At 44.3% G+C, this 72089-nt stretch overlaps 1 protein-coding gene across 4 annotated transcripts; it reads right to left on the reverse strand.

The window, feature by feature from the left end:
• Positions 1–6585: 6585 nt before the first annotated feature.
• Positions 6586–51065, reverse strand: RIPOR1 (RHO family interacting cell polarization regulator 1). 4 transcript variants are annotated; one of them, XR_010068629.1, is made up of 23 exons: positions 47378–47471; positions 30060–30186; positions 28933–29085; positions 27167–27245; positions 26641–26664; positions 25408–25461; positions 24783–24935; positions 24607–24670; positions 23986–24029; positions 23535–23660; positions 23289–23437; positions 22940–23069; positions 21566–21709; positions 18600–19298; positions 17459–17580; positions 16221–16410; positions 15335–15470; positions 14274–14435; positions 12467–12625; positions 11308–11970; positions 10617–10707; positions 10143–10205; positions 6586–7556 (listed from the first exon to the last, which is right to left on the reverse strand). XR_010068629.1 is itself a non-coding variant. In XM_063313209.1 (22 exons), the coding sequence occupies exons 1-22, from the start codon at positions 47394–47396 to the stop codon at positions 7459–7461; spliced, it is 3060 nt and encodes a 1019-aa protein (XP_063169279.1). In that variant the 5' UTR covers positions 47397–47467; the 3' UTR covers positions 6586–7458. The 4 variants fall into 4 exon arrangements, 1 of the variants encoding a protein (XP_063169279.1); XR_010068630.1 differs by lacking the exons at positions 10143–10205; positions 47378–47471 and adding an exon at positions 51045–51065; XR_010068628.1 differs by lacking the exon at positions 10143–10205.
• Between the last annotated feature and the right edge of the window lie 21024 nt (positions 51066–72089).

A 72089-nucleotide genomic window follows, 5' to 3' on the forward strand; every position in this document is an offset into this window, starting at 1 on the left:
GAAGCCCTCTGACGGGCTCCCCGGCTGCCTGCCCTTTCCTGCTCCTGCCTCTTCCCCCGTGGGTCGGGGCCCGAGGACAAGAAGGGCGCGGGATCCCTCGACCGCGCTGCCAGGGGGGCGCGTGGCGTTGAGGCGGAACGGTTTGGGCGGGAAGCAAGAGGGCGAGGCAAAACAAACGGTAGCGCGCGGAGGCCTCGAGGGCGGGGACCTTTTGCTCTCGACGGAATGGGCGACGTCGCCCTCTGGCGCGCCCTGCAGGCGACCCTGCTGCAGGGGCAGGGCCCTTCAGGCCCGTCGTATTCGTGGTAGTATAAAGAAGCCTATAGACAAACACGTGTATATACGTTTGTGTGTCTGTCTATGTGTGTGTGTATATATATATATGTATGTATATGTGAATGGGTCTTTGTGTATATATATCCACGGGTCTATCTATATGTATATAGGTAAAGGTAAAGGTTTCCCTTGACATTAAGTCCAGTCGTGTCCGACTCTAGCGGGCGGTGCTCATCTCCATTTCAAAGCCGAAGAGCCGGCGTTGTCCGAAGACACTTCCGTGGTCATGTGGCCGGCATGACTAAACGGAATGCCGTTACCTGCCCGCCGAAGCGGTACCTATTAATCTACTCACATTGGCATGTTTTTGAACTGCTAGGTTGGCAGGAGCTGGGACTAGCAACGGGAGCTCACCCCGTCACGCATCTATATGTATATACACACAGACAATATATGTACCATTGCAAACTTCAGAAAAACATAGCAGATCACCCACAGCTGGGTCAGTGGAGAGGAATGACCTTCATTTTTCAAGGAGTAGAACCTATTCAGTTCAAAGATAAATCCAAATGCTGCAAAGCAGCATGAATGCAAAATCTGAGAAGAGCCTTTGTTGTTCAGAGGTGCTAGAATGGGTCTTACCTGCAGGACCCCATGATGTGATGTAGATGGGTAGTAGGACATAATGGTTAAAAGCTGTGAGACTGTCCTTTCCAGGCATGTGCATATTTTGCGGAAGGCGTAGTGTGGAAAATAAGATCAACTGACTGCAGGCCTTCAAAGAGAGTTATTACTTTCCTTGAAATTTCTGAGGACAGTATGTCTTTAACGGCAGATTTCACATATTCTGGTAATCCATATATGAGTTAACATACAGCTTTCAAAACAGGAAGTGTTGGTTGGAAGAGAATAAGATACATGTCTTATCTGCACCAGTAAAAATCCATACTTCAATTTTAAAAAGAGCCCTATATTCCAATGAGGTAGGAAGTACACAGCCACCACATGCACCCACTGCTGTATTTCTTAACCACTAATCTCCATGAAAAGGTAAAAACAAGTCCAAATCAGATCTTGGGGAGATCAGATACATCCATGTGGATTTCTTGGCAATGCTACAGAAGTGGTTTGCCATTATTTTTTTGTGTTGTTCAATTTCTCAGTTGAGTATAAAAGTCAGGAATCTGGTAGTGCCCTTTCGGACTAACACATTTTATTAAAAGGCATAAGCTTTCCAAAATGTACACCTTTTTTAAAAAGGGTTAGTCGGAAAATGCCAGACTTCTGATTTTTTTTGTCACCATAGACTAACTTGGCTCTCCTACAATTTGTTCTCCAGGCCCAGTCTACAGTTCCTCTAGTTTTCTTTAATTAGTCATGGATTGACTCTGTGGGTTTCATTTCTTTCAACAGAACGTGCTCGTTCACAGAGAGTTCTAAGCAGGGTTCTAGAAAAAGAAATCCACTACACTGTAAAATTGTGACCTGCCCCATCTTGCAACAAAGAAAAGGGGGTGATCAGGTTCATTACTTGTGTGATTTGCCATCACAAATTGCAGCAGCCAGTAGTTTAGGTGAAATTAAGGTAAAGCCATCAGTGTTCATTAACTGGAATTGTATTGAAACCCAAGTAACAGAATGTAAGTTACTGAGCTAAGAGCAATGAGAAGGTGTTTTGACTCAATTGTGCTGGTGGGTTTTCTCCAAACGTATGATTGGACACTGTAGCTGATGTTTGCATGTGGTTAATTTAACCATGGTTTACTTAATTGGCCCATTAATTGGGTTTGCTCAACATGCTAAGCTAGAATGGTTCACGGTGTCACAAGAACACAAGGAAATAAAATGCTGGATTAAATAGATTTTGAACTGATCCAGGGTAAGTTCTGTTATGTCCATTTTACTTTTAAAATGTGGTCACTTTAGGGAAGATGTCAGATGACCTGTAGCACAATATTTTATTCTTTTTTGAGCATTTTGTCAGAATCTGTTGAACATGTGGATCATTTTCTTAAACATGCTATTTTTTGGAAAGCATGTTTTTGATGTTTATTTGTGCATTGTTTTTAGGGCAAAGGTTGGCTATAGCTCCATGTTTTGCAGAAAGATATATTTCAGTTCAGCTTTCTCAAATGTCCATGACTCTTTTTCTGTTCTTATTTTTATTCCTCCTTTCTGCCCTTAGGTATATGTACAAATATACGTATATACTGATGAACAGAAACAGCAAATGTAAGAAAAATATTGCATCGCTTTTTAGAAGCACACCTGTATCTTGACAGTTTTATGGCCCCTTTGCTTTATGTTTTCCACTTCTGTTACACATTTTATTAAAAAGTTGAGATGATGGACCTTATCTGACCCCCACCTCATATTTTTCTAGAAACAATAGCAAGAAATATTCTCCACTCCATTTGGATACATGCATTAGGAGACAATCTCAGATTTTCCCACAAGGAACTATTATAGGCTGTTCCTCCACTGCCACGGAAATCATCTGGGGAGCATAGGTCAAGACTTACACTGCTCTGGGTCTCCCTTTATTTATTCCCCTGACCCAGCCCAGAGCTCTAAGATTGGGAGGTAAGATCCAATTGCCATTTCCACATTGTTCCTGATTTAATACAGCTGCAGGGATCATGGAAATTTCGGTGGTAGTTAGATCATTTGTTTCTTGTTTAGAGTATTGTCCTTTACAGTTACAGTGATGTAAGCCTAGCAAGGCTGTTTGACCAAAGGAATTGACAATAAAAGGGTAAAAACACCCACAACATTCTCAGCAACAGTACAGAGGTGGTTTGCCTTCCATGATTTGTTCCAATTTCCCAGTCTAATTTACAACCCTGGTAGTTCCTTGTTTCCCATCCAAGAACTAGCTAGGTCTGATCCTACTTAGCTCCCCTCCCCCAAACTGAGTGCTGACATCATATGATTTTTAGAGGACTTTCTCTGAAAGCTCTTTCTATCCAGCTTCTGCCTAAAATACGTACTTGGAGAGTAATCTCACTTTAGTGCAGAACAGAGTGTAGGGAGCATTACCTGTTTTCCTCCCAACATGTATTTTTGTATTTGCTAGATTACAGTAGGATTATTTACTATTATTTATTAAATTTATATGGCGCCCAAGTCCCAGTGACTCTGGGCAGTTTACAAATGATTTAAAACATTTGAATTTTAATGTCATGAAAACATGACAATAAAAACAAGAAGAAACAAAAAAGGATTCAGATGACAGAATAACAAACTGGGTGGAACAAAAGAAAACAAGCTAAGCTAAAAGGAAGCTTCAGTCATCCCCACCAAAGGCCTGGGTAATGAGCCAGGTCTTCGGGCCCCTTTGAAACACCAGCAGAGCGGGAGCTGTTTGGATCTTGGGTTGGGGGTGGGGCTTTGCTCCAGAGGACGAGCGCTGCGACAGAGAAGGCATGCTTCCGGGGTCCTAATGGATGTCATTGCTTAATTGAAGAAACCCGGATTGTGCCCTCCCTGCCAGATTGAATTGGCCAGGCAGATACTGTAGGAGATAGGCAGTCCCTCAAGTAACCAGGCCTTATACCATGTAGGGCTCAATAGGTGACCATCAGCACCTTGAATCATATCAGAAAGCAAATGGGTGACCAATGCAGCTCACAAAGCAGAAGTGTTATGTGGGCATACCAAGGGACGCCCATCACTGCTTGCACTGCTTTGTTCTGGATCAGTTGAAGATTCCAGGTGGTCTTCAAGGGCACCCATGTAGAGTGCATTGCAGTAGTCAAATCCTGAGGTGATGAGGTCATGAGTGACTGTCTGATAGGCCCCTCTGATCTCCAAAAGGGCACAACTGGCACACCAGATGGATCTCTGCGAAGGCCTTCTTGTCCACAGCTGCCACATGCCCATTGAGCAGGAGCTTTGAGTCCAGAAAAAACCCCAAGTTGCACACCAACCTTTAATGGGGAAGTGCAACCCCATCCAAGGTCACAGATGAAATATTGCCAGATCCAGGTGGCCCAAACACCCACAGCCACTTGGTCTTGGTAGGATTGAGTTGGGAGTCAGAGATCCATCCATCCAAACCTGCACAGCCTCCAGGCACTGGAACAGAACCTCAACAGCCTCACTTGACCAGGGTTGAAAGATATAATTGGGTATATCAGTGTACAGGTAGTCCTCAGTCAACGACCACTTGTTCAGCTACTGTTCTAAGTTATGACAGTGCTGAAAAAGGGGTACTTACAACTGGTCTTCAAAGTTCCAGCCATCCCAGCACTCCTGCGGTCACGTGATTGCAATCTATGTGCTTGGCAACCAGCTTTTGCTTATGACAGCGCAGCGTCCAATGTCATGTGATCACCACTGGCAACCAAAGTCAGTGGGGAACCCAGCAGGGAAGATCACAAGTTGCTCTGGTAAGTCATTCACTCTAGTGGCTTTTTCCCTGAGGAGCCTGGCTATGGCACCAGCAACCCCCTGCCCATGGTGGCCCCCTGCACACCTTCCCCTACCTGGTAGCAGCCACCCCCGTTGCACTGGTGCCATGCTGGCCACCCTAGCACATTTGGCAGCAGCTACCCCCAGCCCTGTTGTCCTCATGCCATGCCAGCCACTTGTGCACCCAGCAGCAGCCACCCCTGGTCCTGTCGCACTTGGACAGCCACCTGCACATCCTTGCACACACTCCCCCACTGCACTCACACTGCCCCTGCATAGTCCTGGCCATCTGCGCACCCTCCGACACCTGGCACAGCTGGCTCCACTGTGCTCATGCCCTGCCACACCAGCCGCTCACCTGCCGGCCTGCTTGCAAGCCTGGGACTTGCAACTTCCTGCCAGCTTACCCATTGACTTTGCTTGTCGGAAGCTGGCAGGAAGCTGCAAGGACATCCTCATTTAATGACCCACAACTTAATGACAACAACAGGGAGTGCTGAGATTGCTGTTACTGTGATGCAATCACGTGACATCGTACTTTACGGCCGCATCACTTAGGAACGGAAATTCCAGTCCCAATTGGTGTCGTAACCAGAGGACTACCTGTACTGATGATACCAAACCCCAGTCTGTACGATGACCTTACCCAGTGGCTTCATATAGAAGTTGGAAAGGAGAAAGAGAACAGAACTGTGGGGCGCCCTACACAGGAAGGGCCTAGAGTGTGCTCTGCCCCAATACTGACTGCAACTGGCCCCCGAGAAAGGAAGAGAACCACTGCAAAATGGTGCCCCCAGTCCCTAACCCACAGAGCCAGCTCGGAAGGATACTGAGCCCGAAGGTATTGAAAGCTGCCGAGAGATCAAGGAGCACAAGGATGGGTTACTACTGTTGACCCTTTTAAAGAACACTGTATATTAGTCTCTTGATCTTTTCAGAGCAATGTAATCCCTTATTTTCCTTGATAAAGTTTGCTGTCTGTCAAGGTACAGGCAATAAGATTTAAGTGGGATTGGTAACAGTATTGCTGAAGAACCTTGCTAGTTCTAGATGAGTGAAGGTCAGGAGCTCAGGTCTTTTGCGGTTTGAAACTGCAAAAGACTTGTAGATCAAAAGAATTCTGCTTGCACCTTGGTCAGAATACAATCGAGGCTTGTCCTTGCTCATTTTAGGGAATAAAAGACAGTCATGGGCATGTATTTTTATAATATTTCACCTATTTCCTGTATCATTTATAGCCTTTTGAAATGTACTGTTTAGTTCCTTCTTAACACTTCGTTCCCTATGTTTTCCATTCAGGCATTGTTTATTTGAATTTATTAGCCGTCCAACTCCAATGGACTTCTGTTGGCTAAACAGCAGAACAGGATCAGGTGTTCTTAGGCAATTTGAGACGATGTTAATTTTTCTTAGTCACTTTGACAGTGGCAAAGATTGGAGTTAATGTTTTTAGGAGACAATGACCAAGAATTCTCAACCTGCGGAACCATTTTCCTTTGTTTTTTAAGTTTTTTTCAGATCTAGAAAAGTATCCCACAAGTAGTCTTCTTTTAGGTAATCATTTCTACAAGCCTGACTTATTTTTCCATGTTGTTTTAGTCTTTTTAAAGCTACTTTGACTACTTTAAAGGAAGACTAGAAATGAATATTGTAAATAAATAGCTTTCCAGTCCTGCAAAACAGACAGGCTGACATGTTACATGCGTTCGATCCTCAAAGTTGCCCTCTGCCTTCAGGGGGTGAAAAAAAAAAAAGCTTAAGTCTGGCTTGTTTTACAGATGATAAAATAAAGCTGTTATATTTTGTTGACCCAATTCATCTGCAGTACATCACTTCCCACAGCTGCTGAGAGACGCTGCCAAAAAGAATCCACAAAATTACACACTTTCAACTTACTTGTTCAAACTTCAGTTAATTTCAGGCTTAAAGTCAAAATTAGCCAAACCTCTTGATAATTACATTATATATATTTATATAGTTATGTAGATGTACAGATAAATTTATAGATACTTTGTAGAAAAGGACTTTTGCTTCCATTTGGCTGCAGCCTCCCCTCCCCCCAGCACACACACGCGCACACATTTACATAAAAAATATTAAAATAGCAGAAGAAGAGGCAGCTTCTGCCTGTTTTGTTTCCATCTTCCATAGCATTGTCATTAAAAAGACATTTCTTTCCCTTCCCTCACTGGGAATGAAGAACTCCTTCCTATCATCTTTTGGCGCGCTCTTCCCCCCCCTGCAATCAAGAGGAGGAATTTGCAGTTTGTCCAAAGCACTCGCAGAGTATAGCTGGCCCCAATTTCCTGCAGAATTCACAGTCCCAGAGGATGGAGGAAACAGTTGAGAAGAGAACAGGCTAAATATTAAGCAGGACTTTAAACACAAATTTTCCCAAGTTTATCTCAAATCGATGGCCTTTGCAACCGTGGCTGGTTTTCTCCAGAGAGGGATCTATTTTGGTCCTGGCTAATGATAAGATGCCCAGTTCAACATCCCCCTCCAGTAGGCTTCTGTAGAAGGAGAAACAGCAGATGCCCCACACTCTTATTGGCTGCTAGAGCTGAAGAGCTAGGACCAGGCATTCTCCACATAAGGCAGCAGGCCAGCGGTACAAATACTGCCGTATGGACATGCACCCAAAGTGAAAAGAGCTGCTGCCTGTTTGCGATATGCCAATCTGACTTCGGTCTGAGTGACTCCACTGAAGTTCTGTGGCATGCAAGGTCTGTGCCCACAAAGGATCAGCAGGTGAACTGAGGCGGCATCTCAGAATGCAGTACTGGCCATGCTCCCCGGGGCAAAGATCCGTGGCAGACTGTCAAGGGACTCTTCTAGCCTTCGGTGAGCTGACTTGCCGTCTTCCCCTGAAAACATATACAGAAATCAGCTGCCCATCAGGATAATTTCTGTCCCAACTTTGGACACAGGTCTATAAATGCTAGACTATAGGCTTTGACAGAGGCTGCCTTTCTTGGCCATGAACAAAAATCTGACGGGGGTAAAAAATGTCCTTGCTTCCTTGAAGTTTAATTACCTGGTTGCTGACTTGTAGGCAGAATGGTGGCAGCTTTTCAGGAACAGGGTTTATACAGTATAGTGGTCTAATCACATCTTGAATTTCAACCCTGGGCCATGATCCAACAACTGTAAGAATTGTTCAGAATGGATAGTTGAACTGCCAGAATTCTTCCTTTGGGGAAGAGTCAGCTTAAGAATAAGCATGCACTCAGTTCTTAAATATTTTGGATTGGTTACCTACTGTCTATTCTCTGTATAAGTCTCTAATATGGCTCTTACATCTCACTAAGTCACCACAAAATTTGGTTTGAGGGGCCAGCCACACATGGTATAATGTGATATGTGAAGCCCTTCAACTGAGCTATATATTTCACTATTTCTGCCCCGTCTCTTACGTTCAAGCCAGGGCGCGATACAATGTTTATCATTTGTTCCATGCTGATAGTTGTTGTTTGGAACACATGCATGTAAGCATGGGAAGAATGGTTGGGAGACATACATTATTGGGTTGACAAGCTGTAGAACTGTGTGTGTGAAATTCACAGTAAGAGGCATTTTGGCATGCTAAGCAGGTAACCTAAAGGTGGTGACACAGAATGGCTGGGTAGACAATGCAACAGATGATCACGTATAGCATGTGGGTTCCAATTTAGAAACTGCATTACTCATTTAAGGGCCTTTGTCAAGCATTTCATTCATTCTACAAATATATCCTTGTTTGACCTATTCACTCTCCCTTAAGCCCTAGATCCATCTTTGCTCTTCAGAGATAAGGAATGTTTAACACAATCACCAAGAATCTGGTGTCTCCTGAGACGCTAGGGCAGCAACTCTCAGAATTCTGAGGAACTTTGATGATTTGGGGATTTGCACTAGATTGGGGAAGGCTAATATAGCACATGGGCAATTAAATCATCTTGCTGCTTCTCAGAATTCTGTAGAATCTGGGTAGCTACTTTCCATATTTAGACAGAAATCAGTTTCATGGGCCGCTTCTGGCTGCCCTGTGGGCAACTTTGGAGAGTTTGCAGATTACCAAAACTATGTTTTTAAGCCTAGTAGCTGCGAAATGTAAAATTCAACCAGAAGTTTAGGATTATTTTTATAGGATACGAGTGTCCTGCACTTCTCTAGCCAAGGGCCAGATTTGGCTTTTGAGTGGCTACACACTAAAAAGCAGGCAAAGTAAGGAAAAAATCCAGCATTTACTCTCCTTAACTACAGTCTCTTTGATAAATATTCCTAGCATATGACAAGCATGGGGAACTTCCAGCCCGCTGTTTCTGAGCTGCTTCTTGGCAAGGGTTTAAACTAGCTTCTCTGGGTATCAATGGTGAGACTACGATCTCATGGGGGGAATGCATTTTGAAGGTTGAAGGGTTAGCCCTCCCCAATCTGAGACTATCTTCCTCTTGTTCTCCCACACTACAATAAATAAAGCACCCGTGAAGAATCTTTCCTCTGCCAAACTTTTCAAGCTTCTTAATGCAAAAGACCCTGAGCTGAAAGGTGTCATTCAGAGCTACAATGAAATGTGCTTTCCTTAAAGTCAAGAAGTAGGAAAATACATGGAGGTCAATGACAAATCCAAAAGGTGGATGTGATTTGCTTGCAAAAGAACTGAGTTCAATACCTGCTGCTCTGATTAAAAGACCAGGTATCCGGTGAAGGGAAAGACCTAAGCAGGGTTAAGACTAGGACCCTTTTAAGAGTTCTAGACATCTGAGCTCTCAAGCACCATTTATTTATTTAAGGCTCCTGAAATCAATAGCTCTGAGATAGTCCTGGAATTATATTGTAACCTTATTTATTATCTCCTCAGATTCATGCAATATTTGGTTAGTTTTACTGGGCTGAATGAAAAATACCATTTGAAAGTCTGAACCATGCTTTAGATGAGCCGCCTCTGCGCGTGGGGCCCTATCAAAAGCCATGGCACGCTAAGGCCACACAGCATGGGCAGCGCTGTGCTAGATGGACAAATATTTACTAGGTTCACACCACATGCTAAATCTTAAGCCTGAGTTAACAAAATACAATTACTGGGTTCATACTGCATGCAACATCTGAACAAATAAAACATATTTAGGGTTAACAGGATAGCGTGCTTCACTTGTACCAAGACTGTTACTAGGTTCACACAACACACAAGGTTATCCAATCCTATTTTAGTCTGTCGTAGCATGTTGTGCGAACCTGGCAGAGGTAGACCTAGGGCAGAGTCACTCAACCAATGTGCCGTTCCATATGCAACAAAGACGTAGACACGCACAGCCAGAAGACAAGTACAGCCGGAGGATGCCTACAACTCGGGGCCACAGTGGAGACGTAAGCCCAACAAGACCAGGGCTGATGGGACCCAGGACAAAAGACACTGGTTAGACATGCAGCAGGGGTGGGGGTGCCTAACAGGCTGGCTATGAGCTCCCGACCTGTGCAGCCGCTGTCCTGACCCAGAAGTCTATGAGCCCATCACAGGGTTCTTTCAGTGCCATCTAGCAAAGGATAACAAACAGCAAGGACTACGTAAGTGCCTTCGTTCTGTCCCCAGGATGCTGCATCAGTTATTGCTAAGTGAGGGGCAGCGCTGATAAAGCAGGTGGCAACCCTCAGCTGTGGTGCCAGCAGAGACCAAGAGAAGGACTGTAGATTCAGGAGGATCACAGCTTTTATACACCATGACCTGACAGGCTAGCACCAGTGCTGCAAAGCCATCTAGTACAGAGTAAACCAAGCTAGTTCCTTGTGTATGGAGAAGCTTGCCCCACCACCAGCAGCAAGCCCTATCTTGCCCCACCACCAGCAGCAAGCCCTATCTTGCCCCACCACCAGCAGCGAGCCCTATGGAAAGCCCCCTAAGGTGGGGAGTAGGCTGTCTGGGAAGAGAGCAAGGGAGGCGCGCTTACCACAGAGGAGGAGGCTCTGTTTGGCTGCTTCCCGCACAGCCTCTTTGTCAGTTTGGCACAGGTACACCAGCTGTTCAATGCTCTCCTTGGCCTGTTGAAGGGGGTGTGTGAAAAGACAGAGGAAATGACAGCATTCTTCGAGGACTTGGAGGAAGGTTGCACAGACAAAGGCCATGACCTGCCTTCCACCTTCCCAATTACATCACTTGGAATAACTGTCTTTGGTTATGGGAAGGCAGACCTGGTGGAGGGGGGGCGGAATCCTGACAGGGAGAGCAGTTTGACAGTGGAACCAGTGATTTAGGTTAGCAGTGGATCTCCCATGCCTGGGTGTATTCAGAGAGACTTCTGGGGGATGCTTTAATGTGGATTCTGCCCATTAAAGCAGGGGGTTGCACTCAAGAAGGCAAAACAGATCTCTTTCAAGGGTGCTAAGTTGGTTTTTCTGTTCAGGCTACTCCCACAGGCATGTTGTGAAATTGGCTGAGGACTCAAATAGAAACTCCAGCCCCTAAAAGCTCTTGCAGAGAGAAGAGGGTGGCCGAGGAAGGCATCTCCCCTAAGAGGCACCTCCTCCCAAGCACTGCCTCCACCCGACAGATTTCTTCTGAGAAGCCTCTCAACCCCAGTCAGTGCATTCAGGGAAAGACAAAGAGTTCCAGCTGATTATACCCAAAGGATCAGCCCTCACCTTAAGGCAGCCCAGAGCTGCACAGGCAGCGACTCGTGTCTGTGTCTCATCATCTTCCAACTGCTCCAAGAAGCAGATCAGGGCCTGAGGAAAACATGCCAATCAGTCTGCTTGGGCTCAACCAAAAGCAAGCCCTTCTTCTAGGGTGACATGTGTCATTGTATCTGTTCTAAGCCCACTGCCTTTGAATGTTTATGCAAATAAAGAACAGTGAGTAACTGATTTTGCAAATTCCTTCCTTCCTTCATCACACAACCTATGCCATAAAATCTGCCAACCCACAATACTGTTCCCTGCAGTTAGTGAGCAAGTCTCCCCATCTCCAGCAATCAGATTTCATTGCAAAAAGCCCAAGAAATGAAAATGATTCCTTTAAGAATGTGTAATGTGGCTGCATGCAAGGACCAGGTATCTTTTAATCTATCCATTCCCATGCATAGGGAAGAAATAGGAAATAGATACTTGCCCGCTCCCGAAAACTGGGGTTCTCTGACAGGTTGCGCAACTGTGCCGTTACAGCCCCAATAACTTTGGTGTTTCCTTCAACAAGAAGCAGACTCAGCGCTTTCAGTCCATCCTTGCGTAGCCGACTCTCTGGAACTCGCTTCAGTGCCTTCAAGACCACATCTTGGTCATCAGAATTCAGGTTCTGTGCTAGCAGGACTGCAGGCAAATTAGAAAACAAGCATTGTCGTCAACATCATGATTCAAGTCTGGTCCTGCCCAAAGCAACTGGTAATATTCCAACTGGGGAAATCACAAACCCAGTCATAGCTTTCCCTCTGGATGGCTTTTAAGAGGGTCCTCTCTTTCAAACGGTAAGATGGCTTACCCTAAAAATTCTTACTTTTGAGATCACACAGAGACCATTTTATGGCATTTGATTCATGGCAGCTATTCACACAGGCAAGTCATTTTGCCATCACATACCATCAATGGTATAAAGCATACTTGGGAACTCTCCTGGTATCCAAGGAGAGTTGGGTTGCTTGTGGTAGCCCCAACATACCTTTAGATTGAGTCACTGAAATACAGGACCAAACACACTGATCTTCAGCAATACATTTTTTTTCTCTTTTGGACCATGAGACCCTTCCCTGGCACCCCCTGCTGCAAAATGGCTGCCCACCCCGCTACAGGGTTGCTAAGCACTTGATACCTTCTTCAGCCAGCTCCATGATGTAGGAGTCCAGTGTAACAATAGGCAGGACCTCAAAGTGGCTCCAATATTGGAAGAGGGTGACCTGCTCAGCCTGACAACTTCCCTGACGCCTGGGCAGTCTGTGTTGCAGAAGTTCTTCCACCAGCTTTACACACACTGCAACAGGAAGAAGCGCACACACAGAGATACTCCATGCATTAGTGTGGTTTCTATGTATCTGGGGCATGCTAACAATAGAACATCCAGCTTCTTGAAGCCACACCCAAGTAGCATGTAAGTCACCATCTGCTATTTGAGGGACTAGTACAATGGATATAAATCTTAGGAACTAGCACTAGATGGAATAACTGCTGCCAGAATAGGATTGAAAATATATAAATGATGTGAATCTTTCTGCTTATCCCTCAAAACTGAATCCTAGCCCAAGAGCAACAGCATCCAACAAGTACAGGTAGTCCGTGCTTAGCAACCAGTTAGCAACTGTTGGAAGTTATAGTAAAGGTAAAGGTTTCCCTTGATGTAAAGTCCAGTCGTGTCCGACTCTAGGGGGCGGTGCTCATCTCCGTTTCAAAGCCTTGGAGCCGGCGTTGTCCATAGGACACTTCCGGGTCATGTGGCCAGCATGACTCACGGAACGCCGTTACCTTCCCGCCGAAGCGGTACCAATTAATCTACTCACATTTGCATGTTTTCGAACTGCTTGGTGTGCAGGAGCTGGGACGAGCAACGGGAGCTCACCCCGCCGCGCGGTTTCGAACCGCCGACCTTCCGATCGACAGCTCAGCGGTTTAACCCGCAGCGCCACCGCGTCCCTGTTGGAAGTTATGACGGCACTAAAAAAGGAGACTTACAACTATTCTCTGAAGTTGTGGCCGTCACAGTGTCCTTGCAGTCACATGACTGTGATTTGGGCACTCAGCAACCAGCTTGCAATTACAACATTGCAGGGTCCTGTGGTCAGGTGATCACCATTTGTGACCTTCCCTGCCAGCTTCTGACAAGCAAAATCAATGGGGAAGCTGGCAGGAAGTTGCAAGTCATGGTCATGTGACATAGCGCTTAACAACCCATGGTGATTTGCTTAACATCCACAGCCAGAACAAACTGACGTCATAAGTCGGATGTGGTCATGTGACTTTCCACTTTATGATCATATCAATTAGCGACGGAGTTGCCGGTCCCAAGTGCGGTAAGGACTACTTGTATGGTTCAACTGTACCCATCAAGAGGAGAAAAAGGCTCAGATGACTGCTATGGGTAGTAAAACGCTATTCTTGGAAGTAGCAAGGTTTGGATTTATTGCTGAGATAGTCCATGTCAAAGAGAAACCTAAAAGTACCCTCAAGGTAATTCCTCTATAAAAGCCCAGCTGGCTACTTCTATGGCTGTACCTATCTTGCTCATTAAAAAAAAAAATTCATTATGAAAGTGTAAAATGTTGTCTCTGGCTCATAATTCAGCTCTCTGGTAGTGCTGGCTTAAAAAGGATTCCCAAACACGCGACCCCGTGGGGCAAAAAATACAAGCAGTTTCCTGTGAGCTCCCCAAAACAGAGGGGTACAGGGTAGGGGAGACTCAGAAGGCTGCCAAGCAGATCAGATTAGCAATTTGCCCTTCCCATGTGACTCTGTCAATCATACATGATGTGCCTGCCCCGTCCCCCAAAGGCGATCTAGGCTTCCACGGCAGACTTTTTTCAGATCACAGAGCACAATACCATCTGAAAATCTAGAACCTGGGGATGGGGAAGAGAGAGAAATAAGCACATAAAACAGGAATTGCTCCGAATGTAAGATACACTCACCTGAATCTGCCAAGCCTTGCTGGCGGTCATTGATGCGTGCTGCATACTCAGCCTTGAATGTCTGCATGAACTTTTCTACGGGGCAGGTATACACATTAGGGATGGCCACACAACCATCCCAGAAAGGGAAAACTCCTTCTTTCCACTTTGAGAATTGGACCACTGAGAACAGAGAAAGGTACCCGGCCTCAACTAACGCTTCTGGTTATCCCATCACCACCCCAAGGAAGGTCCTCCCCTTGATCCACAGCCTTGACTTTATGAAACTCCCTCCCACTGTCCTGCGGGAGTGCCTACAGAGGGCTTATAAAGGTTAATTCATCCATACTAATGGAAGCATGCTTAGGCTTATGATCAAAGTGTACCTTAGTCCTCCATAATGCTCTCAGGTTATGTTCAGAGAAAAACTACTATTCAGGTCCGTACTGGCTACGCACAGTGCTGATTGGCTAGCAGTTTTGAGGTCACAAACACCTGGCTCAGAATTGGTTCTACAAACTTTTTAAAAATATCTTGATATTAGGTATCCAATGAATATAAGGAGTGGATAAAATAAATAGATGGACCCCTGGGGGGAAATTAGAAAAATCAGTCTGCCACGCGGAATTATGGGAAAAGTGGCATGGCTAGTAACGATTGCAAATCAGCAAGTTCTTCCCATAAACAAAGGTGCAAAGGTCGGAGGAAACCAAACTCCATGAGGAAAGAAACACATCTCAACTGTGTTTTTTGATACAGATTCTTATTCCCCTTAGTTACACGCCCAGGGGTTGTCTTCCAGAAAGGAATGGCTTAGAGCAGTATGTCTCAACCTCAGCAACTTTAAGATGTGTGGACTTCAACTCCCAGAATTCCCCAGCCAGCATGCTGGTTGGGGAATTCTGAGAGTTGAAGTCTACATTTCTCAAAGTTGCCAAGGCTGAGAAACTCTGGTTTAAAGAATATACTCTGCCAACATGTTCTGATTGCTCAGTGTTGATCCCTTCTTCCCCAAGAGTAACCTTAAGCCAGCAACCAATGCTGTCATCTCCAGATGCACCCTCTGGATGCCCATTTCCTACCTTCTTCAGCACAGCTGGCTAGCCCCGCTCGATCCACTATCAGGCGACAGACCATCTCTAGAACCTGCACTTCTCTTGCCAGCCTGTCAAGGGCATACATTTCCTGGCAGCGGAGAGGTCCAAACTTGCCCAGCTTCTAGGAATCAAGACACACATCACCAAAGTCAGTCAGGAAAGAAGACCTGATTCCAACGCATATTGTGCAAAGTGTTTTTAAAGTAAGAAGGAATGTGGTTTGTTTTGCAAACCAGGGTGAGCGAAATCCAGGTTCCCTGCACAGCAGGGGTACACAGTCTGAGGCCCCAGGATCATATGTGCTTTTCCAAACTCTTAGCTCAGAACCCTGGCCCAAACTGCTGCCGAATTATAATTTTAATGTGGCAGAAGTGGAAAAGTATTACTTCATGTATTTTATTTTGTTTCACGATATTTGTAGGGCACCCCATCCCAAAGGACTTTCGGTAGTGAACAACAAAGCACAAAAATAGCACGGGTTTGATAATGATCATATCAAATCATATCATTATTTGAGGGAGCGCCTCTTCCAGGTTACATCTACCCATCCCATCAGGTCAAGCACGAGGAGTATGCCAGGGAGAGCCTGCAAGGTGGCTGTATGAGATTAAGTGATGGTTGTTCTCTCGCCATCTTGGGTTTTTAGGTTTTCAGTTTTATTTTTTATTGTTTTTACGCATTGTATGCCGCCCAGAGTCATGTTTCGTGAGATGGGTGGCTATATAAATTTGCTAAATGAATGAATGAATGAATGAATGAAATAAATAAATCAAATCAAATCATTATGTATTTCCAGTTTATGGGAAAGCCTGATTTTAAAAAAAATCAAGATAGACATACACCAGGCGACAATGCATCGTTTCACACTCACTAGCAGCAAGCGGTTGCAGTGGTTCAGATGCAGGACCAGGGCCCTGTCAAGGAATTCGATGCCTGTGCTCATAGGCTCCAAGCTGCCCTCCGAGCTCAGGCACCCAGCAGAGTCTTCAGCAGCCACAACGTCACCAGTCCCTGGCACCTTGCCCACAGATGTAGCCTGTGCACTGCTTGCCATTGCCACCCTGTAAAGAGAAGCAGCAGGAAAAATATACGTGAGGTTCTTGTCTTCCATAAACCCATCTTCTCCCACTTGGCAATATGCCTGCTTTCAAGGCATGGTGGCCAGATCCAGCTTACAGGCAAAACAAAAGGGCTCCCAGGCCTGCCCAAACTGATCTCAGTCCATTGAATAAATGTGCCCATCACCCCTGGGCACCAGGGTAGAGAAGGCAGGATGAAATCAAGTCCAATGTGGTTGGAAAAGTTGGTCAAAGGATCTTGGACAACATTTCTCACTTGCAAGTGGAAGGGGGGGTAGTGTGCAGATCATAGCAGCAGTATCAACCACTGGCCACAGAGTGGTGCTGCTGCTGCATTTTCTGCCAGCTTCCACCTGTTAGACCAGATGGTTTTGCACTGATTTCCAACAGCTGCATTAGCATCGTGGGAAAGGTCATTGGCATCCTATAGCAAGCCATGCCAAGATAATAGCTTGGAGGGAGCAGGCTTCAGCCAGGCACAGGAGATACTGAGAAGCATTCCTTAGGAGTGGGCCTCTGTGGCACAGCCTGCTACCCTATCTAATGCTGACTTCTCCAACCTGGTGTCCCCAAGGAATGACAGGATTGCAACTCCCAGAACTCCCATGCTGCCTGAGAATTCTGGGAGTGGAGTTGCACTCTCAGTACCTCCGGAGGGCACCAGACTTGAAAAGCTACCTTAAAGCAGAGGTGAGCAATCTTGAGAGCCCAGGGTCATAAATGGTCACCTGAGCCTTTTAAAAAAAAAAAAATCCTACAAAACTCCTGTCAATTATAACTGCTACAGCTGGGCTGTAAGACTAAGATGTCTTAGTCTTTGCCAAAGCAGGAAGTTAGAGTTTTGCAGCACTTTAAGGAGTCACATTATTATTACATTTGCTTTTGTGAATTATCAGATGAACATCTTGGTTCTCACTACATGGATGCTATAATTCTGCCCTCCTGGTGTCAGCACTCCAGTCACTAAGGCCCTCTTCCCAGGTGATGCTACACTTGGATCTGAGTGAGCTGTCTTGGCCACCCCACTCACTTGTCATCATCTCCTTCCGAGTCTTCTGTATCAGAAACGTTGAGGAAGCTGAAACTCTCAAGCGCGTGTTCCACTGTCAGGCTGGTACTAGAGGCTCGGCTCAGGCACAGCCCTTGCTTTTGCTTGTAGGGTGGAAATAAAAACAAGTATCAGACAGGTTCTCTTTTTGGTCCCTTCTAGATTGAACAATTCTCCTTATTGCTCTGCTTCTTGCCCTGCTGGACTTGAGCTCCAAAGTGCAAAAGAGAACACACACACAACACAAAAACAAAACACCCAGTGTCTAATTTCTGAGCAAATCTTGAAAGATGAGGTGGGAGGATGCCATGCTGGCTGGGGAATTTTGGGAATTGAAGTCCACACATCTTCAAGCTGACATGGTTGAGAAGCACTGCTCTAGAGGACATACAGAATATGAACTACGCAGACTTCTCTGCATTTCTTTGCAGGCGTCTTGTATCTCATTCGCTCCATCCTCCTTCTCAAAACAGCCATCCCCCAAGCAGGAGAGGTTTGGGCCTCTGATCTGTAGGCAGGAAGTTTATCTTGTGCAAAATACAGCGGAAGTGTGTGAGTTGAAGATATACCCAAAGTTGCCCTCAAAAGCTCACAGAACAGATGTGGTGAGAAACATATTGGAAAGATTTACTGCACTCAGGAGGTACAGCTTCATCAGTCCCTTCAACATTTCTGTGTTCCTTCCTGGAACTGGCAAAAATTATGCAAAACATACATAAACATAAAACAAGTGTGCACGAAGTGAGATAGCTTGCATAATTTAAGCAAGTTCCCAAAACTAGGTTTTGGCTGGAGGAATTCAAGAACTCCAAAGGGCAGCAGTCATGTAGAATGGCAATGGCTGGATCTCAAAACATGAGTGGGGACTTTCCGAAATAAATTAACGTAGCATTTATTTTAAATCAGTAAATTCTCATGGAATCGCTAATTCTCTTGAGATTTTGGCAGATCTTGAGGACTTGACCCAGAAACTCATGACATTTGGGGTAATGTTCCAGAGGTCAAAAATGTCCCTGAGATAAAGCAAAAGAAATTGCTAAAATTTGCAGTGTTCAGTTTATTGTTTAAAATGCTATGAGAACCCCATCCAGCCTCTAATGTGGTCTTAAGCCCACTCACTTACCAAGAGAATCTCCTCAAGATGCTTGAGCTCCTGCTCCAGAACCTGCAGCTCAGGGAATTGTCCCCGATAGTCATCCAGAGCAGAAGCCAGTGTGTTGATGGCCTCCTCCAGGCCAGAGTCCACCAGTTTGGGCCTTGGGGCTTCTGAGATCCCTGATGGCTGAAGGTCCCCCAGGGCTGATGGGGCCAATGAGGACTTGGGCTGTTGAACTTCTTGGGCTGGACCAGGTGTGTCCTCGCTCTCCTCTGCAACCGGGGTGGCCCCATCAGACTCCCCCTCTTGCTCTTCACTCTCATAGATCGGAGTGTCCAGTGGTGAGCCCACACTTGGGGGCAAGGAGTTCGTTTCCAGGGGAGGGATGTCCCAAGGGCTAGTGTCTTTGGGGACAGGGCTCTCCCTTTCTTCTGCCATTGGCAGATCTACACTTGCTTCACTGATTTGGCTAAGAGTCCGGGCATAGGGCACGTGTCCGTTTGCCATGGCAGCCTCCTCTCGGACTGCCGGCTCTTTGTCCTCAGGCCGGGTAAAAGCAATTTCAATGGCAGGTGCAGTGGCCTGCACTGCGGGTTGCACAATAGGCCTGGGCAGTGAATGTCGGGCACTTCCAGACAGCTGGGGGCTGGAAGAGTCATCTGATGACTCTGAAGAGATGGACCAGGCTGCCCCATTCTCCAGTTCCTCCTGCTGCCGCAGCATATTCTGGAGGAAATAACAGCATGGATGAGATACAACTGCACTGAGTGTTGCACGTCAAGATGAGCACGCAAGCAGAACCTTTTGCACCCCCAGGCAAACAAACAGCACAATCATTCTTTCCACAGCCCCACCCCTGCTGTCTTCTGCAACAACCACCTTTCTCCTTCCTTGACCTGGCCTGCCACCACCTCCAGGTCAACACAAGGCTGCAGCTGAACTACACCAGGCACCAAACCCCTTTCCAGCTGCTGGGTCCCTTCATGTAATCTTGCAAATGACCCAGGTGCAAATATACATACCCACATTTTTTACAAGATGGAAATCGCACGCTGGCCATTCTTAATAAAATACTTTGAACACTTCGAATTTAGTGTCGAGACAGGGTGGGGGTGATCCCTTACAGCTCCCAATCCCACGTTAGTCATCTCTGTCCTACTCCTTCCTATCCTCCAGCCAGCTGCACACACACACAGGCTGTTCAGTTTGGGTGGGGGGAGAGCTAGCTATCAGAGGGAAGGTCTATATCTGGGGGAAGAAGGGCCTACTAAAAGGACTCATTTACTTCCCACCTCCTCTGCCCCTTAATGTGTGCAGCAGCTGGAGAACACAGCCCAGCATGTGTGATGCTGGCATGTCTCCACAGTTAAGTAGCTTGCTCTACCTTCCATATACATTGGCAAACCCACAGGGAAGAGAGGTCAGCTGAGATGGCCTCCTGAAAGATACAGGAGGTTCTAGAATGGGTTTTTGGGATAACCAAACTGAGTTGGGACTTTCTCTCTCTTGCTGTATTACCTCCAAAAGCCTTTAGCAAGAAAGAGGTTAGGATAGACGATGGGCACGTTTGTAATTCTGAAAAAACAATGGTGTGCAAAATGACCACTGCAGTCCTTTCAGTGAATCCCTGCTCAACCTGATATTCACAAAGCTAAGGGTCTCCTTAGCAAAGATCCCTGGTTGGGATTACACACTAAACCATGACTCGTTTTAATCATAATTCGTTGAACAGGCCACAATGGCCTGGTTTGCCAGCCTCAGGAAGCCATACAGCATGGTTTATCAGTTACAATACCTGGATTTATACACTGTGCTAAGCCAAACCAAACAAGCCATATTATGCTGGATACGATGTGTGAAACAGCAACCCTTCCTCTTTATGTCACGATGAGAAGTAAGTAGACTTAACAGTGAAACAGTATAGTTCAACTCTTGGCCAAGCACCACATTGTCTCAAACATCAACCTGTGGATGGGGCCAGCCAAAAATGGATAAGGACACCAGCTCTTTCTCAGACACCTTCTTCTCATTCTTTCTCCCAGGCAGTACACTATCAAAGAAGATAGCTCTTACAAGAAGTCTGGACTGATCAACTGCAGAGGGCTTTTGAAATTAAGTCCAGGGGCACGTGAAAGTAGACCAAGGGTTACATATAGCCCATAAACCACAGGTTGCCTACTTGTAACTTACAAGGAAGGAGATCTTTCATGCTAAACATCCAAAGCTTAGCACTGGGGTAAGTCCAGAAGAACGGAATAAGGAAGTCCTCAATTAATAACCACAATAGGGACTGGAAAACTGGTTGCTAAGCGGAGCAGTGGTTAAGTGAGTCACCACGTGACCGGACCCCATTTTACAACCATTTTACGGCAGCTGTTAAGTGAATCACCACAGTTGTTAATTGAATCATGGGTTGTTAAGTGAATCCAGCTTCCCCAGTGGACTTTTTTTGGTCAGAAACCAACAAAAAAAGGTAGCAAACCATGATCACATGACTGCAGCATGCTGCAACTGGTCGTAAATGCAAGCTGGCTACCAAGCGCCTGAATTCTGATCACGTGACAGAGGGGGTGGTGCGACATTTTGCGACAGTGTAAGTGTGAGTACAGGTAGTAAAGCACTTTTCCCAAGGCCATCGTAACTTTGGACCGTTGTTAAATGAATGGTCATTAAGGGAGGACTACCTGTAGTACCAGATGCAAAGTGGTGTGGGGACACAAATTATGGCTACAAAAAGGACAAGGCAGCAGCCTGCACAACGATGGACCCTCCCCTCCACCCCCGGGCTGCAGGAGCAGCAGCTAGTAAACACACGATCAAAAGAGACTACTACAAGCAAGCAAGGCAGAGGAAGCCACTTACTGTTCACTACTGCCAAGTACCACTTATCCTACCCGAGCAATGCCATCAGGTATTAAAAAGAGGGGCTACAGACTAAAGCAGAGGAAGCTCTACTTTGGGACACCGAGCGATGCAACGGTGCGAGCACTTACGCAGCCCTGAGATGCCCCTGTGCTGAGCTGCACCGAGGAGACGTCGCTGCATGAGCAGCTCCATGGCAGCCTTTCCCGGAGGGTCTCCTGGAAGACGTCCATCAAGGGCCGCCTGTGCTTGGGGACCGCCTCCCAAGGCAGGCTCTTGAGCAGAGAAAGAGGCTGCCGTCATCCCCAAGGACTTCAAACAGCAGGGGGTGCCCTATTTCATCGTTTATGGCTGTTCAGGAAACCAGGACAAGGAACGCCCTACTCTGCAATAAAACTAGCTGTACGTTTTCTCCAATTAGAACAATTAGTTGTTCTCCTTCCTTTTTTCTTTTTTTATGTTTCACCTACGAATGTGAACAGCCTTAGTCTGATAAAACTAGGTTTGTTATGATAAGTTTGGTTTGTTCTTGGATCACAAAAGAAAATGTTTTAGGTGCCTACTTGTTCTCCCCTTTCCCTTCCTGTGATGTGACTTAAGGCAACGTAGGCACACAGCATTTTGCAGGGCCACGCATGGACTTCAAAGGATGTGCTGAAGGTTACACCTTCCAGAAGTAGAGAAGGCCAGGATTAAATGGGCAGGGCCAGCTCAAAGTAAAATTGGATTAAATAAAAGTAGCTAATACAATTACCTCCATATATTTAATCACTGGCCCCACCTGTTTCATGACGTTAGAATTTTAGTTTTGGAGAACCTTTGGAGAACTCTGGGGGCTGCGGCCCAAACATCAAGGGCTACATTAGTTGTATAATCTCAGATTGCACATCCATATCTTAATCCAGCATTTCCAGAAGCAGTTAAACATTTCTGGGTTACCTGAACCAAAAATCTGTGTTTCAGGCTCTGATTACATATCAAGATGGCAGATACAAATACAAGATTAAATCCCAGTGCTTCAGTTCGAACGCAGCAAGAACTGTGGTTTAACAAATTCTACCCCAAGTCTAAATTCTAGGAGATATAAAAGCAATTATTTTTATTTATTTATTTATTTATTAAATTGAGCCACCGCCCATCTCCCCCCAAAGGGGGGGGGGACTCTGGGCAGTTTACAACAAAGATAAAAGCATTAAAATACCATAAATAAATATAAATATAATATTAAATAGACAAACAAGTATGAGAATGTCCTGTCTAACACCCAAGCCAGGAACAAAAGACAAAATACAGTTTGGCCTGAGAACTGCTTTGATTTAAAAACATCTTTTGAACTGTAACGTAAGCTTTGTGGATAAGACTGAGGGAGGAGAGTAATGCATATTTGCTTATTGGACTGTACCCACTTCAAGTCCTTGGTGGAGCTACTGGAAAGTATAAAGACAAAGGGCTCCCCATTCCTCCCATATCTTAATAAATCTAGCATCCACTGAAGGAGTACTCACATAAAAGGCCTGTTCTCTCATGGAAGGAGTGTCAGGCGGGCTCTGGTTGTATGTAGAGAATCGTTTATTGACTGTTGATGTCTTATTCACAGTACTGGCAGAAGACGGCTGGTCCTCTTTGTCGAACGGACTGACGCAAGGGAAGCATAGTGGTTAGTGGGGGAAGAGGGAAAAGTGAGCACCCTCTGCTCACAGATGGGAGAGGCAGCCCTGCTTTACATCTCTTGGAAGATCTCCAAGGAGACACCATAGACTCTCTCACCAGAACCCTTCTTTCATCGCGGCTCCCCCCAACAATGTCCCCACATTTCAGGAGAACATAGGAAGCCTCAAGGCCAAGAGCACTCACTTCCAATTGACCTCCAGGCTCAGCTTGATCGTGCCTAGATCATTGATATCAACTGCCACCACTTGGGGCAGGGCTGCAAAGAGATCCTTGGTCTCGCAAGAGACATTCCCCACCACTACATGGCTGGCCAAGCTCTTGAGTTCCGTCACCTGAAAGGAGAAAGGAAAAAGCAGAATTATCATGAATAACGGAAAGGTCTCATCTTTTCTAGGCAGGGACCCTGCTGACTCGGGTCGCGTCAATCACCTTGATAGACAGAAACTCTGTGATGAGGGGCAAAAAGATCATCTCTTCACTATCCCACACTTGCTTGCTGTTGGCCTCAATGCGACCCCGTAGTTTCCATCGTTGGCGCCCATACCTCATGAAGATCTGCCATGAAGAAAAAGGAATTTGGGTATCAGGTCACAGGTGGACTCACAGCTTTAAGCCAGCTTGACTGCAAGCCTTCTTTGGATAGCAAGCAGAGGGGACAAATTTACCCCATCCTTTAAGCAATAGTGGACAACCTTCCAACCTTGATGTGAACATCTGGGAAGCACCAGGCTGTCATCCAGTGACACCCCCCCAAGACTGTCAATAAGGGGAAAAGAATCCCTGAATCAGCTCCCATTCACAAGTCCATGTTCCCCAATCCTAACCAACTCTAGAACCCATACGCTCTTCCCCCTCCATCACCCATCTTGCTTTTACAAACCTCATACTGGTCCCCTGCACAGAGCCTAGCAAAGCCAGCCAATCCTGCAAAAGAACGAGAAGACAGTGTCAGCCTCCCAAGTAGACCAGACAGGAAACACGCCCAGCTGAACCAATTCTACTTTATTATAAGGCTACGTCCACAGAATCTTGCAAGTCTGAAAGTACAGATCTCCTGCCGTCTCTTTTTACTGCCTGCTAAGTTAGGGTGGATCCTTCCTAAGTTTCTTTCTCTGCCCGTTACTCAGTTGAGGGCTCCTCCCCCTTTTATCTGATCATTCCTCAGGCAGCATCTCTTCCCTCCATCTTCCAAGGTCATTCTCACAGTCCATTACAGGCAGGTTATGGATGATAGCTTCCCTCATAGCCCACCAAGGTAGTCCTAATGTTGTTATTCTTTATAAAGGATCAGACAGAGGAGGGCCGCCACCACTACTCCATCTCTTGAGCTGATCTTCTCCAGATGCCAGATGCACATTTATGACAAAACTTTGGGATCTGGAGAAAAACGTTGTGAGGCAAAACAGCCTTATCCTGCTCCAAACCATCTCCTGTGCCCAAGGGTGCTTTTAAAAATGGCTGACAAAGCTTCCTCATGCAGATGTTATTTCTCCCTTCCCACCTTTCATCTTGATATGAAACTCTCCCAACTGGCTCTCCAATTCGCTCTCCAATAGGCACATGTTCTGCATGGGGGAGAAATCAGATAACGGACTGTTAATGCTGCCAACCCAGGAATTTTCCTCTTGTTCCCCCAACAGATTTCCTCCTTCCTCAGGGCCAGCCGTCTTGACTCACTTCCGTGTACTCCTTATAGCCCTTGCCAGCTTCAGCTAAACTCTCACGTGCCTCCTTGCTGCCAGGGGAACCAGTTGTGTAGGCCTTGACCATATTGTGAGCTCCATCTCGGAGCCTCCGCTGGATGCAATAGGCCTCATAGAGCTCATCGATCTATGGAAAAGAAACCCAGAGAACTAGAGTGAGCAGCTGCAAGTTGGCTTCGCAGAAAGCTGAGCCAGCTGTGAGTGTACCCACTGAAATATCCAGAAGGTCAGGCTCTCAGGTACCACAACAGACTATTTGGTCCTCAAAAGGCTCTTCCTGATCTTTTCTGTTCCTCTCCTCCCATTTTTTTTTCTCCTTCTCTTTGGGGAGGGCCATGGCTGAGTAGTTGAACCTGAATTTTCTTTGCTAAAAGTCCTTAGCAACTCCAGGGAGGAAGGATCAAGTAGCAGGGAAATTGCTCGGCTAGAAACCTTTGGAAAGCTGCCACCGAATCCCCCAGCTCTAGGTTTAAGCTATGCAGGACAGGCAAATATTTGCAAATAGGTTCTAAGGGCACAATTTATAAAGGCAATTAAAGATCTGACTTTTCTTGGCACAGCACTCCTACGGGCATGGTTAAGTGAGACGCAGCAGGTACCTTGCTAGCATGGAACTCCAAGCGGCGCAAGAAACGCTCAATTGACTTGACTTGCTGTGAAATAAGAAAGAAATACCATTATGAAGGAACGGGAGATTCAACCAGTAAAGGAGTGCAGGAGACCCCATAAATCCTCCAGACACCCAGGCTACCACAGAAGGAAGTAAACAAGTTACTCGTTCATTCATTTCTCACTCAATTATCACCTTTGGGAACCTCAGTACAGGTGTGCGCTTCTTTGACAGTAACCCATGGAGAGAAAAGAGCTTTTCTGACCTACTGAGAAAAGTCAAATTACCCCTTAGTATTAACTACTATTCCTCTGCGCAGAAGCCCAGCATGAGATTCCACACAAACTCCAAGAACCATTTGGGAAAAGGCAAGAGCCGAGCGAAAACCATCTTGGAAAACCACACAGGCAGTCAAGGGAAATTTAACTGTTTTCCTGGCTCCCTCCAGGGACTACTGTTGCAGCTAATCTCCAGCTTTCGTGAAAAGATCTGCAAGGGGGGTTAGAAAAAGCTTTGCTTCCAATTGTGTTTGCCTATCTCTCTTTCTCCCACTGTTGCTCTCATCCAGCAGGTTCTGCCTGATGATAGGAAAATCTGTTCACTGGATGTAACTAAAATGGGAAGAATGTACACATGGGTGGTGGCCCTCTTCTTGAATCATCTTCAACCCTTGCAGAGAAGTAGGAGAAGGAAGGAATAATCAATAATCACTTTTTTAAAATCTGAAGGAGGTATCAGTGGCAGCAGCCATGGAGGGCTCGATAGTGAGGAACAGTCACCTTTTGCCCTCCATCCTTTTAAAAACCTCAGCCTTCACACCACTTTCCTCCAACAAGGAAAAAGATCCATGGTTCCTCCTTATTTTCTGCCCACAGGCAGGAAAGTTGCATGACTGAGTTAAGCAGAGATCCTCACCCTCGTTCTGCTACTGGTTGCAGAAAAGGGGAGCAAATCCCTACATCTTAGCTCTTTTAATCCTCTGATCCTGCTTTAGGGAAGCAAAAGATTGAGGCAGCAATTCCTAGAGGAGAGGGAGGGCGGAGGGTTTTAATTGAATCAATGAACTCAACCAAGGTCAGCGAAGGCAGAGAGAGGAGATGGACCCAGGACCAGATGGGACAACATTTTGCATGCAGAAACATACAGGATACAAAAGATGGGCAATCCTGTCCCACCCAACGTAGTCCCTTGGGTTCTCCGCTTCCTTCCTAGCATGTCTTACCTTATCAAGGTCATAGAGGAAGCCCTAAAGGAGAAAAAGAAGAAGGTGAAGGTCAGGAGGATTCAAGAACTTGAAAGAACTGCTGAATACATGGCACCACATCAGGCATTGCTAACAGGCTCTTTTGGGCAGATCCTTCAAAGCTACGCCCCTTGTAGTTATGGCAAGAAGGGAAGGGCCATGTTTCCATAGGCACTGGAAAATGTGTACTCTGTGTGTGCGTGTGTGTGTGTGTATGCATTACCCATGTATATATTGGGTACCTGCATGCATGTATTTTTGTGCGCATCTATTGGGCAGATCCTGTGCATAAAATGCATGCAAAACAGTACTGTAGCACTATCACCACCCATTCCACAGAAGTGACTGGAAGATCAGCATGTCTGCAAAACTGAGGACAGGACTGAATATCAAAGCTGGAGGTGCCACAGGAGGAGCACATCCACTGAGTTTTTGCAATTTGCAAATGAGTCTTGTGTCCGCCAGAGATAGGCACTGTTACCAAGACAGGAACTGCTTCACTCACCAAGCGAGAATTCCTTTTGGATTCACGGATCTGAGTACTCAACTTCTCCAGTTCCAGCTGGTGGACTTCCAAGTAAGCACTGCAAGGAGAGATGGGACTGAGCACAGAAAGCAGAATACTCTCCCCATCTCTTGGAAGATTGGGGCAGGCAGCACCCTGGCTCCCCAATTCAAATGGCTTCCCCTAGTTCATGCAGGATGTTATCCTTGGCAGTAAAACCCAAGAGCAGAACACTTCCTGTTCAGAAGATTCCCACCAGGCTGTCCACTCTTGATTCACAGATTGAACTCTAGGTGGGGAGTGGAAACCAATGGCAACTGAATTTACACAAAGCTGAGCCAAGACTTTATAATGGTTTGTTAAACAAGCCATAATGATCTTAGTTTCATACAACATGAAGGCTGAGTTCACATATGATGCTAAGCTTGGGTGTGGGATGCCTCATTTTGCCTTGATGTGAGGCATAAACCCAGCCATTGTGGTTTGGAAATCGTGGTTTATGGATCAAAGCAATGGGTGGCAGAATCCATGTTGGAACAATTCTGAAACAAACAAGTAAGCCCAACCACACAAGCTGCATTATGGCTTCTTCCAATGTGTGAATGCATGATCCCCTTCAAGTAACACAGACTCTGGGGTGGCTGGATATGCAAGCATGCAACACACCACTCTAGGTGAAGAAATATGATCAAGTGTATCGGCATGCTCAGTCAACCTAGGGCTCTTGGGAAGTTTCAGACTACAGCTCCCATAACCCTTGGCCACTAGCCATGCTGGCTGGAGCTGATGGGCATTAAAATCCAAAATATGTGTACTACCTAAGGATAAGTGCATTCTCAACATTCACCATTATGCAGAATAATTACTCATTATTCAGAGAAAAGCGAATCTAAACAGGACCCTCTTTCCAATTTCTTTGCTGACTGCAAAAAGGTCAGGGAGAGAAAGGGGCGGGGTGGCAGATGAAGGGGGGTACTCTGTAGAGCTTGAATTATGTTACAAGCACCAAGAGAAACTATCCTGTTACAACCAACTTTTAAAAATCAGTAATAAAGTAAAAGAAGACTCTCTTAAGCTTGCTTTCTAGTGACTTCACAGAGTCCTTCATCTAGTTTTCTTCACAACTGTACTGAAGTCTTCTGCCATTACCTTTCTCTAGGATTTTCTGAAACTTCCCTGTCTAGATTACTAGATTTCTAAATAGTCTCCCATCCAAGAATAAACTACAGTATGTCTGATGCTGTTTAGCTTTCTTGAGATCAGCTTGACTAGAACACAGCTTACATGCTTATTTTTAATTACAGAGATGGGTTGTTACACCATGACAGATTATTTTTGTGTTGCGTGTGTGCCTTCGAATCAGTGTTGACTCCTGGTGACTGCCTGGACTAGTCCCTGCAGTTTTCTTGGCAAGATTTTGGAAGTAGTTTGCCACTGTCTTCTTCCTAGGGCTAAGAGTGAGTGACTGGCCCAAAGTCACCCAGCTAGTGACCTTTGTGCCTAAGGAAGTACTAAAACTCACAGCCTTCCAGTTTCTAGCCTGGTGCCTTAACCACTATACCAAACTGTTCATTTCTACTGTGGTTTTTGAGAGCTGAGGGGTATTGCTCAACACTACAGGCAACGTCCTGCTTAGGACACTGTGTTTTGCTGTTATTCCTCACAAGACTCCCCAGATCCCAGCACGTGCTAGAAAGGCAAGTTTAGATATTTTGAGTGAACAAGTGCAGCCTGGTGTGCTTGGTGGTGCCAGCCACAATGCTTACCTTAGCCCTTTCTTCAATGCTTCATACACTTCATCAAGTCGCTCTGGCTGGGGCACCTTGGGTGGAGGGGATTTATGAGACATTGAAAACATCCTACTGACCCTGGAGCCAGACTTCCTGGAGACTGTTGGTGTACTGAACGCAGGGAAATTCCTACCAAAAAATAATGATGATGATGATGATAATAATAATAATAATAAAAATCCCCATGCAAAAGAGGATATTGTGGAATAGGCAGGCCAGCCGATAGTTAATAATGCAGGATATGTGGCCTGGGTGGGAAAAGAGCACCCATTGTACACATCCACACTCCTGCAGTAATACAAAAAAGCCTTTAAAATGTTCAAGAAAAATGTCTTAGTAGAGAAAGGATATTTTCCCATGCTTCGGATTGCTAAAGCCCATTGCGCAATCTAGGACAGGGTTTTTTAAATTGTGCTCTGTGGAACCTTGATGGGGTTTGTGAGACACTAAGAGGGGTGGAAAAAAGTTCACTCAAATGCAGCCACGCTGTTTCCTAGCAAGTTTTCTAAGGGAAAGCAATCACTTCCCAGTCACTGAATCTGGTGAAGTTCAACTTTTAATTTTTCCACATTGGGGATGTTAAATTGGCATTTACACATAACCGTTTATTTTTTTTAATCCATACAATACATGGAGAAACTTTCTGGGTCACTAATTCAGGCATTTGTTTTGTGAAATTATATATTTAATATATAAATGTGCATAAAAACACGACAATGAGCATCAAGGCTTTTTATTGCCAATTCTTCTATCGCTAGAGATTTGCCTCTTGATCAGGGGTTCAGGGATTTTTTGTTTTTTTCAAATAACAGGCTCTGTGGCCTGAAAAAGTTTGAAAACCCATCCTCTAGGAGATTGCGTGAACCAGAAAAGTGGCTTTGATCCCCTCTAAAATCTGTTGGTGATACACAAAAAAATGTACATCATCATGATGCAAGCCAACCATGTTGTATATTGCAGGGAGAAGCAACGCATAATCTGTGGACTCCATGCAGACCTTCATCCCACTCTGTGCTGCTGACAGCTGGTGGCAAAACAGCCAATTTTTGACAGCACATTCCTTCCTCCTCTCTGTTGCTCGGACCCAGTTTTGCGGACCCTACCTGAAAGATTTGTCCTGGGAGGAGTTGACCCCACCAAAGGACTGGCTCCTATTGATCCTGACCACCAGACTGCGCCGCTGGGGTCGTACCGAGAGGGACATCGTGGAACTCCACCAGGAGGGACTCCCTACAAAACAAACCAGGAACATTTAGCCAAGCTTCCATATCAGTTACAAAATCCTCCAGCTTTTCCACTCCTATGAGTTTGTGTTAATCATTTATGGTCAAGTGAAACTGCCTGAAAAGGGTGGCTCAGGTGGGGGGAAGAGGAGAGGAAACACAATATACTTTCATTTTACTGAAACATCATAACTTGAGCCTCTCTCAAAAGCTTCATCTTTTTCTGCTCAAGTTTTTAAAAATCTTATTTAAACTTTATTGAAACTTTTGGCCAAGAACAACCTCCTAAGGGGTGGTGGTCAATCTTGCAGGATATTACAAAAATATGAACACGCAGAGAGAAGGCCGTTCCTTATGGTGGAGCTGAAGTGTCCCACCCTTCTTTGAGTCAGCAGAAAACTAGATCAGCATGAAATGTGGGGTCACCATGGTTGATCCCTTTCCTGCCTCTTGCTGCCTGTTCCCCATCACTTCCAATCACTGGACTTCCCTCCAAGATAATGGGTGACAAAGCCTAGCTGATTTGTACACCTGGAGGTTGCTCTTAGAGTGTGTCAGAATAAAGGGGAAAACGCTACCTTTGACATCAATACAACTAAGGTGGACATAAGATTGCCATGGGCTGGGGGCCCAATGAAGGCAATGTCATGGGGACACAGTGGAGAAAAGATGGTGCCACAGCAAGTCTATGTCATGATTAAATAAAACTGGGGAAGACTCTGAGACTTGTGCAAGGCTAGTAGACTTATAATCTGTAGCTCAGCATCCAGGCTTACTGACAATCAGACATTTCCCTAAACCTAGGGAATGCTTTTTGATGCTTTGGTGGAAGTTAGGGAATCAAATACCCTGGAAATGGACTGTGCCTTGGAGTAGCTTCTGGTTCCTCTCCCAGGCCTTGGGTTAGGGTGAATGGAGCCCTTGTGTTTTTGTCTCAAGTGACTGGATCCCATGTTGTTTTGTTTTGCATATTGCTTATCATATTGTGAACAGAGTTGGTTTGGAATTGGGTGGTGCCTAATGGAATGAAATAAGTAATAAATGAATGGTCCAGGGCTTAGAACACTCAACACAGAAGGGGTCAACGGGAACAAAATAGGTAGTCTGGTTTGTAGTGTTTTGGCCAGTTCAAATTGCATCTCGAGTGTAAATGCTATGGAAGCTACCTTTATCCACCCATTCATTCTCAGCTTCTGCAGAGTGGGAATAGGGTCAACTGCAATCTGGGGAAGCTGTAAATTCTATAGGCAAGACACCGCTTGGGGCACTGAGCCTGCCTGATGGGGCACTTCTAGCAATAAAGACAAAACAATGGACAAAGGTGTGTTGGGTGGCCTGGCAGGAAATGCACCCATGAGGCACAGCTCTGCTCTGACTACATGCATATCCTTCCTAAAAGAAGGCCAAGGTAGAAGAGTTTTTGTGGCTTTGCAATGATGTGGACCTCCGGGCCACTTCTTGCAAAAAGTCAAGCCTCCTGGCCCTTTCAGAGGCTGGATAAGACAAGAGTCCCTCCTTGTGGGGGAGATGGGTGGTGATAAACTTGATAAATAAAAAAATAAAGTTAAAAAATGACACCTTGTGTAAGCTTCCCCCCCCCCCCCCAGTTTTAAAGGAAACCACCCCATATTGAGTCAGGCCCTGACCTAATCCAATATTAAAATACAGAGACTAGACAGCTGCTCCCAGAGTTTCAGGCAGAAGCTTTTATTAATTTTTTTTTATCAGTTGCTTGTCCTATCTGGAGATGGCAGGAATAAAAGCATGAGACCTTCTAATTGTAGCTTAGCTGAACAGGTTGAGTTTTCACCACACACTTGCCACCCCATAACCCAAACAAACTGAAACCAAAGTTAAAATGGCCTTAATGAACTAACCTAGTTACCAGGCCATTGCCCCCCCGACTTTGTTTTTCAGTTCCTTCCTTTTTCCTTCCTTCCCCCCAAGGTCTATTTTATTAAGGGACATCTCACTCCCCAAACAGAAGATAAAAAGTAAGAGCTAAGAAGAAAGGTGCAAGTAAAAATATATCCTGAATCCAAAAACAAGCAATGTAGAAATACAATAGTTGTGCAGGTAACATGATACAAAAGTATCATGCCATTCAAACTCTATGAAAGTAAGTTTGCAGGTAGAAAACCAAGAAAAGGAGTTGGCAAATAACAAGAATCACACAGTGTATGTAGGAGGTACAAGCTTGCATAAGAAACACGAGAGATGCAAAAGGAAAACAGATCGCTGTACTGTTCAGGACTAAATTCCACGCCAGCCAGACTTGTTGAGTTAGTTTATGGGTGTGCAACCTTTTCCGGTGCAAGGACCACACTTGACTTTCCAGTGATGTGCTAGGGACTGTGCTTCTCCAAACAGAAGTTGGGGCCAGAACAAAACTTAAATTTGATTTCCTTTCCAGTGACAATGAATTAAGGTTAGGTATCGTTAATTTAATTACTCTCCAGTTATGGATTTAAGAATTTAATCTTTCTGTCATATTGATAATTACAATTGGGTTAGCAAAACTGTGACAATATGAGGTTCTGGAATCTCAAGTTGGGCAATGCTTAGGCTGCTCTGCATTAGCTTGAACAGAAGCCATATTTGCTTCCAAACTTCTCCATCCATTGATACTTGATTGGTGGCTATACTATGTTTTCCCAAAGCTGCAAAGCAACATCAGGCTTTTTGGCATCTGCCTAAAATCAAAAGTGATTCTTTCCAAGCATGATTCACTTTAGCAAGATTTACTGGATGGGGTTACCGGAATTCCAGCAACTGAACTATTTCCCATTTAGAACTAGTATGTCCCCACATGTATTACAGTGGAGACTTTCTGATTTTCTTTCTAACAGATTTCCTGTGATCTGGCAAGGAGATAAGTCTTTTTACAGACAACAAAACATTTTATATAACAACTCCTGAATCTTTACAATCTCTTCCATAAGTCAAAAAACTTGGTAGAATTATTAGGTTTTTCCAAAGGAAAACTTGCTAAAGTTCTATCAGGAAAATCTGTTCATAGGAGTAATGGCAGGTTTGTAAACTCCCCATTCTTAGATGCTTTGAGTTCTTGTTAGATATTGTCAGTAATATATGGATTGATTTAATAAATAAATAATTTTCTGATGTAGAACACACTCTTCGGGACCAGCATTCCTAATCTTTCCAATGTCAGTGTTTTCAATCCCAATTCTCATGATACTAGGTTTACACGGCACTTTGGTCTATTTAAAGCCTAAGTCACAACTGCCTCGGCTCTTATCTCAAGCCACGTCATAAATCATAGCTTGCAAACCACAGTGGCTGGGTTCCCACCGCATGCTAAATTTAAGAAAGTTTCATTAGAGCAGTATTACTCAACCTTGGCAACTTGAAGATGTGTGGACTTCAACTCCCAGAATTCCCCGGTCAGCCATGCTGGCTGGCTTCAAGTTGTCAAGGTTGAGAAACACTGCATCAATTTGTTGTGTGAGCTCAACGTTTAGGGCTCAGATCCTAAGAGAAGTTAACTGTAGAAAGGGAAATCCTTTCTCCCTTCTATTTCCACCACCTATGTCATCTTCTCTTTGGACATTTAAGGGAGCTTTCCTGAACAATGTGAGATGCCCCAAATGGAATGGGATAGCTCTTCACCTAATTCTCCCCTTCCCAGTAGTTCTATATGCCCATCAATCCTCCCCAATGCATGGAACAAACAGATGAAAGGAAGAGGAAGAAAGGACAAAAAACACCACCACCACCAGAAAAGGACCTTTGAGACAGAGGCTCTTTGGGAAATATACTGCATTTCTGCCCCTTTTTAAACTTAAAAAGGGTAGCACTTTATGGTTTGCCCTCTCTCCCCCATCCACATCAACCTGTGGACTTTTGTTATGGGGCCTTAATTTTTTTAATTGATTCTGGTTGAGCATTATAGTGCTGTATTTTGTTCCCTGCCCAGAGTTAGATGGGCGACCATATACATTGATTGTCCCCCATGGTTCACAAGCACTACACTTTCTCTAAGACCTCCTCACTTATTTGAAGATGTGAAAGGATGGCAGCTGCTCACTCACAGGCAAGGGCATCCTTTCCAAGGGGTGGTACCTAATCCAAGGGTCAAAAACCAGGCAGGAAGGAGGAGGAGGAAGAGTTCAATACCTCCTTGGAAAAGGAGAGCAATAGGCATGCTATGACCAATTGAGCAGAACTCTGGAAAAGACACCCCAGCTGGCTCTACAGACATATCCCCAGACACCCCATGCTCTGCCTAGCAAATTTAGATTTAACAGGGATGAAGATGAGTCAGTAATGATGAAGGGGTCAAAAGCACCCTATCATTTTTCCATCAATATTTATAATCATTATTTCTCAGCTGGAAGAGTTCAGCCTCTTCCAGAACTATCTGTAGGGGAGAACCAGGCTTGCCAACAAGCAGAGAGCAAGGAACAGATGGGCAAAGATAAGATGCAGCGTGACAGTGGTCCATAACTGGCTCATTTGACACTCTGGATTCTCAATTTCAATGCTTGGTCATACTCTAGTACAGCCTTTCTCAACCTTTTGACCCTGAAGGAACCCTTGAAATATTTTCCAGGGCTCAGGGAACCCCTGCACATTCAGGCTCAAAGATAGGCCAGAGGTTACAACATTATTACATTGGTTTCATGGGTAGGCCTGTATAGATGCATTAACAGTGTTTTTAAACCAAAAATGAAGAATGAAACTTACTTCTTGAATGTGAAGTTGCCTGAATTCGAAATAGTTTTTTAAATAAATCGTTATTTCCCAGGGAACCCCGAAGGACCTCTCGCAGAACCCTAGAGTGCCACGGAACCCTGGTTGAGAAACCCTGCTCTAGTATGCAAAGAGCACCTCCAAGAACGAGGCATCCTTTCAGTTTCTGTTCTAGTTTTGAAGCTAGAAAGCTACCAGAAGTTAAAAAGGCCAGATTCTGTATGCAGCGGCTTTGCATGGTCACAGAACCACAACACAGATTCAGCCATGGGCAAAACAGTCCAAGTGAAAACATACTTGCACAACAGCATGAACCGAACAGAAAAATAAAAGAGAGCATCACATATTGCTACATTAGCTTCAACCAGATGATGATGATGATGATGTATATTTTAGGAACAGACTAAAGTACACCAATGACACAACAGGAAGTAACATTGCCACAGACTCCTATCAAGTATAACCTGTAAATCTAGTATAGTTATAGACAGTAAGATTTATTTATGTATTTCACACATGTATCTACTGAGATGTTTATTTGAACTATATTTGTTTCAACTAAATACTGGTGCTTTCTGTATCAGTTATTTTACTATGTAGCCAACAAATCAAGTGTTTCTACTGAATATTTTTGTTTTGCTTTGCTTCTGTTGAGATCACTCTTTTCTATTGTCTTGCCTTGCCTTTCCATTTATTTACTTTGATTTGGCTGGTTCTTAATGGCAGAGACAAAAACAGAAAAAAAAAAAACACCCAGCCAGTTTAGTCATACATTGACATCCTTATTGGGCACTTCATGAGATTACATCAGAAGAGAAGGTGTTCTGCAAAGGACAAATGACAAGGATTTTCTATTCCAAGATTAGAAAGAAGGCAGACAAAGTCCATTGATTGGAAAATGCACCCATGCTTTCAAAAGAAAGTAATTTGGGAACGGAGCAACTGAAGTCAATGTTTCTTCCAGCCTAGAGTGGAAAGCTGAGAACTGAGAAGTCTGCAATGTCTAAAAGCAAGTGTATCAATAGTATCAATCAATCAAAAACAAGTGGCCTGCCCAAAAGATGGATTATATGAAATGGTTCTGAATCTAGCTCTGATTTTCTTTATACTGACTGATGGGAGGGAAAAAGGAAACAGACAACAGAGCAAATGATGCACAACCAACACCAAGGTCAATTTACTTCTGGTCCAGAGCCTTGACACCGGAGTAACAGCTTTCTGGCTGATAGAACAGGTCAACAAAGAAACAGCAATCCATACAGAAGAACTGCATTCTTCCTACTTACCCCCACAGCCCCATAGAGTTGAACAACATCCAAGCCAAGTTAACCAGTATACAACCAATACACTTTTTCAACAAAGATCTCAGCCACGTCATGCCAGCCTAGCAGAGAGAAGATCACTAGCATGGGCAGATGGAGCATGCTAGGCTCCCTCTACCCACAGAGCACAAGGTACTACAGAATTTGTGAGCCAACACTGCCTCATTCTTGGTTAATCAGGGTTGTAACCAAGAGTGAAGCAGTATTGGCTCACCAATGCAACAGTGGCCCAATTAAACAATTATGAAGGAGCAGTAATCCCAAGTAGGGGCTGGCAAATGGCCTTCCACAGGGGCCTTTTAATTAGATCACCCAATGAGTTGTGCCTTGATTCTCCACCCCGTTCCTCTCCCCCCCCCCCCATTTTCCCACTGACTCCAACTGGTCTTTAGAGGCTACAAGTTAGAATGAAAGAATAACAGCTGTTATCAGTATGTCTGCACAATTCCATCAGCTGGTCTGCTCTGGGCACTGGAAGGTTGCCTGTTGCAAAAGGCAGAGTAGACAGCAAGCGCAGGAGCTAGCTTTTTTACACCCAGTCATTATGGACCAAGCCTGGTCACCAAGGCTGTGAAAGTACAAGGAAGTAACTGTAAATTCTGAAGACCTACCTGGAGAATAAAGTTGAAAATATTGGTAAGATCCTAGGAGCCACTAGAATGTGGAACCACAATCTCAAGAATGTGAAGTTTTAAGGGTGCACCACCTTTACTGAGGTCTTCAAATTTAGTGGGGAAAGAAGCTTTCCAATTTCCGAACACAGGCATAGTGTTTGGCAAGCAGGAGGCCTCCTGGTGCTTTCCATCCAGGGTTGGGCTCCACTCATACATTCCTAGCATTTCATAGATAATCAGCAACTGGTACTGTCAACAGCAGAGGCAGGGAAGGCCAGGAGGTGCTCCTTGCAGGCTGACTAAGAGGCAGGTAAGTAAAGCACCTGGCACTATAGCTTACGCTAAGAGTAAGTTACAGAGAAGTGGAGTTGATTCTTTGGACCACTATGATTTCTCCACGTTTCCTTTTAAATTTAAGAAAATGTTAGTTACAAACCTTCTTGTACCAGGATATCTTGGCAACAGCAGCTCACCCCCTGACCATCACCCCTTTAGACCGTGCAGGGCACTCTACATGGGGCTGCCTTTTGAGATGACTTGGAAACTGCAGCTGGTGGGGAAAGCTTGCCACTGTAGAGTAACCCCAATTTTAAAGTTGCTGCAATGATCACCTTTAAAGCCCCATACAGAGCAGGCATCAGGATGCCTTGTCAGAATTCAATTTGGCTGTCTGGTCCAGACATCTGGAAAGGCCCTGCTGAGAATCCCTCCCCCTTGAAAAGTGCATGGAGCATGGGCTGGGCAAGAGGCCTTCCGGAACACATTCAGCTCCACTGCATCTTACATTTCAGAAGCAGAAACTACACCATGCCAATGTACTTTGGGGCCTAGTTGGTTGTAGTTACCCATCCAAGGAATTGTTTAATTTATATTTGTTTTTATTTTCTTCATGGGGGAGGCGTTCCTTTGTGCTTTGTTGTTTACCATCTAAAATCCATCAGGCTACAAATATGGTCAAAGAAATAAAAAAGGCTAGAAAACAAAGATGCACGTCTTCAACATGATAAAAGGATCTGGTCCAAGTATTATACTGAACAATGTAGAGATGTGAAGGGTTTTTTTTGGCGGGGGGTGGGTAAGAAACATGATCTCTCTATCTTGTGCTCTATTTGGAATTCACGAGGAATAAAAAAAAAAATCTCCCACCACCATCCCTCCCAGTATAAGTCAGTTTGATGTTAAGAGTTGTACTAGAAATGGGCCTTGCTGTTTTGCTCTTTCCATTTTATAAAATAAAGCACTCCCAGCCTGTTTAGCAATCAGGGTTTTAGAAGCAGCAATAGGAACACCAGGTCTACCCCAAGATAAAGGAAAGGAGAGGGGAATGACTCTTTGAGGAGATAGGCAGATCAACACTGTTTCTAGAGCAGTGTTTCTCAACCTCATCAACTTTAAGATGTGTGGACTTCAGGTTCCAGAATTCCCCAGCCAGCATGCTGGCTGGGGAATTCTGGGACCTGAAGTCCACACATCTTAAAGTTGATGAGGTTGAGAAACACTGCTCTAGAGGGAAGCTTGGGTAGCAGTAAGGCCAGAGAATTGGCACTATGGAACCAACCCAAGAAGGTAACTACATGAAGCTTGTTGGGTTGGCATAGGTATTTTCCCCGTTTGAGCTGCTAGCTAAGCAATGGTGCTGGCTTCCCATTTGCTTCTCTTACAGCCAATGGAGATACCTATGTAGACATTTATCTGCTGAAAAAGGTTCCAACTTGCTCCACTCTTCCTGCCACATCTTGGCTTCAATTTGTGTTGTGTCAGGTTTGAAAGCCTTTTTTAATTAAGTCAATGCAAACCCTAAAGCCTGCTCAAGCTACACACACACACTCAAAAATGTTCCAAAATATGTGCAAACAAAACTTCAGAAGGTGAAAGAAGCAGCACTTCTTCAGATGAATGTGGTCAAACCAGCAAGCTATCTATGTTTGCTGACACTCAATCAGCCCATAAATTAATTGCTACTCCAGGCTGAGCTGGAGAATAACACCCAAGCAATTTGGGGACAAACTGTGAAAACATAAAGCAAAGTTTAAAAAACCACACCTCTGGTTTCAAAACAGGTTACCTGCTGTCTCTAACTTCTTTTTTTAAAAAAACTTTGTTGTATTTAACACTGCATAATCACCATGAACATTTAACTGAAAAGAAATAAAATTAAAGCATATTTAGAATTCGACAAGCACACTGAAGCTGAGCCGTAGTGATGTTTCTTTAGCTTTCACCTAACATCTTACATGAATCTATGGCTTGTAAATAATGGTTTGTGGTTTACTGTGTCCTGTGAACCCAGCCAACTGCATGGGTAAGCCAACCATGGTTTAATGCAAAAAGCGAACCTATCTAAAAGTTCTACCTGTAACTGTCACTTTGCCTAAGGAATAATTTGCTTAGAGATTTATAGGGGCAATTATGAAGGTTTTTAGAGAGCAATGTGAGCTGCCAAAGACAAGCAAGGTAAGCAAGGAAACAGAATAATTTTCCTAGATGTTCCTACTGGCTTGTTAGCCATGGAATATGACTCTGGGCAAGTAAATCAACAGAAAACATCCAAACATTTTTAAAAAGAACCCACCTATGGGAGGATCCAACATATGATCCTATCTTCAACTGAAGGCTGAAGTGGAACAGTTTATGTCAAGACTATATCCCCTCATCTGGGGATTAGCTCTGGGCTTCAAAGCATTGTAAATAAATCTCAGAGGGCAATAGGGAAAACTTCCCAAAGGTTGGCACAGAAGGAAGAGGAAAGCTGATTAGTTTTGATTTATATTTAGCCTGCTGCTTTGCTCATTCCAAGTTTAGCTGCTTGAATAGATGACTCCAGATTCTCAAATGCAACAAATTGGAAAACCTGGGGCAGTTTTTACTAAGTCAAGTGAGTCACAAATCCTGATTTAATCAAAGTCTGGCATGAATCACCCAGGGATTTTTTTCAAGGATGAGGGATTTTTTTCAAGGATAGCGAGGGGTGTGGGTGGGAAATGAGCAAAACTTTCTATGAAAGAACAGCAGACTAAAGAAATTCTTGAGAAATGGGAGTACAAGTCTTGAGCTGTCTTTCCATCCACACCCAGGGGCTTCTCTTACCAGCCCTCTGGGGATTCATATGTATGCTATAAAAAGAATGAGGTTATTCTCAGTGCTCACAAAGCAAATGTCCATCTTTTATGGACCTCAAGAGGGAGAAATGGGAAGCTAGGAAGAAAGTGTCTCCAAAGAAGGGGTGAATATGCTTAATCTACAGAGCAGGGATGATCAACATGATGACCAGGACTATCTCAGCGTATTCCCAAGCATCTCATTGAAGGCTGTCATGTTCTTATCCCACAGATTTACAGTATCATCAATAAAGTAACAGGAAGCTAACGTTCTGCAAAGCACCAACTCAAGCATCATCTTTACCAATATTACCTCTGAGCTCTGCATAGGCCATAGCTGCATTCTTAGAAAATGAATAGAAGTGGTGGTTAGTTAAATGTGTGCTCACCTACCCCCAAAAAAACAACAAAGCAAGCTTGGGGGACATCCACACAAAAAAGCCAGATTCATAGACTCTACAGAAGCTGGTGCAGTTACAAGAGCTATTTAGTACCTGCAATAAAAAGTTATCAACTCAAGCCAAGTCTTTGACTTTCCCATGAGAACTCAAGTACAATTTGAGTTCCTAGAGCAAGAAAAAATTATTGTAATTGCCTGGATATAAACCTTGAAAACCAGCATTGCAGAGTTAGAGGGGATGACAGAGATTAACTTTGCAAGTTTACTTTCAGGTAAATAGGTTTTTCTTTTTTTTACTTGTAACACGCCAATCATTTTCTTCTCATGGCAAATCGACTGCCTTCATTTTTGCAGAGTAATACTATTTTAATGTCAAGGTTATCTTTCAAAGCCCTGATTTCTCCAAGAGCAATGTGCTAGAAATGCCTAGCTTTCTCCCTGCGGAACAAACATCTGGAGAGGGCAGGTAGGGGACAATCTGCTATGAACACAAACTGCTGGCATGGTGGCTTTGAAAAGGAAGACGCTGTCATGCCCAGCACATAAACGTTGCAACATCAGTGCACTTTGTCCCCAGGCCTCCACTACCTTGGGAAAGGCATTCAACAGGCATTCAACATACTCTCTGCATGCATGAGTCACAGGTCAGGTCCTTGTTAGCTTCCAAAAATTCTTTTTTAAGATAGGGGTAACAGTGCTTGTCCAGGATTGCCTAACCTAATGGAACACAATGGCAGGACTCACCACCCCAAAAATGACAGAGAGGATTTTTCCTTGAGTTACCTACTTTCCTCCTTTTCTACTTTATACCACAGGACTACATCACAAACAAGAACCCCAGATGCCAGAAGAAAGACTTGCAGTGGGCATATCGGAGAAAACAGGATCCTGGGGAATGACAATGCCTCTGATTCTTCTTGAACGATCATGAGCTCACAATTCAGTCTCCCCCTTGCCCTGTTCCAGGCTTCCATTAAAATGAAAGAAACCTGGACTGCGGTGGTAGAGAAACTTATGCAAACGTGCATCATGGACCAGGTCAATTTAGCCAGTGGGAGTGATGAGATCACAAACGTTGGGGGTATGAGAATGAAAGATGGGAATGGAATGGGAGGAAAGGCAGGTCTCCCTTTTAGCAGAGGGTAGATGAGGCTTTGTTTTTAAAGAAGGTATAAAAGGGCCTCTCTCTTCCTCCTGCCTGGCAAAGCCCTTGTAAGGAAGCAGAACAATGGGAGGAAGTTGGGGTGTCAATAGGAGGCCAGCAGAGTGAAGGCGCCTACAATGTGTTCTTCCTGCCACACCAAGCGTAAGTTACACCACCCTCTTCCGGCTCAGCTGGTTTGCTGAAACTCGTCTCTAAGGAGTCGTCTTCTTCCAGACACTTCAGTGTTTCAGTCCTACGGCCAACAATTTGGAGCTGGAAAATCTGAACCGTGGTCCCTGTTCAGTCGCAGAATCCCTGAGCAACTCAGGGAAAGCTGTCTGTGCTTTGCCTCTGTTGGGTTTCCTCTCTTTCCATAAAACGAGAACCATGTGTAAAGTTCTCCAGTTGCATGGACTAAACGCTGAAGCGCTCTGCACAACAGCCAGTGCTCTTAAGGATCCTGCCATCACACTATCCATCTCCCACTGCAAAGATTCCTGCACAGGCAATTTACAGCCTTTCAGATAATACTCTACTACAGGGTTTCTCCACCAGGGTTCCATGGAACCCTAGGGTTCCGCGAGAGGTCACTAGGGGCTCCCTGGGAGATCATGATTTATTTAAGAATGTATTTCAAATTTGGGCAACTGCACATTAAAGAGCTAAGTTTCATTCTTTATTTTTAGTTTAAGAACACCGTTAAGGCATACAAACAGGCCTACACAGGAAACAAATATAATAATTTTGTAACTTCTGGCCTATATCTGAGCCTGAATGGGCAGGGGTTCCCCAAGGCCTGAAAAATATTTCAAGGGTTCCTCCAGGGTCAAAAGGTTGAGAAAGGCTGCTTTACTGTAATCCCCAGTAGCCCCCCCCCCCTCACTTCCTGAATATGACCAATGATGAGGGGGGCTGGAAAAGCTGTTTAGCATTATTTGGAGAATTACATTTCTTTATTGCTTACATTATATGGCCGCCCATCTCACACAAGGCGACTCTGGGTGGCGCACAACAATTAAGTAAAAGCAGCGAAAAACCAATCGTTATTAAAAGGTAAAAGTAATTATTAAAATAAGAATATCATCGAAAATTTTAACATAGACCAACCCAGTGGAGAGGGTAAGAATGTCAGTCATAATAGAGCCATCGAATGTCTCCCATTCCCAAAGTCCCCCAGGCCTGACAACATAACCAGGTCTTGAGGGACTTCCTAAACAAAGCAGAGAAGGAATAAGCCTAACTCAGGGGGGAGAATGTTCCACAAGAAGGGAGCCACAGCAGAGAAGAATTACATGTTCTGTATGCCCAAGAAAGCAAGCAAGGTCCATCTCTTTCCCTGTGCTGTCACAACCTCTCTGGAAAATCCAATTTCCTAGGATTTTAGGAAAATGCACCCATGTTATTTCAGTCATGAGTACAATTCTGTAAGTCGGGTCAATAACATTTATTGCACAATGCACACACACTGCTTAGCCATCCTCACCTGTCAAACTCTGACCTGGCAGGCACCATCTGCATATTTTCAAGCCTTTTTAAGTTTTTCCTTCTGTTAGCTCTAAGGACTAGACCCTTCTTGTCATTTTAAACCAAGGGCTTGGATCCTTATCCCAAGTTTGCATGGAATCCTAATGTTCAAAAATGTGCAAGGGAGTCATTTGGGGTTAGGAGATGCCCAAGGAGCAAAAAGGTAAGCCACACACTCCTTTATCAAGCTGTCATTCATTTATTAAAAATAAGAGCATTGCAATTTGGGCCCGAAGATGTCTTTAAGGGTGGGAATGGTTAAATCAAGAGATTCTGCTTATCAGTGGTGAACTTCCATGTCCGGAGGAAAGATTCCTACAGATACCGATTCCTAAGGACAACAGTGGGAGAGACAACTGGACCAGTGTGGATTAGAAGGGCCACGATCTAATCCTGCCTGATAATGCAGACAAAGCTGCAGCACAGGAAGGAGACCCAGATTCACATCAAGGGAGGCTGGCTTGCTCCTTGTAGCAGAAGGAGGCTTTGCCCCTTTCCTGCCAACAAGGCTGCCAATATACGAGTCTCCTTGCAGAGGCCTCTCCATCCGCACAACTTTTGCCAGGGTTTATAATCAGTAAGTAGCAATTTAAAATGGGGCAGGGAGAAGTCTCATAGGAGGACAAGAGAGAGAAAATGTAAAGGGAAACCTTAAAGTAACTGACTGCTAACACAAGTGTGCACTGGAGGCCGGACTGCCTTCTTAACTGTCTGGAGGGAAATGAGATGCAGCCCACCCTACTTCGTAACCATGCATGCCCCTTCGAAAACAGGCAGAGAGAGAACCGGTTGGAAGCAGACAAAAGAGGCAAAGCATGAGCTGCCAAGGAGCTAGCACGAACATAGAGATGAAACCCAAGTGAGGTTTCAGTTTTGCCAGCTGGAGGTTGTGGTCCACAGACAAACAGAGAAAGGCCACCAAGAGTGTTGTGTGCTCCTTCTTGCTTTCTTTCTGAATTCAAATCTCCAGCCCCCCCACCCCCAAACTGCAGCATCATAATGTTCATGATTTCCCCTTGTTTAATTTGCCAGCAGAGTTGAAAAGCTATGCAAGATTCCTTTCTGGACACAAATGAAAGTTTAGGACCTTACCTATGAAACTTCCAGGTGGCCTCTGCAAAGCTAACACCAACATTTGGCAGCTACCAGCACCCCCAATTCTTGATGGGGCTCACTGCTGATTGCCTATCCTGACTCTCTACATTCCACCATGACCAGCATTCCAAGTAAGACCACTTAACTGCTGGATCTGACAGCGTCAACCTGGAGCACTACAGAGAATTAGAAGACTGGAGAGACTTGGCACAACCAGTATTTTTCAGAGATCTGCAATCACAACTGTCAGGGAATACTGACAGAATAAGGGGTCCATAAGAAGACATTTTGTTCCTCAGACTTGGAGCCAGCCTTGCTTACGCAGACCATTCTCTTAGGGTTCCTGCCTACAGGGCTATGGTAGGACCTTCTCTAGGATGGTATTCTAGGACACCCAGAGTCCCTCTGGTGGGAGGAGAAGGGTGGTGACAAAGTTGATAAATAAATAAATAAAATAAAATTTTAGAAGTAGAATTCTCCTTCCAAGAAGGATCAACCTTGTCCCTGCCAACCACACTGGAATCACAGTCTGTATTGTTCCCAACCAACAGGGATGATAAGAGTTGGAGTTAATGTAACTGGATGATGTTAATTGGGGAAAGGTTAATGCTGATTCTTAGGGGAAAATGGTCAAAAATCTGTTCCTTCCCACTACTGAATTTATGGGATGCCCTGAAAAATGTGCTGTTTGGAGGAAAAGCAATAGAGATAATTGTCAAAGTGTGAAATTAAGATTGAAGTGGAAAAGGAAATATGAAGGATGTCTGAATATTGGACGCCCATTGTCAAAAGAGGGAGAAGGAAGAGGGTGTCAGGAATTAACTGCAAGGACAATAGGGTTGAGGAGATCATTCAACCTTGCCCTGTTCATCCCAGGTTCAGTTGATTGTGAATATTATTTTTATTGTTCCTCAGTCAATTTTGCCTGTTGATAACACCAAGTAATTATCAGTGAAACCTATGCTTAAAGGCTTTGACAGCCTATCCTAATGTCAACTCCTACTCAGAGGGCAGCCTTTTAGCATCATGCCTGCACCAACAGCATCCAAATTACTAACTCTGTCGCCCTGATGCCAAGTCTTCCTTAATAGCCTTGTTTCCTTGTGATACTTTATTATGCTGTTTATAAAATATGTAAGCTGTCTTGAATACCTTCCAACTCCAAAGGCAGGATAAAAAAACAAAGAACAAGCAGGGCACTGAAGACTCTTTTCCTTCCTTCAACATCGACAGCATCAACTGTTTAGATGCTTCCAAGAATCTTTTTGGTCCTAGGAGCGACAAACTTGCTTTTCTGCTCTTCGCCAAACAAATATATGACTTCTAGTGCAATGTATACTGTGGCCAGTGTCCCAGCCTATTGTCATGGAAGAGAGACATACAAACCCACAACCCTGGAATTAGCTAGTTAGTAAAAACAAACAGAAGAGTTTTGCAGAATTGAGGCACCAACTGATGCCTCCTGACACACCTCTTTAAAAATCTTGTTCAATCCAATCCCCATACTTCTTTTGCCACCATAAAGCCTAGTAGTTTATGCAATGTTTATCCTCTTTAAAAAACACTGTACAATGTTGGGAAGGGGAAGGGGAGTCCTTTTCTTCTTTTAAAGAGCACAGGGAAGTGGATTTTTATCCTGACCACCCTGCTGGACAGGTCATATGGAGAAATGTTGAAGGCTACCCTATAACCAAAATTGAACATGGATTTGAACCTCAGCCTCTCTGGAAAAATCCTCACTATGACACAACACCAAGGTTATGTTTGCTCATAATCTAAGTCAGGATTTGTTTGTTGAACAAGCCATAGCCATAGCCAGTTTTGTTGATGAACAAAGCAATCATCACTTGTTTGTCAAATTCCTGACTTGTTTTCCTTCCCCTTCCTCTGCCAATGACCAGATTTGGGTGGAACATAAAAACAAAAGCAAGCCAGGGACATGCCATGATTCTGGGTTCAAGCATAACATGCTATAAAGCAAGTCAGGACTGAGAAAACAAACCAAGGGTTCAGATTTTGGTTTGTTGCTCAAAATAAACCATCATGTCTTAGGATGGGCATGCATATCACATTAAGCCAAAAGCAAATAGCCCTTTATACTTTAGCCTTGCACATGAATTAGATCTAATTCTTGCCTTTTTACCTTTCTGCTACCACCACTCTGCCTTCTACCTGCAAGCAAATATTTCCTGGACAGCATCAACCCCTTTCTATAGTCCATCAGTCTCAGCTAGTTTGGCAATCTGATCTTGTCCCGCCCAGCTGGAATGGGGCTGCACTAGTATCACCAGCACTCCCACGATACTTCAAAGCAGCCCAACTAGATATTATGTAGGGATCCTGGCAAGGACCAAGGAAAAGGCACAACAGAGCTGGCACTGGAAGGCTCCCGTCTTGAAAAACACAGCAAAGAGTCTTGCGGCATCTTGAAGATCAACAAGTCCATTATGGGAGAAGCTTTTGCGCCAAGATTCCTGGCCAATGTTTTTGCCACGTGGCCCTGTGCTTTTGGCTTGCCCCCCTAGAAAATATTGGGGTGCAGAATCAGCAATATAAAAATCTATATGACAACCCCAAAAGAGACTAATGCTCCCCACTTTGGCCAATCAGTGGCAGGATAGTTCCCCTACCACCAATGTCTCTATGATACTGTCACAGCTAAAATCTTGTCATCCCCCACTGTATGAACCCAAAGTAATAATAATAATTTATTAAACTTGTACGCCACCCAATTCTCAATTACTCTTTCCGACCCCCTTCTTTTTCAACCACCAGGCAATTTATGGATTCACAAATATACAACAACAATAATATACATCTGTAGGTAAACGCATGCCATTAAGCACAACACAAATTTAATGCACCAGCATGCTGCAAAACATCACATTCTTAACTGCCACCTTTTCAGCAAGAGGGGATCTCCTTTGTGAACCTTGCCTTCCACATCAGCCCTCCTGATTTAAGCCATTCAGAATGAGTCTGCCAGCTTGGCTCTAAGGGCCTACCTACCTCTCAGAGCAGGATCATCTACAGTATATTACCATCAGGACTCAATACCCATGCGGTAATAGCCATGACCCAAATCAACCAACCCCATACTGTAAATCTGAGAGGTTGCTGCTGAGAGGTTGTATCTTCACAGCAGAGGTGATATTGAAACAAGAATCTCCCTGCCACAAGCTGAAGGATTCTCAGTGCTACAAGAGTGCAGACTCTGCTTCCTAAAGCTCATCCCACTTTGGATCTGGAGATGAAGGAGAGTCTCCCTTTTTCAAGGAGCACCATTACCTTGGTACTTCCCTTTCATCCTGAAGCTGGGCTTAGTGCATCATCCAGAGGTGGAGAGGAAGGCTCTGTCCCTCAAGGATCAGACAGGGTCCTGAGTGCCTGGTGATACTGCTTCTTTGTATAGTCCGGTGAACTGCAGCAGACAGAAGTTCTGGCCGGCCAGCCAAACGCGTCTGTGTGTCTCCTCCCAGTCTTCCCTTCTTCCCTGACATCACCACAGTTCCTGCTACTCCCAGGGTGAGTCAAAAGCCACACAGCAGTGGAGGAAGCCAGGAGAAGGGAGAATGGAACAAGATGCCCCACGAAGAGCAGCTATTTTTCCACTGCCTTTTCCTTTGGAGATCTTGGTTCTCAAACTGCAAAGTAAGAGTCCCTCCTACTTTAAAAAAAAAATCAACCATTTTTCTTTCTTCCCACATCATTTTAGGGCACTTTTTCTTAATCCTGATATCCAAGATATGAGTCTGTAAGCTAAGTTCTAAAAAAGAGATGATGAAGCCATGTGTTTTGAACACAGATGAAGCCATGTGTAAACATGGTCTACATTTAATTAGGAACATAAGGACTAAATTAATGTTAAATCGTAATCAGTAGTTAATATATGGACCTCTCCTTTTCCTCCTAATTAGTTTTTTTCTTTCTTGTCATGATTATTTTAATTACCATAATACAGTGTTTCTCAACCTTGGCCACTTGAAGACATGTGGACTTCAACTCCTAGAATTCCCCAGCCAGCATGGCTGGCTGGGGAATTCTGGGAGTTGAAGTCCACACGTTTTCAAGTGGCCATGGGTGAGAAACACTGCCTGTCCTAACAGCCAGGAACCACGCTGAGACAAGGAATAGGTCTCTAGTGTTTTATTACTGCTACATAACAAAATCCTAACAAACTGAAGAAGCGTGGGAAAAACCCAGACATATAAACCCCAAAGACTAAGGCGGGCCTGATCTGTGTCTCTTTGAATGGCCACCTAATTCCTCAGTGCTACGCATGCGCTTTACAGCCTGGATGGGAGCCCCCTGCTCGCCATCCTCACTCATGACACTGCCATAATAAAACCAGGATTTTCTTCTTCTTCACTATATAACCACTATTTATTTTCTTTTATTTTTTTCCTGTTGGTGCTGCAGTTTTTGTTTTTCACTATTCAAGATAAAATAAAAATATTAAATATCATATTTAATATAAATAGTACTTTTATATCAAAATCTTTAATTTTCAGTATAAATATTAAAAGCCTTGTGGTTCTGCAATTATATAAAGGTATAATTCCCAGATCTCCAGCCAGGTTTAATGCACTGCCCCTGCCTGCAGCTGGGTGAGTTCCAGAGATGGAAGAGACCTCTGAGAATTTTAATCAACATATTTGGAGGTGAGCAGGCTCAGGGTTTTGCCTAAGGTGACCACATGCAAAAGAGGGGAAATGTGCTTCTTAATTGGCCCAGAAAAGCGAGACTTTCTTTTTGTTTTCTTTAATCAACCAAGCTCGTTTTGCAGAGATGAGAAAACCACTCTCAGAAAAACATCTGCTTCTGTGCAGCATTAGAAATTGAGGACTACTATCCATAATGGGTTCCAGTCAACAGCTCTCCATTTCTTTCAACTAAGAATCCCATATCAAAATCATTAATACTAATACTAATGAGGAAGAGGAACAGCTGGTAATGAAACCCCACAGGACAGGCATAATCCAGCAGCTGAAGACAACTCTCTGAGCATAGACAAAAGGCCCTTCTCTGTTTCTTGAACTGCTACAGTTAGATTGTTCCATCTTCTTCCATCCTCTCTTGACCAGAAACACAAGTCTAAACAAAACGCAAACTCCACAGTTGAAAAGCACAGACTCATCCAGATGTGTGAATCCCAGCACCTTTCTCTTTAAAAATTAAGTCCCCAGTTCTGCTTTCGTAACTGGGAGGAACAGGTCTGCCCTGGGAATGCCACCAGAGATGAACCAAGATGCTGCCACAAGTCAAATGAGAGTCTTCTCAGACTCACCGCACCCATTTTCCTGAATACAGCCCTCTGCTGTAATCTTCTGCCCATCTCATCAAAGAGACCGACATGGAATTGAAACGATGCTTTCAGAAAAAGCCAACAGGTCATGGGAGACCATGTTTTCTGTTGTTATGAAGGGAAAAAAAGGAGCACAGTTAAAAATGCTGCTCTTATGAGAAGATAATAACTTTACCAGGCTGCTAACCTTACTGGAAGACTTATTCCGTCAAATTGCCAAATACTTCCAAGAAAAGTGTTTGTCATCCTGTAAAAGGAAAAACTGCCTTTTTATGGAAAAATGGCTTGAGGGACCACATCTACTCAGAGGCCTCCTGCTCATTTTCTGCGTAAAGACAGAATTGAGAGTCCTCGCAGTACCCCAAGTGTCTCCAACTCCTGACGGCCATAAAATGCCACTCGTATTCCTCTCACACAGCAATTAAGCTCAACAATGACAGACACCAGATTTAAAATTCTTACAGAGTAGATGAGTATTGCTTCACTGAGAGGAGCACAATAGGTAGTCCTCAAGTTATGACAGCAATTGGGACGGAATTTCCGTTGCTAAGGGATACGGCTGTAAAGCGCAACATCACATGCCCGCATCATTTAGTAATAGCAATCCCAACAACCGTCATAACCGCAGGACCACACAGGTCATTAAGCGAGGACCTCACACTCTTGCAACATGGGAAGAGGTGGGAGTTTCAGGCAGGCAGGCCGGCAGGCGAGAGCTACAGGCAAGTGCTACGGGCGGGTGGGCACCATGGAGCACAAGCAGGTGGGCAAAAATGTGGTGGGAACAGGAGCAATTTGTGACCTCCTGCTGGCTTCCCCATTGACTTTGCTTGTGGGAAGCTGGCAGGGTAGGTTGCAAATGGCGATCACGTGACTGCGGAACGCTGCAACTGTTATTAAGTGTGAGCCGGTTGCCAAGCACTCAAATTGCAATAATGTGACCGCAGGGATGCTGCAACGGCCGCAACTTTGAAGACCAGTTGTAAGTCCCCCTCATTCATCTCCATCATAACTTTGAACAGTAGCTGAACAAGTGGTTGTAACACAAGGGCTACCTCCAAGCACTATTCAGCTGTTGGAAAGGATGTTTAAAGAGCAGGCAAACAAAATGAGCATCTGTCTGCCATCGACATGTGCTCAACCGTAGAATACAGGATGAAGAGATAGACAGCTAGAAGACAAACATGCACCATTTTCAGGCAGGAGAAAAACCCTTTAAGTATAAAGACAGCCACAAAATGAACATCCATAACCATTTAGATGTTCAACCAGCCAACTACAGATCACTGGGGGGTGAGGAGGAGAATCAGCACTTATTTCATAATATTTACACCAGTCCTGGAAATGACACTGGGCACTTCTGCCACTCCCTGTCACCTGCCACTCTCTGGTACTTTGGAGACTCTCCCCTTAGTAGTGGGGTCCCAGAGCCCCAATCCTAAACAGCAGCACAACCTGCACAGCTGTTCCACAACTTGCAACAGAAACAGCCCAGTCCAAGCCACCCGTGAAGCTCCAAAAATTAGTTCCAGCACAATAAGCAGAAGGAAACAAAGCTCATCCCTTCTAATTTGCAATCCACACCACCGTAAACACATGCTCACGCCCCACACAGTTAGCTGAGCTGGCCCACCCTACCTTTCCACAAACCTGTATGTCTGGAATCTTGCAGCCCGCCAACCAAGAGCTACACCTTTTTGCTAGAAGGTTGGCATTAAATCAAAAGTCGCCTCTTCTAAGAAGTCTCCCCTAACAAGAAGTGGGGTGGTACACCATTGTCTGGAGACAGGGCAATCCAATTCAAGCAAAATGCAAGCCGCCCGTTTTGGGTTCTCTGAAACGCCTGAAGGTTCAGGAGAGATAAGGACACCCCTTTTCTCTTTCTCGCTCACAGTGCCACCTTTAGGTGACAGCCTTTAACCATTTTTAGGACTAATTAAAAAGTAATCTTCTCCAACCAGGAGCTCACCAGACGTGCTTCACGTCGACTCCCAAAATTTCTCAACCAGATGGCTGGGAAATATGAGGGATGAAGTCCAAGATACCTGGAGGACATCTGGCAAGGAAAAGCTGAATTAAAGCATTCAGAAAGCAATTTCTGAGTTCTTTAGGTTGCAGGTCAAGCCAAACAAAAAGAGGTATGAGATGTTCAGACACAGAAGTATGTTGCTAGGTGCGCAAAAAATGGAAACAAAGAGGGAAAGAGTTCCAAGTGCCGGTAACAAAATGAATGTATTGTTGACCCAATGCATGTCTGGAAACAATCCCTTTATTAGGGACACTAAAGGGAGAAAAACCCAGCCCTAAATCTGCAGCAGTTTATAAAATATGTTATGCATCACTTGTATGCTATTGCTAGTTCTATGGAGAGCACTAAGCTAGGGAAAGTTATGAAAGGCCCATACTGAAATGATGAAGAATGCCAAGATGGAACCCTCTGAAGATTTTGGATTAAACTAAACATCATCTCTAATCAGCATGGCCATGTTGATTATGAATTAAAGAGCTGTAGTCAATCACTCTTCAGCAAAGGGTCGTTACCTTGTCGTGGTTCTGGAGCTTGAGCACCTTAATGATGCCATGAGCTAAACCGTGAAGGGCCACCCAAGACGGGAAGGTCATGACAGAGAGGTCAGACTAAATGTGATCCCTGGGGAAGGTAATGGCAACCCACCCCAGTATTCTTGCCGTGAAAACTAAATGGATCAGTACAAACAGAGATATGTCAGTATACCATCGGAAGATGAGACCCCCAGGTCGGAAGATGGTCAAAATGCTACTGGGGAGGAACAGAGGATGAGTTCAACTAGCCCCAGACGCGATGACGCAGCTAGCTCAAAGCCGAAAGGACGGCTAGTGGCTGACGGTGCTGGTGGTGAACGGCGAATCCGATGTTCTAAGGATCAACACACCATTGGAACCTGGAATGTAAGATCTATGAGCCAGGGCAAATTGGATGTGGTTATTGGTGAGATGTCAAGATTAAAGATAGACATTTTGGGCATCAGTGAACTGAAATGGACTGGAATGGGCCACTTCACATCAAATGACCACCAGATCTACTACTGTGGACAAGAGGACCACAGAAGAAATGGAGTAGCCTTCATAATTAATAGTAAAGTGGCTAAAGCAGTGCTTGGATACAATCCAAAAAACGATAGAATCATCTCAATTCGAATTCAGGGCAAGCCATCTAACATCACAGTGATCCAAATATACGCCCCAACCACAGATGCTGAAGAAGCTGAAGTAGAGCAGTTCTATGAGGGTCTGCAGCACCTACTGGACAACGAGCCTAAAAGAGATGTTATTTTCATAATGGGAGACTGGAATGCTAAGGTGGGCAGTCAAATGACACCTGGAATTACAGGTAAGCATGGCCTGGGAGAACAAAACGAAGCAGGACATAGGCTGATAGAATTTTGCCAAGACAACTCACTCTGCATAACTAACACTCTCTTCCAACAAGCTAAGAGACAGCTTTATACATGGACTTCACCAGATGGACAACACCGAAATCAGATTGATTACATCCTTTGCAGCCAAAGGTGGCAGACATCTATACAGTCAGTAAAAACAAGACCTGGAGCTGACTGTAGTTCAGATCACGAACTTCTTCTTGCACAATTTAGGATCAGACTAAAGAGATTAAGGAAGACCCACAGATCAGCTAGATATGAGCTCACTAATATTCCTAAGGAATATGCAGTGGAGGTGAAGAATCAATTTAAGGGACTGGACTTAGTAGATAGGGTCCCGGAAGAACTACGGACAGAAGTTCGCAACATTGTTCAGCAGGCGGCAACAAAATACATCCCAAAGAAAGAGAAAACCAAGAAGGCAAAATGGCTGTCTGCTGAGACACTAGAAGTAGCCCAAGAAAGAAGGAAAGTAAAAGGCAACAGTGATAGGGGGAGATATGCCCAGTTAAATGCAAAATTCCAGAGGTTAGCCAGAAGAGATAAGGAATTATTTTTAAACAAGCAATGTGTGGAAGTGGAAGAAGACAATAGAATAGGAAGGACAAGAGACCTCTTCCAGAAAATTAGAAACATTGGAGGTAAATTCCAGGCAAAAATGGGTATGATCAAAAACAAAGATGGCAAGGACCTAACAGAAGAAGAAGAGATCAAGAAAAAGTGGCAAGAATATACAGAAGACCTGTATAGAAAGGATAACAATATTGGGGATAGCTTTGACGGTGTGGTCAGTGAGCTAGAGCCAGACATCCTGAAGAGTGAGGTTGAATGGGCCTTAAGAAGCATTGCTAATAACAAGGCAGCAGGAGACAACGGCATCCCAGCTGAACTGTTCAAAATTTGCAAGATGATGCTGTCAAGGTAATGCATGCTATATGCCAGCAAATTTGGAAAACACAAGAATGGCCATCAGACTGGAAAAAATCAACTTATATCCCCATACCAAAAAAGGGAAACACTAAAGAATGTTCAAACTATCGAACAGTGGCACTCATTTCACATGCCAGTAAGGTAATGCTCAAGATCCTGCAAGGTAGACTTCAGCAATTCATGGAGCGAGAATTGCCAGATGTACAAGCTGGGTTTAGAAAAGGCAGAGGAACTAGGGACCAAATTGCCAATATCCGCTGGATAATGGAAAAAGCCAGGGAGTTTCAGAAAAACATCTATTTCTGTTTTATTGACTATTCTAAAGCCTTTGACTGTGTGGACCATAACAAATTGTGGCAAGTTCTTAGTGGTATGGGGATACCAAGTCATCTTGTCTGCCTCCTGAAGAATCTGTATAACGACCAAGTAGCAACAGTAAGAACAGACCACGGAACAACGGACTGGTTTAAGATTGGGAAAGGAGTACGGCAGGGCTGTATACTCTCACCCTACCTATTCAACTTGTACGCAGAACACATCATGTGATGTGCTGGGCTTGAGGAATCCGAGGCTGGAGTTAAAGTCGCTGGAAGAAACATTAACAATCTCAGATAGGCAGATGATACCATGAAGTTGAAAGAAGAAAGTGCAAAAGCTGGCTTGCAGCTAAACCTCAAAAAAACCAAGATTATGGCAACCAGCTTGATTGGTAACTGGCAAATAGAGGGAGAAAATGTAGAAGCAGTGAAAAACTTTGTATTTCTAGGTGTGAAGATTACTGCAGATGCTGACTGCAGTCAGGAAATCAGAAGACGCTTAATCCTTGGGAGAAGAGCAATGACAAATCTCGATAAAATAGTTAAGAGCAGAGACATCACACTGACAACAAAGGTCCGCATAGTTAAAGCAATGGTGTTCCCCGTAGTAACATATGGCTGTAAGAGCTGGACCATAAGGAAGGCTGAGAGAAGGAAGATAGATGCTTTGGAACTGTGGTGTTGGAGTAAAATTCTGAGAGTGTCTTGGACTACAAGAAGATCCAACCAGTCCATCCTCCAGGAAATAAAGCCAGACTGCTCACTTGAGGGAATGATATTAAAGGCAAAACTGAAATACTTTGGCCACATAATGAGAAGACAGGACACCCTGGAGAAGATGCTGATGCTAGGGAGAGTGGAGGGCAAAAGGAAGAGGGGCCGACCAAGGGCAAGGTGGATGGATGATATTCTAGAGGTGACGGACTCATCCCTGGGGGAGCTGGGGGTGTTGATGACAAGAAGCTCTGGTGTGGGCTGGTCCATGAAGTCACGAAGAGTCGGAAGCAACTAAACGAATAAACAACAAGTCAATCACTGCAGGAGAACACCAGTCTGGGAAAGGGATACATGGAGAGGACTTTTCTCCTGGATCATACCGCAATTTTGCACAGAGTAAACATGCCATTCCAGAGTTACCACTGTGAAGTTCTTGGTACTCTCTGATCTTGGTTGTTTGCTTGCAGACATTTCATTACCCAACTAGATAACATCATCAGTGCCACTGATGCTGGATGTATTCGATGCACAAAACTGAGTGAACTCCAGAAATGAAGCAAAACTCCAACTTCGTAGTAGATACCAAGGAAACAAATTAGGCTGTGCCAAGGAGAAGATAGTTATTTTGTTCTCCCACTGCTTCCAAGAATTGATTTGTTAGATTTATAGCCTTTCTTTCAGAAGTTCAGGTAGTACACTTAGCCTCCTCCAACTTTCTCTCAACCCTGTGAGGTGGGCTGAACTCAGGGAGTAGGACTGGCCCAAAGTCATAAGGCAGGTGTCCATGGTTGAGAAGTGAGATGAACCTGGCTCTACCCCATCCTATTCTACTGCCTTAACCACTAGTTCTCAAACCACAAGCTAAGGAAGCTCAGACTCCATAAGGTCAACATATACCTACAAAAAGTAGGTAGACAATCTGATATTAATCAAATGGTAACCGCCGTTCTCCACTCCCTCTTGCTGGATTACAGCAACAATACCAAACATGGAAATAACTAGCATGATCAGAACCTATCTAGCAGAAGCATATTGCGTTCCATAAGCAACATCTAAAATACAACATCCCTTTCACATTTCCTGAGCATACTGCAAATCAATTTTACTTGTAACATTTGCCAGTCCCAAGGAAGAGTTCTACCACCCTGTATGCAGATGCAGCTATTTGATTGTTTCATCTCTGGCCACAGCATGCAACCTCCGACTGGTTCAGGCCGCAAGTCGTAATTCCAAACTTCTAGGAAGTCACCTGGTGATGTGCTGAGGTCACAGGGACTTTGAAGGGCAAACTGCAGTCATTCCCAATTTTTAAATCTCCTTTCTCCCTCCTAAAATGGGCACAAAAGTACACTGCTAAGATTTAGCTGTTTTGCAGCCAATTTCTCAAAGAGGCCGGGGGGGCTGCAAATAACGTGCTGGGAAGCTGCGTGGGTTGCTCATTCTGTTCTCCAGAGATGATTAGCAACCATGATATAAGGACTACATTATGTAAATAATGTTGTCACATAACATGTGAAAGCAATAATGGTGTTGGTTTGGTTTTAGCTGAAGCTGTTGTGTGAACTGTGGCACTCTGGGATGTAAGCCATTATTTATGATGGCTTAGCACACTGTATGAACCCAGATGATAGCGATTTGTTCAACAGATCAGAATTAAGCAAACTGAACTAATATAATTACGAATCCAGTCAACTGCAGATTATTCTACAAACGATACTTTAGGAAACCACTGGTTAACACGATCTGGGTGGTTTGTCAACAAATATGTTGTTAGGTAATCCACATCCTGGCACCATAAGCCCTTTTCTTTTCTACAACTCTGTCTGAAAAATGCTCACCTCGAGTACTTTTCACAGCAGGTGGCAGCACCTAGCTGACCTTGGCTAAGTTCAAAAAAAGTTAAGCAGGGCCAGATTTGATTAATACTTGCAAGGGAGATCATTAGAAAACCCCACAGCTAGAAAAGCAGGAAAAAACCCATAAAAACAGCAAACTATTTTAATCCTGCTACCAAGAACATGACATGAACATCCACATCTAGATGTAATCCACATCCAGGAGTTACATTTACCTATGGATACTGAGAGACAGAAATAAAACATACATAAATAAAAACCAGACAAGGTTCAGTGTTCCTCCTTGATAAGCCCCACTAAGTTCTCAACTGTCTGATTATACTTTTTTGATGCAACAGTGAAGCTCCCTCTGAAATCACAAAGACCGGCTTCCAGGTCCAAAGTCTACGGCAGAAATCTCTGATCTACTCTCAGAGCAAAGCTTAAAAGAAGCTCCTGCCACAGGACGGAGTTGCAGAAGAGAGAACAGATTGCTCTTTTGCAGATCCCTTTTTTCCTTGTTATCTTATCAAAACTTGTGGGGGTGGAAAAAAGGGAGGAAGAGGAGGAGGAGGAGGAGGACTGAGACTTTTCCAAGAAAATCAATGATGCAAGGGTACATTTGCATAATTTATTTTAAATGCTAGCTTTGGACCTGCCTTGGAGCAGCAGCTAATTAACTATCTCTTTCTATATTTATTGGCCCAGATCTGTCACCCGTGCCATTCTGCCCAGCCCCCAGAAAACAGATTTTAATTTGAAATAGGTGACAGTGTTTCTCTTGGGACACGGTGCCCACTGAGTTGCAAGAAAGGTTAATGGGTTCAAGTTGGCTTCCTCCCTTCCCACCATCCTCCCCCAGCTGGCATTAAGAGGAGAATGACATCAGTTGCACCCTCCTGCTACACACACATACCCCTACTCTTTGAAGCACATTCCATGCTGAACACTTTAATTTCTTTTGGAGACCTCCAATGTGAATAAAGAATGCTGATTTATTTTTCTCAAGTAAAATAAGGGATTCTGGAACACATTCCCACCTCCTGTTCTAAGCCTCTGCTGGAAGACAGTTATGCACAGGAGGAACAGTAAAAATGGAAACAACATGTAGAGGACGTCTAGCAGGATGTGTTTGGTATGGCTGAGGATGAGAATCCAGCTATTATAGTTTGTAAACCATGGTTTGTAGATTAGCAGGAACACAGAACCATAGTTCGTTCAGCGATGGTTCAGCCAAATGGAAGAAGCCAGCAAAACAAACAAACAAACAAACAAACAGATTTACTGTAATCAACCTGCAAGCCTAGGATCTGTTTTGCTTCCTCTGGCCCTGAAGGAGAGCAACATAAAAAAGAAATAGGCCACTGCTATTGCAATCAGAAATAAATAGGGTCATTTATCTGTGCAAGAAGAGAATACAAAAGCAGAAAAACTCAGGGGGCACATTAGAGAAAGCTTATGACTTAGTTACCTACCACTTTTGTTCTCATTCACATTTATTTATTTATTCCTTACATTTCTTCGCTGCCCATCTCTCCGAAGCGACTCTGGGCAGTTTAACAAGAACATCACAATTGAGGTAGGGAGGGTGGGGAAGAACAGAATTTCCAAACAGCATGGCCACCCCCCACCCCAATTTCTTTCTCATTTTATGCTGGTAAAGCCGCCCCATCCATGGACAATCTTTTGGACCTCAGCCTCCCTGGACTATTCCATGAGTCTGCAACATCAGAGGGTGTAGGGCATAGACACATACAGCGTACCAAAGACTAGACTCTTCTTAATTTTACTTTTTTTCTGGTGGCTAACGTGGCATTTGATTTACCGGCACATCATGGATAGTGATCTGTGCAGCCCAAAGAATGAAAACAAGTTTAGAACACACAAATTCAGAAGATTGGCCAAACAGATTGTCATCAGACGAATGATCCTAAAATGGAAGCAGCTGTTAAGCTCTGAGACAGATCCGCACAAGCTGCTGAAGATTAAGAATAGGAGGCGTTCAATTTACATGTCAGTAATTCTTACAGCAGCTCTATAAAGTAGGGCAATATTCCATTTTATGAAAGGGTCCAGGCAAGACCCTATTATTTCAGCTTCTGACTTTCTCCCTTTCTCAAAGTACAGTATCAAAGTATAGAGTCTGACCTACATTACAGGGTTGTTCTAAAAATCAGGGCTATATCTGACATAGAATAGTTCAGTGAGCACTGACGTTTTTGAACTCTGATGTTGGAGAAGACTGCTGAGAACAACACAGATAGTCAAGGAAACAAACAAATGGATCACAAAGCAAATCAACTCAAGAATTCTTACTGGAGACCCAAATCACCAGGCTCAAACGATCATGTTTTGGACAGATTAGGCAGATTCAGCTTGCTGCTGAAGTTCATAATTCTGGGAAAGGTGGAAGGAAAGAGAAGAAGAGGACAACCAGCAGCAAAGTGGATGGCCTCAATTATAGTGATTATGGGTATGCCATTGAAAGACCAAAAAGGCCAGCTTGGGAACAGATCATCCTGGAGAAAGTTTATCTATTTGGTCACTAGGAGATGACATGCTGGCTGGGGAATTCTGGGAGCTGAAGTCCATCCATCTTAAAGTTGTTGGAGTTGAGAAACAGGTGCTCTATGCTATTGCCTTTTGCACTGAGAACGAGCATCTTGCATCTTTGTCCCAGCATGTTGGGAGGAGTGATGGGGCGTGTTTACATTTTGCATTTGACAAGAAGCGTGCCTTTCCGCAGTGCCTGCCTGGTTGACACGCTACAGTGCCAAGCAGAGACAGCTTCCCTAGGGCATACATTTTGAGCAGTGTTTGGGGGAATGAACTTCAAGCAGGGGACAAACAGCTATTTACGGCCTGAAGCCTGCATTTGAGCTGCTGAATGCAGTACTGCAGAAGATCTTTCATTCTTTCTCTTGGTTTTCACCTGGTATTTGAAGTTGGCAGCACCAGCGGTGGCTGCCATCATGACCTGCCAATGACCCAAGAGCTACTTAAACACCTTTCATTCTACTCCACTGAAATACCACAGCTTGTCCTATTTGAATCTGAAAAGCAAACAAGATTTTTTTTTAAAAAAATCAGAGGTAGGAGACCTTTCTGAGCTGGTAGGCTCATTTGGGATTCTAATAACATATTGTGGGCACTCTCCCAAAATGGCTACTACCAGGGATGCCCACTTACCAAAAAACAAAGCATTCTTCTCAGCCCTAGCTTGCTTTTTTCCGAACTATCTTCCACTATTATTTTACCTGAATGCCTACATGGTCAACCTGAAACCTGGAGAAAAAATAATACTAGAACCCACTGCTGAGCTTTGAAGCACCTCATCTTTCCACTTAATTCATCTTTATTCAAAGGCTCTTAAAAAATAAAGTCCGATGGGGCCAGCAGCTTGGTGGAACCACAGGTAGAGCAGTATGTCCACAGGCCTCCTTCAGACATCAGTTTCACTGTGGCTCATCGGCTGGAGATGGTTATGGGCTTGGCCTTGAGCAAACCAAACGGTTGATGTGGTTGCAGAGCCCAGTCCAAAAAGTTGACTGTGGGAGAACTTCAACTGCTCTGGAATGCTTGCACTCTGCAAAATGCGGTCTATCCTTGAGTGTATTTCCTCTTCAGGGTTCCTGCCCACCCTGACCCACAACTTATACACACAGAAGCACACCACGTCTCTTCTTTCCTGAACAGCTCATGGATTCCAAAACACTCAGCTCCTATTCTGGCCCGCCCCACAAACAGTGCTGCCACAATCATGTCACCTAATTGGGCTGTCACTCAGTGGAATCCACGTGGCGCTTCTATATAATCAGCCAGTAGTGGCATTGTTTGCTATTGGAAGCTCAGGATCTGACTGCAGTCTAATTATTCTACAAACCTCCCATTAAAAAAAGGGCGGGGGGGGGAGAAGAAAATGAACTCAGATTCAGAGAACATTTAAAATCAGCCTCTGAAAAAGCAAGAAGCAAAACAGATGGCAGCTTTCATAAAACACAAAATAGTTACACACATCTAACTTTGGTCCTGCTTAACTCCAGTGTCCAGAAATTGAGTTAAGTATCTGTTGATCCCATCAGCACCAGCTATTAAAATCTGCGATGTATCCTTGCTGGTCCACATTTCAGTTCGTGAAGTTATCTAAGGGACTCAGAATATCCAGGCACCTCTCAGTGTAATCCTGTGCAAATAATTATACCAAACCCTTAGGCTGACTTTCCCTTGAACCATTTAATGTGCATACAAAAATACAAGCAAAAGGCTTCATCTTTTTATCCAAAATCAGTAGAAAGTTCTTCCGTGCAGCATAACAATAGTAATAAAATAAAATATCAGTTTGGGTTCTTCCAACATAAAAGCCCACTCCTAGAAAGCTAGCCCATCAGAGATAAGTCTATATGTCCCCCCGTAGGGGAGAGATGGGCAGTGAATAAATTTATTTAATAAATGAATGAAGGGTTCTCTGATACCCAAGCTTTCTAGATAGTGAGAATGTTTTCTGGACTACATGGTGAGAAAGGAGGGCTCTTATAGAACCGCTTCCCTGCTATGCTACTTTTCTGCATGGAGGGTGGGATTTATTTATTTAAACCAGTGTTTCTCGACCTCAGCAATTTTAAGATGTGTGGACTTCATCTCCCAGAAGTCTTTGCTGGCTGGGGAATTCTGGGAGTTGAAGTCCACACATCTTAAAATTGCTGAGGTCGAGAAACACTGGTTTAAACAATGAAGAATCACAGAAGCCACCATATACAATGCAATACAATATAAATCAGACCAAGGTTACGACATCAGTGAGAAAGAAGCAGAATTTCCTCCGTTCATTTCTCTATTAGGATTTCCACTCTTTCTGACAACCTTCCATTAGCACATGAGCTGATTCCTCACTTTCAAAAGTTGGATATAAGGCAAAACAGATAAAATATCTGCATGGTGAAAAAATGAGGATGGGATCAATGTGATCAATACATTTAATAAAGGAATAGCACTAGTTCACAGAAGGGGTGTATTCACAGGGCGTTTGGTTCCTGCTTCTCCCCCCAAACTGATCTTCATCAAAAGCAGGGGGAACAAAATAACAAGGCCATTTTTTACTAACAACTTCAGTGGGACAAGAGATCTCTTTGGCTAACACGTTTATCCTTCTCCAGCAAGTTCTTCCATTTTGCAGCCAACCTACAACACGGAGCCATCACTCAGGATCAAACAGGCTAATTTTTAGCAGGAAACAGACATTTGTTCAGACAAACCAACTTTCTACTTCCCTCACAGCTGTCTTCTTGGCAGGCAGAGAAACAAGAAAAAAAATCGAGCCCAGGGAACAAAGCATGGCCTATTCTCTTAATTCCCACCACAAATCAGAAAAAGCAGCAAAAAAGAAGAAAAAATGGAATGAAGCCCACGGTTCAGGCTGCAGTTAGAAACGCGCACCCCTTCTTTCAATCAGTTGGAAAGGCTTCATGCTCAATGGGCGCACTGTATCTTAAATCACCAGCTAAACTGAGATGTGGCATTATTTAATTGGTTTATCATCAAATATCTCAGCCTTTCTTGTGGGGTTGTTCAGACGTGTGGATCTCAGTTCTCGGCATTCCGAACCAGCCTGGTCATTGCCAAAATTCTGGAAGTTGAAGTCCACACTACTGGAGGATACCCCAGGCTGGGGAAAGCTGGAATAAAGTTATAAAGCCAATGAAGCAGCTAAAGAAGCTAGCAATACATCTTGTATTTCAAAAGGTAGCAGAGGAAGATTAGAAGCAAGGTAACAGTCAGCAGCTAACACTATCCTGCTACTCAGGTCATTTGGAGACCAAATCATTGTTCCCCTCCTGTTTATATCCTTGATATAAACAATTGTCAGCTTCTCCTGATTCCTGGCAGGCATGGCACCTACGCACAAGGAACCAGATGAGCAAGGATTTTGTCAGGAATAACACACCTGCCCACGTCCTTCAGCCAGGTCTCTTCTCTGGGATCCATAAACTGTGTCCTGCCTCACAAAACCTAAACAGCTTAAAGCTTGTTTTGGTGTCCACACTGGCCTACAGCATGACACAGACATGGGAGCTGATGACAGCCAGAAAAACAGCAAGGGTAGCTAAGAGCCATATTGGGCTTATAACCAATCACTGAAACCAACAAAAGAAGTTGGGTGGGCGGGGTGGGGGGGTAGGATACAAGCAAAATCCAGGGCTGCTATAAAATATGTTGCAAATCATAAATCCAGCACAGTAAAGTTTCAATAGAAGAGGATATCTGTAGCTCAGGTTTGAACTGTGGAGTCCTTGGTGCTCTCTGAGCTTGGTTATTTGCTTGCAGACGTTTTATTACCCAACTATGTAACGTCATTGGTGCACTGCCTTCTTGTTAAAGTGGGACCATGTAGCCCCAGTTGTAATGGAACAGAACATTGAAATGGGATACATGACACCAGTCTAGAAAGCAGCACACTATTTGCACTGATGATGTTACCTAATCGGGTAATGAAACATCTGCAAGCAAACCACCAAGCTCAGAGAGCACAAGGACTCCACACTGAACTTCTCGTTATATACTTTCATGTTTTATCTATGTGCTTTTTTCCCAACAAAAATTATACAGCATAAAAAACAACAAATCCTGCGATTAAGTCATGCTTAAATATCAACAACGAAATGTCTGTAACATTCCGAGAGCAGATCTCTGCCCAAGGAGTACTTTTTCTCCTACTCAAAGACATTTGGCAAAAAAAATTTTTTTTTAAAGGCTATATTTAGAAGCACGTGGTGAGGATTATAAATGCAGCAGCTGAGAGCCTAGCATCTCTCCACCAGTGAACAGCCAGGAACTTTTTGCTGTATCAGTGAGAAGTGCACCAGACAGAGAGACTCCGCTCTCTACTTAAACTTGCCAGCTCATGTCTTTAAGCACAAGTCCCAACAGAACATCTCAATAAGTCTAGCCCAAGTTCCTTTCAAAACCAGGAACTGCTTGACGATGCCACTGGTTCCCATTTGACATGTTTACACCACGAAGACCCTGAACTTCAAATCCAAATTAGCATGCCCCAATAACACACGATGATGGCCCATCTGGGATATACAGCAAAATGAAACGGCCGAGGTCTACGCTTATCAAGAGGACTACCGTATGCTTCTTCAAACCACAGCAAGAAAGCTAAAAGCTCTAAAAGCTGACACATCAAAAGTTAGATTTTCCTTGACCTTAAAAAAAAATAGTGGATCAAACACCTTCTTCACTAATCCTCCCTGTGCTGTGCTGATTTTTCTTGTTGTGAGAGATTTTCTGCATTCAGAAATATGTTCTGTCATTCACAGCCTGTGATGCAACAGTCCATAGCCTCTTCACAGTTCTACCTCATCACTGTCACTATTATGATTTATGTTTATTTCCTGCAATTCAGGACAAAGACAATAATGGTTTCTAAAAGAATCAGAGGATGCATCTGATAGAGCAAAGACAGTATCTACATTTATTGCTGCCCGGAAACCCTTTATGGACTTTCTGCATAAAACAGGAAAAAAATGAACTTATGATTATGGTTTTGATGATTAGACAAGAGAGATTATAGAAAGAAGAGAGCCATGACGTAACTTTAGAGAAAGAGGTAAATTTATAATTGTACTTGTAACTGCTGTAAAGAAGATGCCACTTCTTGGTATCTTTTTTCTTTTCTATTTTTCTTTTTCTTTCTTTCTTGCACTTTTAGCTGATTTCTCTTTTTTTCCTCCTTACTCTATATTAGTTTTTACCTTTGTTTTTAAAACTTTTAATAAAATTGTATATACTGTATAAAACAAAAACAAAACGGGATGCAATTGACAGTCACATTCAAACTACACCCTGGAATGTAATGCGAATAAACCTGGGTTTCAAATTGCCATGTGATTGAATTCAATGGGATGATATTTTTATTTATTTATTTTCTATCCCCCACTTTATTATTTTTATAAATAACTCAAGGCAGCGAACATACCTAATACTCCTTCCTCCTCCTATTTTCCCCACAACAACAACCCTGTGAGGTGAGTTGGGCTGAGAGGGAGGGACTGGCCCAGGGTCACCCAGCCGGCTTTCATGCCTAAGGCAGGACTAGAACTCTCATACCACGCCTGATTGGCTCTTGGGCTGAGAGGGAGGGACTGGCCCAAGGTCACTCAGCCGGCTTTCATGCCCAAGGCGGGACTAGAACTCTCCTACTACGCCTGATTGGCTCTTGGGCTGAGAGAGAGTGACTGGCCCAAGGTCACCCAGCCAGCTTTCATGCCTCAGAAGGGACTAGAACTCACAGACTCTGGTTTCTAGCCCATTGCCTTAACCACTAGACCAAACTGGCTCTCTGTGGTGTTATTCCAAATGTCTTGCCACCAAGACCAAAGGGTTGGGGACATGGCCATGAAATCCCAAGCTTTCCTGCACTTCTTCACACACTGTGGCACCAACATAGCTAAGACTGAGTCTGTCCTCAGGGTTCGGTTCCCCCATCAAACACAAATCTCTTAAGGGAAGCTTCACGAGCAAGTGATCATAACCCTGGTCTTTCTCTGTCCACTGCTGACAAGAGAAAACCAAATCATCCTCGGTCTATCAGCCTCAACTGGCTGCTCTGGAGGAAAAGGAAGAGAGAAACAGAAATGTGATTTTAGAAAAAACATGAATGGGAGTTGCAGGGGTTTGAAATCCATGCGAACCAGAAAAAGCAAAACTGAAATAAGTTTTCTCATGTCCCCATGAAGGGAGAGAGGAAGGAGAAGACCCTAGGGGGGACGCTTGTGCCACTGACCACTTTGGGAAAATGTTGAGAACTCCGCTTAGTGGTACAGATATTGTCCCCACCAGCAGTGGTGGGAGGCAGAGGGAAAAAGCTGTTAGGATCCAATGGATGGGGTGGTGTTTTTTTTAATCCAGTAAATGCCAAGGCTTGTTTTAAAATATAGATCAAGCTCTTTGCTACTCAAGGACCCCTTTTGATGGGCATCTGCACCCTCACCTATATTAGAGAGACGGCAAAGATATATAACCCATCCTGAATTCAAGAGAGATCCCCTCCAGAGCATAACAAAGCTTTCCACCTATCCAGCCTGACAGTGTCCTCCAGGTGTTAGAGCTGACCAGCCTAGGACCTGCCTGCTGCCAACACCATCCCTTTGCACACACACGCGTGCACGCACACACCACTCCTCAAGCCACAGAGCATCTCTGCTCCAAGCTAAAAGGAGACCCTGCACTACAGGACAAATGCTCAGAAGAAAGCAGGGGAGCAATCAGGGACCCCTCATTCCAGCACTGCTGCCCCGCTGAGGAATTCAGCCTCTCAAAATGTTCTGGAGATGCTGGGGTGGGGGAAAGGACTTACATGTCCATGTCCAGGAAGAACAAGCAGAAAGGGAAAGAGAGAGAAAGGCAGTCAGGATCCAGCCTGTGGTATTTCCTTTGTTCCACACTGTGGACAGAGCGAAAACACTGAAGTCTTCCAGACGTTCTTGCTCCGGAGTGCCCATCAGCCCCACCCCCTTGCCTTTGCCATGGAAACGGGCCAAAGCCACGTGATTAAGGCAGGAAATGAAGGGGAAGCGCCTCCTTCCTGCACCCCCCCCTTTCCCATCCGTCTGGACGGAAAAGAGGCCGGAGACGTATGTCACACGGAGTGTAACAAAGGAAGGCTGCTTGAAGGAAGGTTCCCCAATTCGCCCAGAGATTTTACAACCATCTGCACCAACAGTGGGCAACCGTAACAGAAGAACAAGGCTGGACACCTACCCACCCACCCCATTCAAATTCTAGCCACCCTGGTGCCCCTTGTGGAGGATTAACTTCACCGGCTTGGAGAACAAGAAAATTGGCGTCTTATCATGGTATAAGACAGTGCTTCTCTGTGTCCAGGAAATAATTTATCCTCCGTCCCAAATTGACTCAAATCTCTAGGGTGGAATTTGGGGTTGGGTGTGTGTATCATCCCATGCTGCACATGGCTTGGCTCACTTCATAAAAGCACGAGGTAGTTCCGTCCTTTGGGCATCTCTTGCTGGGCATCTCTGTGCACTGGTGCTCATGTTAATGGGTGTTGATAGAGACACCTGCTCTTGGAGGCTGAATTTGGTTTTTTTTGTTTTTTAATGTGCCTTTGACTCAAAAAGGTTGTCTATCCCTTGCTTACAGCAAATACCAGTAAAATTCCAATCAGATGATTTGCAACACAACAGCAAGGCTTTTAATGTGTGTTCCTGCAAAGCAGGTTGATGCATCTAGCTGGAGAGTTGGCAATGTTTATCTATTCACATTTATTTATCTTCCATGCTTTCAAGCTATGACTCCCAGATGGGCTTTTACTCCTGTCACTGGTGTTGTATAGATGGATATATAAACGAACAAGCTTTCTGCCAGCCAGCTATTAGGAAGAGAGAAGAAGCAACTGGACACATCTCCTCCACGCAACAGCACCTGAACTATTTTGGCTGTGGTCACTTCTATTGTATGAATGCAGACCTTAACTCCCCATCTGTTCTTCAACAGCTAGTACTGGTCTGCATCATTTTTTATTCCCCAAATATCCTTCCTATGCTACAGCACCAGAGAGGCATGAAAGAAATAACAATGGATTCTGCAGGACCATAATGAGGATGTATGAGTCTCTTAACTGGGTACAAGTACTCCTCGCTTAACAACCACAATTGGGACCGGCATTTAGGTTGTTAAGCAAAGCAGTCATTAAGTGAATCTGACTTGATTTTATGACCTTTTTTGCAGTGGTTGTTAAGCAAATCACATAACCCTGGGCACCTGGCAACAATCCACAGAAAATATATATAATAAAACTTCATACCATTCAAAGGACAACTGTGTCTTTGACCTGAATAAAGTCATGAACCCTTGATCTAATCAGCGAAAAAGGCAGCCATAAATTGATTAATTAAAATATATGAAGATTTGGGGTATCATCTGATCAGCAAGCATTGTTCAGGAGGTTCTGAAATACTGCTATGTGTAGACAGCACTGGGGAAGAAACAAGAGATTTCTCCACAAATATACTCTCACAGCCCCTTAGAAGGGTCCATCTGAATCAGCCTAAGTGTAGCTTTCTAGAACAGGGGAGGCAGAGACAAATCAACTGATGTATTACAACCTCCATCATCCAAAACAATTGTCCGATTGGCTGGAGCTGGTGGGAGTCGTAACTCCTGAGTTTGTAGGGTTTGAGTGAACCATAATAGGTGGTACAAAGTGTTCACGGTTCTGTTCTGCATTTGGCAGTTGAATTGGGAGGGCTGATTTGGGAAGGTTGGATCCTATTTTAGAGCCCATACTCTTATTTCCATCTGTCTGCTGCTTCAGAATAAGGGGAACAGTGCTATCAATTTTTGACAAGGGAGGGAGTCACAAAAAAAGGGCCTAGGGACCCAGACCGCACTTCTTTATCTTGCTTCTGAAGGCCACCAAGGTTAGGAAAGTGTCTCCAAGGGAGACAGACCCGGTTCCTGGCTTGCAACAAACCGTTCTCCAAAGTGCAAAGATGCAGTGGGAAGAGGAGCCGAAAAGGTGTCGCACCAACTGCCAATTCAAGGGCTCTCTCAAGTGAGAGCAGAGTCAAGAGGAATGACCAGAACAATCAACACTTGCCAGTTACAAACACAGGACTGAACTGAGGCCAAGAATTTGGCAATGGGCAGCCTCCAAGGGACCCGTGCGTGGCTGGGTGATGACAAGCCTGCTTTAAAAGCAAGGTCCTGTGCCAAGCTTGGCCAACGAACACTAGCTCGTTAACTTGTGAATAAAAATAACCATGCATACGCATCTCTCTCCTGTTCTTCACACGTGACTGGCCGGGAAACACAGGCAAGAAGTATGAGAAAGAGAGCAACAGAACAGCTCTACAACACACATGCAAACTTAGCAACACAAAGCAGAAAGTAAATAATCATAAAAAGGCACTCATGTGGGCAGGATGGGAACAATCTCTCTCTCTCTCTCTCTCTTTCTCTCTCTGAAACCTAGGGAAAGTTAAGCTGAGTGCTTTAACAACCTGCTGCCCAAATTTCTGGACACAACTGCTGAACATATTTCTGGAGGCGTAGTCCACCCACTCTTCCTGGGTTAGACATGATAGCAGCTGGAGTCCGTGGGCATCGGTAAAGCATCGTTAAACAAGCTTCCTTCTGTGCAATGTTCAGCATCCTTAAAAGTCTAGGAGCAGGGATGATCTGTTCCAGTACCACATTTAACTAGAAGGAAGATGCTAGCTTTTGCTAAGGTATAACTCTGTTTCTCAACCTTGACAACTTTAAGATGTGTGGACTTCAAGTTCAACTTTAAGATGTGTGGGAGTTGAAGTCCACACATCTTAAAGCTGCCGAGGTTGAGAAACGCTGGTGTTAACTGAAGCATCTTCCCCACTTCGAAGAACAAAGGAGACTAACTAAAGAAACTGCTAGTTTTCCTATTCCAGGTAGCAAACAGTGGGAGCGGGTTCACCCTGAAACACATCACCAAGCTTTGACAATCCAGGACCCAAGGACTGATGACTCTTCTCGCTGCCATCTGTGAATCACTAGAAGATTTAGGGCACCAACGCCAAGAGATTTTGGCATTTTTGTTCAAGATTTCAGAGATGAGACTCTCAAATTTTCCCATGGTTTGATGATCTCAGTAACATTTTTTAGTCATTGGCAAGAGCACCTGAAAATGCAGTCCAACCCTGGAGTAGACAATACCAAGCTAAATACAGTAGCCAAAAAATCTGAAGCTATATAAAGTAGTTTTCCTGTGTTATGCAAACAACCATACTACCTACCACTATTAATTTTAGGGTAATTATACGTACATATTCACCCCCACACACATACCCCAACAGTTTGAAGGAAATGGAAAAATTGCTCCCTTCCATTTTTCTCAGGAGAAAGGCATGAGAAGCTGAAAGACGTGCCAACTCGGCTTACGATTTGGAAATCCAGTTGTAGACGAAGCAATAGTTAGCCTGACCTTGAACAGCTGAGACAGTTTATAAGACCATATTGTGAACTCGAAGAGGCTGAACAGCACAAAAACATGCTCTTCCTAAATGCAGAGCTTTGTAAAGCAGCTCTAATTAATAGAGTTTGCAAATAAGGTTTACAGAAGTGCCAAACTGAACTGCCGCAAACCTTTTTTTTGCTTGTGATTTGCAACGGCCATTCACCCTCACCCTATGCACTGAGATGGGGTACAAAAGATGCACCCCAAAATCTGCAATCCTCCAGTGATAAACCTACATTCTCAGCTAGCATTTTATACATCAATACAACACAGTTTTAACAGTCTGCACCAAGTACTCTGGGATTGGATTGCTTTGCTATTTGGGGAGTTGATCCCCGCCTCTCCCCCGCCCCATGAGAGCAACCGTTTCAGAAGGGGAAAGACATTATTGGCTATGGGATAGCAATCTACATGGCTGCCTTTGCCTCAATAAGTATGCTGGTCCTTCAAACCAATACTGCAGAACTTAGCTCAGAGGAAGAATAATGGCTTTGCTTGTGTAAGTCCTTCAGTGGTCCACCCTTTGGCCTGACCAATTAAAAGAAGCAGATAGCAAATATTAGAAGATTTCTGCTGAAGACCCCAGAAAGACATTCTCAATCCAAGACGACTATATACACGCAATCCAATGCCTTCCTGATAAGTAGGATTACAATTCTCAAAACCTCTTGTCCCTGGTTGGCTAACATTGGCGCCAAGTAAAAGTCCAACGTTTTTCAAGGGCGCCCAATTCTACAAGGCTGCAGTTCTATCTCAACTTTCTTTGATTGTTACCCTGCTCTTCCTCTCAAATGAGGCTACAGTAGAGTACAAAATAACAACAGGAATAAATAAGCAGATAAACACTAACAGAAATAAATTAAAAAGTTAAAAGGAACATAAAAATATGTGCTGTATAATCTATATCCATCTTAAGGAAAACCGGGGGTAATAAGCAAGCCTTAAAAACAATGAATGCCACAATTAAAACAAGATCCTTGTTATTAAAGTAACCCAACAGAGAAGGCAAGTGATAGACTGGATAACGCCTCGGTTTTCAGTTGTCATCTAAAAGATAACATGGGGACCAGACAAGCTTCCTTGGGAGGGGGTTTCATAATGTCCACCTCTTCTCATTACTCTGTGAACACTTCTAAAGCGGAGCTGGTGGTCAGTTGGTGGTCCTCTCCAAGAAAACCAGGAATAAGGATATAACCAGTATATTTTCAACAAGAATAGCCTTCACTATCAAACTCTCTTTTTTTATTATTATAACTCTCACCTCTAAAAACTTGAAAGTGAAGGAAAATCAGAGAACAGCTAACCACCCACCCAAACTGGATGTGAAGAACTGGCAAGACGAGAAACCTTGTAGGGAAAGATGTGAAGCGTGAACAACCTGCATCCTTTACAAAGCCTTGGATGCCCCCTCCAAAAGTTGTCATTTGGATGTGCCACAAGGAAAGTTAATAAATGCCATCAGGTTTCACTTTGGTTCTGCCTGCTTTTTGGAGTGCAACTTGAGATGTCAGCCCAAAGCTGAGTGTGACCCCAACCCTAAAAGACAATGCACTCTTGATGCAAGAGCCAGGAACCAGTGGCCCTCTAAAGCAGTGCTTCTCAACCTCAGCAACTTTAAGCCGGCTGGAGAATTCTAGGAGTTGAAGTCCACACATCTTAAGTTGCTGAGGTTGAGAAAAACTGCTCTAGATGCAATGAGACTACAATTCCCAGCAGCCAGTGCCAGCACAGCCTTGGTGAGGGAGCCATGGGAGATGAGATAAAGTAAGTAATTTGGGCACCATGGAAATGGTACTCTGGACTTACCATGAGGGTCCTAGAATGGAGACAGGGCATTCTAGAGTTGGCATCTCCTTACTCACTCTGGAGACAGGGCTTGGAATTCCTCTGACTCTGTTTCCTATGGGAGGGGCCTTCCCCAATCCCAGCCCTGCCTTGCTCCGCAAAAGATGCTCATTTGGGACCTCACTGACCAGTCAGTGCCCAGGGAAACTAGATATTCCTTCTGCCTCCTTTTTCATTTACTTAGCAGATTCCAGTAAGTACCTGATCCACTGTTGTAGTACAGTTACCACTACCTGTTAGGTGATTGTTGCAGGTACCTGCTACCTTGGCTGGCCTGGAAATCCTGATATTGAAGAAACAGTGACTTTAGCTAGATAAATATTAACTTCGCAGAGACTTTGCGTTCTAGCCTGCCAGGGTACGGGCTGTTCCACGTTTCCTGGAACTCTCTCCCGTTAAACCTTCCAAATTAAGTCAGCCTGGGGAAGAAACCCAGCTGAGAAGCTCCGAAGCAAACACATGCTTTCACCGCCCAGGGCTTGGGATGGGGACCTTGAAGCAAGACTTCAAGGGAATGCAAAGTTTCCCCAGGCCATAAACCAAAGTGGTGAAATGAGCCATCCAGGACGCGGGAGCAGAATCTCCAAAGCTTCAGAAGAAACTTCAAATCCAGGACAATT

Source organism: Candoia aspera, chromosome 11 (assembly GCF_035149785.1).
Source record: "Candoia aspera isolate rCanAsp1 chromosome 11, rCanAsp1.hap2, whole genome shotgun sequence".
Classification (NCBI taxonomy): domain Eukaryota; kingdom Metazoa; phylum Chordata; class Lepidosauria; order Squamata; family Boidae; genus Candoia; species Candoia aspera.

Excerpts from the sequence above, each read along its gene's own strand:
- RIPOR1 (XM_063313209.1), bottom strand. Across the intron at positions 26,665-27,166 it reads CCAAAAGGAATTCTCGCTTG|GGCTTCCTCTATGACCTTGA; the intron begins GTGAGTGAAGCA and ends TTTCTCCTTTAG. Across the intron at positions 19,299-22,939 it reads TGAGAGAACAGGCCTTTTAT|AATATGCTGCGGCAGCAGGA; the intron begins GTGAGTACTCCT and ends TATTTCCTCCAG.